The following is a 72,089-nucleotide window of genomic DNA, read 5'->3' as shown; positions in this document are numbered from 1 at the left end:
TGATAAATTCATTACCCATTTCTTCATATTTGCCTGCCTGCATTTGTTCTAGGCAATATTGAAACTGAATGGTTGTGACTGGAAGAGTTATGTGGCCATGGATTAGCTATTCAATGGATGGTGATTCTGCCTCCGTGAAAGCTAATCTGCCCAGTTTTTAATACACAGCATCGTACACTTTGCTCACCTCTGTGCCATTTCTATCTGTTTTTCTGTCAGATTGTGCGAGGTACAAAGATATGTGCTGTTTATAAAACGCCATGGCACCCAGCCTACATGCAAAGATTGCAGCGTACAGCTTAGTAACATAATAGAAAGTAACTGTGATTGCCTGTGTTGTAATATAGACAAATCTTGTTCTAGTACATCGACAGCAGAAGATACAATGTTGTCCAGTGAATATATCCTGGATGCTAATGTTGTTAACCCATTATCGACCACTGCTAGAGTTTTCTTTAGATGAATGCAATCTATTTCTAGTAATCTTTCAGCGGCCTCCTGCTGTGAAATCTTCCAAATCTTATTGTAGATAGCATAATTGAAGCATTTGTGATGTGGTTTCCTAGGACCTAATAAAAAATCCTGTAGGTCCACATCTCAAGTAAGTAAGGATAAGGGCTGTTTCACCTGTGTGATTGTGGACATTTGTAGCCAACACTGTACGATGTCACTAACCCTGGGTGTTGTCTTTGCACGTAACGTGGATCTGGCTTCTTAATACTAAATCCTTTAGTGTTACAGAAGAATCTTTCTTGACAGTTATTGGTGTATACAAAGGGCATTTGAATGCTACATGAATGAATCATAAACATATATACATTTATGAACTTGGCTCATAAATACAGAAGAAAAAGGCCCGAAACCATTTCCTGTCAAGTTACATAATACAATTTGTATTGACAATGTGAAATATTGCCTCTGAAAGTGTTTCAAAGAATTCTGTTCTCTATGAAAAGTTCTACTATAAACAGATTACTTTGCCCAAAAAAATAAAAATACAAATTTGAAAAAAAACAATCACAGAAAAAGTTCTTTGTGTTAAAAAATGAAGGCCATATTCAGACTGTCTCCGGAACACTGTGTGCCTGAATCAAAAGTCAAAAGTCAATGTTTGGGTATAGAGAAAACATGAAATCTTCTAATCCTGTAGACAAAATGTTGTCTACCATTGTAGGTGAAAGTTGGATTACCTCATTTAGAAGACTAACTGCACATAGATGAATAGCCTCGCCTTCAGCATTGGTCGCATCAGCAATGTTCGTATCGGATGTTACCTGTGTGCCTCTCGTACCTCAGCAGCAGCAATTTGAGACTGTGAGATCTCAATGAATACTGTCATCAGAATTGGTAGCCGCTGGGGACAACACAGAGCATGGGCCGTTATCAGGTCCAGCAGAGTATCGATATCCGTAGGCATAACTGATGGGAGTGTTAGACAAATGTCTAGCACACATTCTTCACTGCAAAGCAGGCAGCGTAGAACAGGTAAGACGCAATCTTGTCAGATTGGTCTGAATGACAGAAATCATGTGGTATTTAATTCTCGTAGATGAGGTATACCTATAATTTGGACGATGCGCTCACGAGACTTCATCTCTACTAGAGTCTCTCTATAGTACTTGGAGTGGTGCTGGTGATTTGGCTTGCCATATCGTAGCAGTAGGAGCAAAAATAGGATCCCTGCACCAAGTCCAAAAAGTAGTGGCAGTCCGCCAAACACAGACTGCACGAAGTTTGGAAGTATTCCGAGGACTGCTTGAAAAGGTGCTAACAGTCCTGAAAACACGTTCTTAAATAGATGTACAATACCGCTTGTATCAGACATGTTTAAGATACGTTCCAACATTCCTGAGAAATGATTAGGGCAGTTTGTATTCAAAAGGGCATGTATCTCGGCAGAAGTCCATGCGACTTGTAGATCTTAGGTTTCTTTGTCCGATGGTCAGTGGCACAGTTTTTTGTAAAAGAAAGGCTTTCATTCTGCTTAGAGTATCAATTTGAATAGAAAAGCTCTTCTTTTTTTTAATATATTTTATTATTCAAAGCAGCAGAATTAGTACACAAGTACACACAAAAAACAACCACAGGGCACATGAGATACACTTCTAATCCACACAATATGTTCATAATAAGTAAATCAATTTAGATTGAACAAACTAAATCTGAATCAGAACAATAACATCTCAATCCTGCAAGTATTCCCTGAGTGTTCCCCATATACTCAAGCCAATCTTACGCTTCTTAGCCCCTTTCAAAGAAAACAAACCCCATTCTATTTTACAATAGTTGTACATTTCCGCACGCCACAGCTCAAACACTGGTGTTTCTTTCTGGAGCCATTCTTTAGCTATACATAAGCGTGCTACGGTCATTGCAAAAAAAAATAATTTTCTATGTACATACAGTGAGTTATCGCCATTGTTCCCAATTACCATCATTGCCGGTGTAATAGTCAACCTTACTTTCAAAACTAATCACAGGAAATTTTCGAAATCTGCTTGACAACTTATCGCATTTAAGAAAAATATGTACACTATCTGCATTTTCCTCTTGGCAGCGAAAACATCTGCCATCAAATTAAGTCCCCCACTTAACCATACGTGCAGGAGTGTAGTATAGATCAAACATAGATTTAAAAAACTGCGCCCTCAAATTTGTAGACATGAGTACTTCCATGGATAGTGCAATAAGTTTCTCGATATTGATATCTGGCTCCCCCAGATCCCTCGACCATTTTACCCTATACTTATCCAAATCATCCAAGTGATTAGCTAATAATAATTGATATACTTCTCCAATTCTGCATTGCCGCCTAATTTTTTCTATTAAGGGATTGGGTTCCCTGGTAAAATTAGCCCGCTGTAAAAAGTCCCTTATCTGCAGATATTTAAAGAATTGTTTCCTGTGGATACCATACTGTACAACCATATCTTCAAAAGATTTACAAACCCCTTCCTTAGAATAGAAGTTGCCTAAGATTCTAATACCCTGTCTCCCCCATACTGAGGCAATATTATCCTGACAAATACCGGGTAACAACCTTCCATCATGCATGCATGTGCAGCAAGAGATTTTCTCAACTTTTATCAAAGTTCAAATTCGTTTCCAAACTTTCTGAGCACTAATTAAAACCTTAAATCTCGTGCGCTTATAGTAGCTGCCATCCACTTCAGTAAATAAACATTGCCTAGCGATAGGACCCATTAAAATTTCAAAAATCGTAGGTGTATTAGCCATGCTACCAGCCCCTTCACCCGTTAGTATCCACCACATTTTCAGCAAAAAACAAGCCTAAAAATACAAAACAAAGTCCGGGACTGCTAAGCCCCCTCTCTCCTGGGGTGGAGTCATAAAACGCATCGCCGTCTGGGCTTACCTGGACTCGATATGAATTTCCCACAAATTGACTGTAGAGTTTGTAGCATAACATTTGAAACTTCTAAGGGAATAGAACGGAATAAATACAAAACCTTGGGTAGAATCTTCATTTTAATGATGTTGCAGCGTCCTATTACAGTGAAATTGAGCCGACCCCATCTATCCAGAGAGTTTTTAATATTTCCAATCAAAGAGTTCCAATATACCTGCATCAGCTCGTTAACATCTGACCATATTAATATATCCAAGTATGTTACTTCTTTGATTACTCGGTCATCTATAAACTGAGTGCTGTTTGAACACAAAATTTGTGTCTTTAAAACTTTGAGCTTGTACCCTGACTTTGCCCCGAACTCTAATGCTAGCGTCTCAATTTCATCCATTGTACCAGCAGGGTCCACAGTAAGCACAGCTAAATCATCTGTGTATGCAAAAACAGAAAATTCATAACCATGAACCAAAAAGGGAGGAATTCGAACATTGTGCATTAATCGTTCTAAAAAAGGATTTATGTACAAAGCAAATAATAAAGGAGAGCAGGGACAACCCTGCCGTGTGCCTCGAGTAATAGGAACGACATCTGAAAGCAAGCCCATTGCAGAAATCTTTGCAGTGGGCAACTCATATAATGCTTTTATAGCTGTCAGAAATTTCTGTCCAAAACCATTTCGCTCCATTATCTGCCACAGGTACCCCCACTCCACTTGATCGAACGCTTTTTCCGCGTCCAACAATATTAGGGCTAATTCCCTTTTTTCCACGCTAGCCAAATCAAACAATGTCACAACTTTATTGATATGTTCCGTAGTTCCCCGTTGGGGACTGAAACCATGCTGATTCACAGACACCAAGGCAGTGATAACTAAGGAAAGGCGATTAGCCAAGATTTTAGAGTAGATCTTATTATCGCAGTTTAATAAAGAAATTGGCCGATATGACCCAACCAAGTTTGGAGGTTTATCTTTCTTGCAAAAAAACGCAATTGTGGCTTCTGACCATGATTTAGGTGGTTGCCCCGCCTGCGCCTGCAGGAATACCTTCAGCATCTCGTCCTTAATAAGCGGGAAAAAAAGTCTATACACCTCCACCGGTATTCTGTCAGGTCCTGCTGCTTTTCCTGCCACTAGGCTTTTTACTGCCCTTTCTAATTCTATCATTGATATCGGGGAGTCCAGCTGTTCTGCAAGCATTGGATCTAGTTGTACCACTTCCTCATATCCCATACCATTATTCCCCCCATCACCATCTCCTTGATGTGTGTACAAACCAGCATAGAATTCCTGAAATATAGCAAGTATCTTTTGCGGGTCCGAATGTGTCATACCATTCTTATCTTTCGTATTCTGAATAGCTCTCGCCGAGCCCTTCATTCTCAGGTGCAGTGTCAGTGCTCTCCCTACAGTCTTGCCAAACTCATGAACTTGTTGTTTCACAATAAGATATTTCCTAGCATTCTCTTCACTCCAGAAGCCAAGAACCCTCGACCTACATTTGACCACTGTATTTAATAACTCAGAAATATCCTGCATACCTGAGACGATGCCTCTCGTTAACCGACACTCCGCCCCCATGAGAGCCTCGTAATACCCAGCTAGCTCCTCCTTTTGCATCTTCTGTAGGTAAAAACTAAAACTATGCACTTCCCCTCGAAAACAGGCTTTAAATGAATCCTAAATTATATCAATCGGTGCGGACAGCCTGTTTTGCAAAAAGAAATCCCCAATCCAAATCCCCATATGCTCCTTGAATTTATTGTTTAAACACAATTTCCTATCAAATGTAAAAAAATTGTGCGGCTTCCTAGCCCGAGTGGCCAGAAGCTCTAAAACTACAGGGGCATGATTCGACGATATCCTCGGAGATACCTCAATGAATGCACCATTTAGTAAATAAGAGGGTGCAAAAAAATGGTCCAACCTAACACATTTTTTATGTGGCTGTGAGTAAAAAGTAAATCCCAACTGCTGTCCCTTTATTTTACCTCACGCGTCTACCAGCCCGTGAACCCGACTTAAGTCATAAAGTGCTTTGAAAACTTTAGGTTTCCGTCCAACATATTTCTGTGGCCCCTCTAATAATGCCTGGTTTGTCAAATTAATGTTAAAATCCCCACACATTATCAGGGGGGCTGGCCATACCGCTAATTCTATGTTTAAATCATACAAAAGCACTGGCTCGTCCAAATTGGACCCGTAAACCATACACAGCGTGAAGTGATAACCTTCTAACTCACACTCCACAATGGCCCACCTACTCAGCTTATCCACCAACCTTCGCCCACACCTTACCAAACCGCTACCTGCAAAAATTGCTACCCCCCTAGTCGTACCAAGCTGCCCAGAAGCAGATAATAGCATAAACCCTAGATCTTTCAATATCGCTCTGTTAGCCCACGGAATATGTGTCTCCTGAATGCAGAGCAGGTCGGGCCAAATTTGACGAACTTCTGCTGCCACCTTTTGACGCTGTGCCCAGTTGTTAAGACCTAATACATTTAACGTACAAATCTTTATCTCTTTACCCAGTATTGTCAAAGTTATACATCAATCCTCTCTCCACAACCCCAGCACATCTGTGACGAAACAAATAAAGAAAATTCAGTGGCTTTGCATCTCCCTCTTGTCTTCTATAACCTCTTATATACACATTTTGATATACAGTTTGCAATGTGTACCTTTTCTTGCTGATTTGAAAATGTTCCCCCTTTTTACCCCCAAACCACCCGCCCCCCCCACGACCCCTTCCCCCACCACCCTTGAAAGCCCCTCCCTCCCCCCCTTAATAATGAGGCTTTAGGACTTAAGGTCCTTTAGATGCAAGCTCACCACCACCACCCCTGTCTTTACCCTGGGGCAAAGAACCATCCTTACTAACCATACACCACACAAAACAAAAGCGAAAAAGAAGAAAGGAAGAGAAAACGAAGCATCAATAAATTCTTTAGCCCTATAATCTAATAGCATCCTATCTGTTGTTATCTAATTAACTAGTTGTACTACATTAAACCCAAAAATTCTTTGACTGATCTTATTGTTGTAAAAAAGCGTGTGCGCTCTTTATAGATTATTTTCAATTTGGCAGGAAACATTAAAAATGCCTGAGCTCCCTTAGCTTGAAATTCAGGAGTCATTTGATGATACTGCCAACGTAGCTCTACAGATTGCTTACATAAATCAGGGTGCACAAAGAATTCAAAGTCACCTCCACTTATTTTCTTGTCAGGCCATGCTTTCACGAATATTTACAACAAGGGGTGGTGAGGGACAGAGTCTCTGAATTAAGCAGAAAGCTCTCACCCAGTCAAGAGATCAGGGCTAGATCCAACACCGTTTTTTAGCTCACTGCACCATCCCAGTTTCAGAACCTGGCTGTATGCAAATTAGTCTGTTCCTGTCCCAGTGCATGATGGGAACAGGGCAAACCAAACTACAAAAGCCAATTCTTACACTGGGAATTTTCTTGGTGCAATGAGCAAGGGTCTCACATCTGAGAATACCCTTCCACGCTTAGGGTGGACAAAAATATTTACAACAAGGGGTGGTGAGGGACAGAGTCTCTGAATTAAGCAGAAAGCTCTCACCCAGTCAAGAGATCAGGGCTAGATCCAACACCGTTTTTTAGCTCACTGCACCATCCAAGTTTCAGAACCTGGCTGTATGCAAATTAGTCTGTTCCTGTCCCGCTTTCACGAATACCTCCTCACGGAAGCTTGTTTATCCCCGTAGCTGGTTGTGCTGATCCGTCAGTATAAATTAATGTTCTTTTTTTTTTATTGTTCCACTTCTTTTTAGAAGAAGTAGGTGTCTGTTTGAAAGTCTCCTTCTCTGGACTACACATTAATTGTGGTTTCAACGCTTTTCCACCCAACTATTCCTGCCTAACTCTGCATATGCAGTTTCTATTATTCTGGGTAGTTCCTGCTCCTGTTTTTAAGGACTAAACTCCCTTACGCGCTGGCGGATGGCCACTGATGCTGCTTCCCTTTTTATATTTGCAGTATTATTGCTGATACCTGGGCATAGTAACCTAGTAACTGCATCCCCAGGTTCAGAGCAGGTTCTGTTCTGTATTAATTTTATATTTGTCTTAATACATCTGGTACTACTGCTGATAACCGATACCATGAGTCCTGGTTTATATGGCATGGAAAACTGTACCCTATGAGGTACAATCTTCTAGTTGTGGTGTGATCCCCTGTAAAAAGTCAAAATATTGAGTAAATAATATCGAATGGACATAATATCGAGTTTAAAATATAGAATGGCCAAAATATCGAATGGACAGAATATAGACATCAAAAATATCGTTTTTGAGGTAAGTAATGTAATATCGAATGTTAAAAATATAGATAGTTAAAATATCGAAGTATATAATATAGGTTATTAAAATTATCGCATTTTTAATAGTATCACATTTTTTATAGTGTTTTTTATGTTATTATATGTGTAAAAAGTGTGTATTTATGTTATAGTTATTTTAATTAATGATTTTTATTTTTTATTTTTGCGTAATTTAATTCTGTAGCGGGCTGTGCGTTAATAGGGGAATAGGGTGGGAAGTAATTTAATTATAATTAATTAAATATGTAAATGTATTTATTGGTATTCATTTTTAATTAATTGTTAATTAATTTATATTTAGTTATTAATTAAATTTTCATTGGCGATTAATTTTAATTAATTGATTAACTGCTAATTATGTTAATTTTACTAATTTATTTTCTGTAGCGGGTTGTGGGTTTATAGGGGAATTGGGTGGGAAGTAATTTAATTATAATTAATTAAATATGTAAATCTATTTATTAGTATTCATTTTTAATTAATTGTTAATTATTTTTTATGGGTAAATAATTACATTTTAATTGCCAAATAATTTTAATTAATTGATTAATTGCTAATTATGTTAATTTTACTAATTTATTTACTGTAATGGGTTGTGGGTTTATAGGGAAATAGTGTGGGAAGTAATTTATTTATAGTTAATTAAATAATTCAATTTATTTAATTGTATTTAATTTGAATTAATTGTTAATTGATTTTTAATTGTTAATTAATTAATTGATAATTTGTAATTAATTTGTATTAATAGGTAACTAATTGTAATAATTAAATTTAATTTGTAATTTTAATTGAATAATTATTATATTATATTAAATTGGTAATTACTTTTAATTAATTTTTTATAGATATTAATTTAATTTTTATGAAATAATATATGAAGTATTTACTTTCCCTACTGTTGCACTCTCTGGAGTGGGAATAGTCATTTTTACCCCTACGCTATCCAACGCTTTCCCTACTGTTGCACTCTTTGGAGTGGGAATAGTAATTTTAACCCCTACGCTATCCAACGCTTTCCCTACTGTTGCACTCTTTGGAGTGGGAATAGTAATTTTAACCCCTACACTATCCAACACTTCCCTACTGTTGCACTCTTTGGAGTGGGAATAGTAATTTTTACCCCTACGCTATCCAACGCTTTCCCTACTGTTGCACTCACTGGAGTTGGATTAGTACTTTTTACCCCTACACTATCCAACGCTTTCCCTACTGTTGCACCCACTGGAGTGGGAATAGTAATTTTCACCTCTACGCTATCCAACGCTTTCCCTACTGTTGCACTGATTGGAGTGGGAATAGTAATTATTACCCCTACGCTATCCAACGCTTTCCCTATTGTTGCACCCACTGGAGTGGGAATAGTAATTTTCACCCCTACGCTATCCAACTCTTTCCCTACTGTTGCACCCACTGGAGTGGGAATAGTAATTTTTACCCCTATGCTATCCAACGCTTTCCCTACTGTTGCATTCACTGGAGTGGGAATAGTAATTTTGACCCTCCCGCTATCCAACGCTTTCCCTACTGTTGGACTCATGGAGTGGGAATAGTAATTTTGACCCTCCCGCTATCCAAACCTTTCCCTACTGATGCACTCACAGGAGTGGGAATAGTAATTTTTACCTCTACGCTATCCAACGCTTTCCCTACTGTTGCACTCTTTGGAGTGGGAATAGTAATTTTTACACCTACTCTATCCAACACTTTCTCTACTGTTGCACTCACTGGAGTGGGAATAGTGATTTTTACCCCTATTCTATCCAACGCTTTCCCTACTGTTGCACTCATTGGAGTGGGAATAGTAATTTTAACACTCTTGCTATGCTACGGTAATAATATTGTATATTTTTTAATAATAATATGTTAATATATATATATGTTTTAACAAATCAAATTGTATTATTTTTTTATAACTTAAATTAATTAGTTAATAATTTCAAGGTTATTTAAGTATTTTTAAGTATATTTTAGCTATTCATTTTTAATATGTATTTAATTTTACATTAATTTTAATACATTCGATATTTTCATAAAGTACATATTTTTAAACGATATTTTTGATTCAATATTTTTGTACTTACCTGTTTGTAGATAGGACTTCAATAGTTTTTGTAGTCGATATTTTGTAGTCGATATTTTAAATGTCTATATTTTTGTTGTCAATATTATGTCAGTGATCCGTGATCCCCATGGGCAAGCAGATTGTTAGCATTCTGTGTTTTTCATAAGGGCTAATATTTGTGAATACTGCTTCTAGCTGTATTATTTTCTGAGCCATCCAGAATGTCTACATCTTGACAAGTGTAATGTAGGGAGATAGTATAGGTGAAGGGTACCACGTTTACCGAGGCCTATATTATAGTACCTATATGGAATATAGCAGAAGAGGTCATAGCAGAGGGAAGTAGCATTATTGGTTAGGGTGCCCTCCTCCTACCAACCCAGAATCCAGGATAAATATGTAAGAGCTACAGGAGCTCCTCAGATCCATGTCTGGAAAAAGTGAGAAGAAAGACTTCCCTGCTGGACCCTGGACTGCACCAAAGAGAGGACTACACTAAAAAAGAATGCACATGCAGTACTCACAAGGCTCCAGAAAGCAAGGACTGTGCCTTAATCCAAAAGGAAAGGAGTAGAGTCCTTGACCTGCTACAGGTAAAAAAAAGCTGAAGAAGGCACCTGCAAAGCCAAAGAGAGAACACACTAGTTGTAACTGGACTTATCCTGGACTGCACAAGTGCATTGTGGGACCTGCCAGATTGAACAGAACGAACGTGAGTCAGAGTGAAGCCTCGCCAACCAGCTTCAACAGAACTGACATAAGTTGATCTGAAGCCTTGCAAAACCTCGCCTCACAGCTTTATCAAAACAGTGGCAGTATGATGTGACATGATGCAGGACCTCTCACTGCAGCCCTCGTACCTCCTTGGAACTGATGCCAGACAATGTGAAGCCTCGCGTGGCCTTGCAAATCCTCTCAAAACAATGATGCACAGACCGTGCACCAAAGAAATGAGGTGTAATAATCAGCAGGTCTAACTTGGTCCTGTGCCCTACCTACCCTCCATTGTGGTCAGCCTGAACTTGTATCTTTGTTCCAGTCTAATGTATCCAGATTCCCGAGCCTGTTGATACTATTTTTACCCAAATCCATAGAAATGTATATCTCCAGTTCCCTAAATCGGATTTTTGTTATTTTGGTGTTGTTGTGAAGATAAAAATATTCTCAATTTTTATACATTGGTATTGGGTTTTTATTGTGTTGTCTCTTTCACTTATGTACTGTTTTGGTGGTTTAAAGCCTTTACACATGCATACCTACTAAATTAAGCCAGACTTTTCATTTGCCAAGGTACCAAGGGTTGAGTAAGGATTCATTTACTAAGACTTGAATGGACATACTAGTGATTGTGGTATTATTACTAGCCAAGGATGAATACCCCCAGCTACTAATAATCCACTTTTCTACATTTGTTGTGTAGGGGTGGGATCCAGAACTTTAGTTTAGTAACATCTTTCGGTATCTAAGTTGGACAGTTAAAAACCCTCAAAATTGACCTAGTGCAAAAATAGTTTTGATTTTTAATTTGGAGTAATAATAATTGAGTCACTTTTATTTTTTTCTAAATGACTGTGACCTCAATTTTTGCAAAGTTTTTGTTTTTAAATTCAAGAGGTACCACAGAGCTCAATGTAGCTAGTGCTGTAGCGCCACTGGGATCATTTACCGCTGTTCTTGCAATTTACTGGCACTAGCAATGTACTTGGTACTCCTGTTAAACCGTGCCTAGAGTGGTCGGATCTAGCTGATCCAAACCAGCTATCCAATGAGAGCCAGTAACTGAATAACTGACCAACAGACCAGTAACTAGATTCATGTATAAAACTCTCAAAACTATATTATACGAATACAGGATTATTACAGCTAGACCAAATCTCCTAAAGAAAATCAGAAAATCATACAAACCAATAATTCAGTTAAAACAAGGCAAAATAGTAACATTAGAATCTTTTAACTAGGGACTTCTAAATTACAATTCCCATCCCTCATTGATATAATATTAGAGTGCACAATCAATTATTGGAGATATGTCAAAGAGAGATGGAAACAGGATATGGGAATATAAGCAAGTTAGGAAAAGTAATGCATTAATCTTAGACATTAAATCTAGTAGTACAGAATCAAGCTAATCTCATTCAGGCCATCAATTACCAATGCCCTAGACCGACAATATCAATGAAGCACATGAAACTTATCAGCTTAACCCCTTCCAGGCTCATGACGAGCTGGGCTCGTCATGGTGTAGCCTCCTCGCACACTGATGACGAGCCCAGCTCGTCATGAATAATGGGATTTAGAAAATATGAGCACAGGAGGAGAATTCAACTAGCGCGGATGTGGTTAAAAAGTTATCTCCCATGTGGAAAGGAGCCCGGAGATAGTGCACACCGCATATGCATTAAATCAAGGAAAACAATAGAGTCAGCAAGAAACAAAAGATATATCTGAGTCCAGAAGGAAGCAATCCTCAGTGGAAAGGTGGCAAACTGTCGAAAAGAGTGGTATCCTTATCATCAATTCAACATGTGATATAATTTCCTACATTCAGGTTTGATACCTCCTTGGTCACCTCATCTAATCAGACTACTCACTCCACTGATCAATTCATATAGGGTAATTGTCATGCCATATTAAACAGACACTTTTTATAGGAAAAAGGTGAAGATCATTACGTGAGCTATCAAAAAGTAGGAGTGTGAAAAAAATCATCTTTTAATAAAGGCACACGCATGAGTTGAAATGGACAGTTTCTCATGGCAGATGTTCCCAAAGCAATTAAATAGTTGTGAATAGTCCTGGTATGTGCATGGGAACTCCTTTTATGAAACAAAGGGGCTCATTACAAAGTCAGTCGGAAAGCCTCTGACTGACACCCTATAGGACTTAGGACCTACCAACAGGCGCTCTACGGTTCCGACTGTTGGATTACGATATGACCAAGCACTTTTCGGTCGGGTTCCCATTGGTCCCAATGGGAGCTTGTGTTACAGCCATAAACCAGCTGTAACACAAGCTCCTATGGGGAAATGAGTGTGTGTGTGTAAAACCCTGCACCCTGTCGCAGGCATCCCATGATGCCTGCCACACAGTGAAGAGTTTTACCAGAAACCATACACCCTGGGGGCAAGGGGGCCTGCCAGGGGCCCCCAAAGTTACTATCTGACAGCCTTTCCATGTCAAAAAGGCCAGCATGGAAAGACTGACGGAATCTGACATCGTAATCCCGACAGCAGAAACGCTGTCCATAGGGGGTTACTGTGTGGTTCCGACTGACAGGAATACTCCAAGAGCCAGTCGGAACTGAGTCATAATAACCAGCCGGTGTATATTCTGATAGTGATCAGGCGGTCGGACCATAAATCAACTGAGTTAGTTTAAAGGGGTCTGATGCAGTCGGGAAACGTCCGACCGTTGGTCGGAGGCTTTCCGACCAACATCGTAACGAGACCCATAGTGTCATCCCACATTACACATGTATGAAGCATTCTCTGAGAACAGAATTGAGAAGAGAAAGAAAATGCAGGCCTAAATTGAATTTTAGTTTATGAAAATTATTATATAAATTAATGGAAATACATAGTTAATTCTACAGTTTATAAAACCGTATATTCTTTCTTCAATTTGTGTTACTTATAAAGCATTATAATTTCATTGCAATTAGGATGTGTAACTATGGCACATTACTACATTTCAAAAAGTACCAATGTGTAAAATCATTTTAAAATGTGAAATACCTAAATTGTTTCTAGTAATTCTCATTAGCACATGTATGAAGATCATTCTCTAAAAGTTTCAGAGAAATTGCAATTAGCATAAACGTGCAGCACCATTTCTTTTTCTTGGTTGGTCCACACTTAACATGAGCAGACACAGTGTTAGAGCAGAATTCTTCAATACACATTCATAAGGTTATCTAATTTACACTTAGGTTTGTTAATTTTTTACATACATAAATATTCAAAAGAGAAAGGATTAATGAAACTTCTATAAAACAAGAGTCATCACTTTCACAGGTCTATTCCACGTTAAACAATACACCATGAAAATTTAGTAAACACAAACATACGTTATTCAAACAAGCACTTTTATCTAGTCTACACTCTTATGCGTGCTTTTACAATGCAGTAACTAAGTGTCTTTATGATCTATTTCTCATGAGACTTCAACGTATAATATACATGGGTGGTGCATGTTTGTAATGTTTCTCTCAAAAGATGTCAAGATCAGTTTTATGTGTCAAGTAGGGATTCAGCTGTTTGTCTGCTTCATTAATCCCCTATTTGATTGCAAATGAAACCATCACAAAAAAATTCTTGTCTTACTTTACGATTTTGTAGACTTCATCATTTTTAGTCTAGAGTTTTCAAATGCATTCCTCTCATCATAATAACCCCAATGCCTATCCTTCAATTCTATTTCAGCTCTTTTCCTTTTTATTCCTCTAATTTCTTTTTTAGTTTTCAAACATCTATAGACTTTAAAGTTGACAACTAAGGTAAGTGCACATAATGCAGTTGTCAAGATGGGCTTTAAGATTTTCCCAAACAATCCACTTCCCAGATTTGCAAACCATCACCTATCGAAGAAAATCCTTTCTCAATCAATCTCAAGCACGATCTGAGTTTAAATCTTTCAGGTCCTTTCTAAGGTGAGTGATGTTCTAAAGGTTACCCCAAAATCTTCACTCTTGTCTAGAACATACCGGCAACAGTGTTGCACTTTCATCATTTGACAGACTCCACCTTCTATTGCAAGAAGGACATCTACAGCAAGACGATTTTGAAGAGCCATTGATCGCATGGCAATCATTTCATACCTATTGCTAAGAATCTTCCAATAATATCAGTAGCCAGCGTATATACCACAGTAGACAGATTTTATATTTTGTGAGAGTTTATTAACACCCCAACAGATGGTATCAGGGCTCCAAAAATATCTCCTACTATCTCTTCTGCACTTCCCCATCTCTTAAGTCTCCTGTGAGAACCTCCATTGGTTCCATCAGTTTGACCCTCATGATAGATTTTTGGGAAAACTATCCCCATGTAACAGGATCCATACCATTTTTTAGCTAGCCTATAATATGCATTTTCCCACAGATGTAATAAACCCCAGAGAAAACAGGATCAACACCTCCCAAAAACAATCCCACATTTTTCAAAACTTGGAATATGTGGCCGCATTCGCCTGAAACAACAACATTTATATCAGCTTCAGTTCTACATTTTTATATATATAGCTTTCCTCTAAGGTGCTAATCTAGGGCAATAGCAGCTTGGTTTCCCATGGCTTTCATATCTGGTTCCCTAAGGGCACGTAAATGGTATTTTAGAATTATTTGGAGCTTTAGCCATAATCTCTCTTCGTCTACCATCTATTGACTCTACAAATTCCCTTCTACAACATGCAAAATGCAGGCTAGATTGTGTCAGTGTTCATGAGTTGTGTCTAAACTTTGTGTAGGCTTAAAGAATTCTCCAATCATTACAGCTGTTTTAGTATCAGGCATGGCATTTAAATATTTCCTAACAGGCACTTAGGAAAAGATTAGATCATAGTAAGAATGAAGGTACTGAAATTGTCCATTGCCACAAAATAAGCATGTCAGCACACTACAAGAAATATTATATGCTAATACTCGAAAAAGCAGCTGGGTTGTAGAGGATTGCCCTACCAGGACTAGTCACAAAGGTAACAAACTTTTGCCCACCTCAGATGGACAGCTGCCACTTGACCACAAAATTATACTTTCATTCAAAGGGTATGAGAGGCAATATATATACAAGGTAAGTCATATAGTATGCACAAAAAGCCCGAAAAACAAGTCCACGTTGATGTATGTAGCCTTAAGGTGTCTTTATAATAGATGTGCTTGGTTTTCATAAGTGGACAACCACAGCCAGCGAGTTTCGCCCAGACATGGTCTTCTTCAGGGAGCTTTCAAAATGCGGTAATCTCGCCAGGGGAGTCTAGTTAGGTCTGCATCTTATTCAAATCCACGTAAGGACATAGAGTGAAAGAGGAATTAACTTATTTTGAATGAGCACTAATAGTCCAATTAGTGAGAGGCCTCAAGTCTCCATCTTAGTTATGATGAACCGTGTTAGATGTAATTACATCCTCTCAACAGGATGAGATGCCTCCGGATATGGCCCACACACAGAGTTTTTTACACAAATACGTATTGCCTCTAACACGGATCATCATAACTAAGACAGAGACGTGAGGCCTCTCACTAATTGGACTATTAGTGCTTCATTCAAAAGAGGAGGGGAACATCCTTTACAATGCAACTTTTACCACGCAGTGCCTTTACGATGCAACTATTACAACGCAAACCATTACAAGGCATTGCACTGGGTGGTGCTCTAGGATAGGGAATAGATTTAAATTACTATCCAACACCTTCCCTAGTGTCCACGGGGACTGGAGTTGGAATAGTACATTAAACTATTCACTATCCAGCACCCCAAAGCACTATGCGTTGTAAAGGTTTGCGTTGTAATACTTACGTTGTAAAAGCATGCGTGGTAAAAGCATGCGTTGTAATGTCATACATCCAAAAGAGGATAATTTCTCTTTCACCCTAAGTCCCGATGCGGATTTTAATAAGATGTGGACCTAACTAAACTCCCCTGGTGAGATTACTGTATTTTGAAATTGCCCTGAGGAAGCCCATGTCTGAGCAAAATGCGTTGGCTGTGGCTGTCTACCTATGAAAACCAAGCACATCCATAATAAAGACACCTTAAGTCTACATAGAGCAAAGGGGGCTTCTTTTTATCACTTTCTGTGCATACTATATAATTTACCTTGTATATATATATTGCCTCTCATACCCTTTAAATGAAGAAATATTATATGTTACAGGTAGGCGATGATAGGTCACCCGTTCAGAAACTGACATTGACAAATGTAAACACGCATAACAATCTCTACCACCCATGGTATTGACATTCGTACAACAATTTTGTGAATACATTTGTTGAAAAATCACCAACAGACTGATCTCCATGTAATATTTTGTCATCTGAATTGTTTAATTAATTGTCACTCAATCAATCAGTACCTGTAAGCATGCCTACTCACCCATGAGGGTCTCAAGGCACGGAAGCAGCAGGTCCGACTGAGCGCTGAGGTTCAGTCAACGAGGCAGGTCTTGAGATCTTTCCTAAATTGGATCAGCAACAAGGATAGCCTGAGATGGAGTGCCAGGGTGTTCCAGGTTTTAGCAGTGAGGTAGGAAATGGATCTTCCTCTGGTCCTGGTCTTGTGGATCCGAGGGACGGTCGCAAGGGTCAGTTGGAAGGAGTGGAGGTTTTGGTGGGTATGTGGAATGAGAGGCAGTGGCTCAGGTATGTTGGTCCGGCATTGTGGAGGGTTTGGTTAGTGTGTGTGAGTTTAAAGGTGACTCTTTTGTTGACTGGGAACCAGTGGAGTTCTTGTAGGTGTTTAGAGAGCTGCCATGGGGTATGTTGAGGACCTGTCTGGCTGTGGCACTTTGCTCGTTCTGTTGTTTCCTTAGGAGTTTCTTGGTGACGCCTGCATAGAGTGCATTGCTGTATTCGAGTCTGCTGCTGATGAGTGCGTGGGCGACCACTTTTATGGCCTCATTGGGGATCCATCTGAAGGTCTTTCAAAGCAGGCAAAGAGTGTGAAAGCATGATGAGGAGATGGGTTGATCTGGAGGTTCATAGTGAATGAGGAGTCCAGTATGATGTAGAGGTTTTGCATGTGTTCCATGGGTGTGGGGGTGGGTTCCTAATGAGGCGGGCCACCAGGAGTCTTTCCAAGATGGAGTGTTGAGACCCAGTATGAGGACTTCAGCTGTTTCTCATCCAGGTGACGACGGCCTTCATCCGGTTGTGGAAGTTGTTTCTGGTAATTGTGGGCTTGTTGGTGAAGGAGCGGATCAGCAGGGTGTCGTTGATGTAAGAGGCGCTGTTGAGTCTATGCTTCCTGACTATTACAATGAGCAGAGCCATGTAGATGTTGAAGAAGGTGGGGCTCAGGGAAGAGCCCTGCGGAACTCCGCAGCCGATATCATGTGTTGTGAGAGGAACGGTGGTAGTTTGACTCACTGTGTTCTACCGGTAAGAAAGGAATGGATCCAGTCCAAGGCATTGTCATGGATGCTGGCGTCATGGAGTCCCATGCTTAGGGTGCAATGGGAGACAGTGTCAAAGGTGGCCAAGAGGTCAAGGAGGATGAGGGCTGCTGTTTCTCCCCCGTCCAGGAAGGAGTGGATGTCATCGGTGATGGTGAGGATCGTGATTCGCTAAATTATTCCTAGGCACAGAAGTAGGCTCAGGCTTGCTCATGTAAATATGATGACTCAAGGTCAAAACTGTAGGCAATGCTACAAATAAAACAGAAAGTACACCAAGTATACAAACACATATACATTTGTGTTTCAATTATGCCACTGTAGGATCCATTGCCTTTTTGGAATCAGACCTTGTGATTTTTTATAAATATGGATTAGATGATAATAGCGTTAGCAGCAAAGTTCCAGAAACATTGGCCCACATGCATCAAGCATTTTTGGAGTCGCAAACGGTGCGATTCCTTAAAATCGTCCGTTTGCGATTACAAAAGTGCTGTTTGGGATGCATCATGCTATTTTAGAAATCGCAACTTTTTTGTGATTTCTAAAATTGCAATAGCATATAAGAAATCGCAATTTTGCGATTTCTTAAATGCTATGCATCATTTCCAAAAATTGTGCGACTTTTCAAATTGGAAGTGCAAATTACCACGAAGTTCAACCTCGTGGTAATTTGCGAAATTGTTTAAAAATGCACAAAAATGCATTTTTTAAACTGTTAAGTTACAGACACACATGTCCTTAGGACATGTGTGTATGTAACTTCTACTGAAAAGTAAATTTCATGGGTGCAGGGGGGGTCATTTGGACCCCCCTCTCCACCCTTGAAATGGATTGATGAATTGCGATTTAAAATTGCGAATTCGCAATTCCCATTCATTCCTATGGGCATTTTGGCCCACATGCATCAATATCGGCTCTTGCGATTTCTAAATTGCGAAAAATAGCGATTCGCAATTTAGAAATCGCAAAAGCCTATGCATGATTATTTTTTCATTTTTTATGCAATTCGGTAAAAATCGCTATTTTTACCGAATCGCATAAAAAATGCGATTTTCAAATTGCGATTTCACAATTCCCAATTATTCCTATGGGCATTTTGGCAATGGGAATTGCGAATTCGCAATTTGAAATCGCAATTCATCAATCCATTTCAAGGATGGACAGGGGGGTCCAAATGACCCCCCCCCGCACCCATGAAATGTACTTTTCAGTAGAAGTTACATACACACATGTCCTAAGGACATGTGTGTCTGTAACTTAACAGTTTAAAAAATGCATTTTTGTGCATTTTTAAACTATTTCGCAAATTACCACGAGGTTGAACTTTGTGGTAATTTGCACTTCCAATTTGAAAAGTCGCACATTTTTTGGAAATGATGCATAGCATTTAAGAAATCGCAAAATTGCGATTTCTTATATGCTATCGCAATTTTAGAAATCGCAAAAAAGTTGCGATTTCTAAAATAGCATGATGCATCCCAAACAGCACTTTTGGAATCGCAAATGGCCGATTTTAAGGAATCGCACCGTTTGCGACTCCAAAAATGCTTGATGCATGTGGGCCTTTGGCCCATAGGAATGAATGGGAATTGCGAAATCGCAATTTGAAAATCGCATTTTTTATGCGATTTGGTAAAAATAGCGATTTTTACCGAATTGCATAAAAAATGAAAAAATAATCATGCATAGGCTTTTGCGATTTCTAAATTGTGAATCGCTATTTTTCGCAATTTAGAAATCGCAAAAGCCGATATTGATGCATGTGGGCCATTGTTCCTTTCAAGATTTCATCTACTTTATTTCAGAGCTCAGATCACACTTTCTTCAGTTAGTTAATGCAGATTCTTTCGTAACTGCATAGTACTCAAAAGTTGCAAATTTCTCTAGCACAAATGGACTCAGTTCTTTTATTGGAAAATTGATTCAAGAATGTGGGCAGCGTGCACTCAATGTGGAAGACCATCACACTTCACAGTAGTTGTGGTTACCAGGATCACCTCGAACAGCCCACACCAAAGAGGCTTCTAACACAACTTGTGCAAGTGTTTTTTTACCAGGACCCAGCTGCCTGGACTGAGGTTGTGGCACTGCTCCTGGTGAGGTTAAGTAGTCCCTTCCCCAACCTGCTCAGTCACAGAATGCACCACGTCAGCCAGCTCTTTATAATAATTGAGCACCAAATCATCTGTAATATTAACCAATCTTTTGCTGGACTGCAGGCTGTCTCATAGCCCTCCCCATAATAGTTTAGTGAAAAGATAGTCCTGTTCTTCTGTCTGGTGTACTTCTCAAGCTCATCAACACAAGAGGCAATAAATCAGGTAATCTCAGTGAAGTTAACACCTTCACTGCTAAGGCAATTCCCGCTGTGTGCTGAGATATGCAGGATGCCATTATTTATGACGAGCTCAGCTCGTCATCAGCACACGACCAGTGTACTGCATGACGAGCTGAGCTCGTCATGAGCATCGAAGGGGTTAAAGCAAACACTTTTGCCAATATGGATTTCAGTGTTCCGCTTATTTGCTCCACAATTACAGAGGCTTCTGGATGATAAGCACAATGACGTTTTTGATCAATTTGTAATGCTGCACATAGTATCTTAGCAACCTCAATGTTAAATTGTGTCTCTCTGTATGACTCCAAAGGAGTCTAAAATCCAAAGCGCTGTATTAACTCCCTCAACAGCAACTTAGCTGCAGTGTGGTTGTCTTTCCGTCTTGTTGAATATGGCTGCACCCACCTCGAGAACACACACATAATCACAATAATGTATTTCAAATAATTACAAATAGGCATCTCTACAAAGTTGAGCTGCATTCAGTTGAAAGGACCTCCTGATAGCCCTATATGACTCATGGTGACTATTGTTCTTTTCCCTACATTTTATGGTTGACTCACTATGCAACAATAATTCAAGGCTCCTTCCACTGATCTGAATCTTGTATTAAACCATGTCTGACAAAAGAGATGCATCATAGCATACCTTCCAGCATGTGCAGGACCACAAGATTATTGTGCCATAGGAGACAGCAAACTAATTGGCAGTACAGGCCTCCCATCAGTGTGCACCTACACCTTATCTTCTTGCCTTTTACTACATCCTGCTCTGACCCTTCCATGTTGTTTAGTTTCCAGTACCTCATCCTGTAATGCCTTCACTTCCTCCCATGTCCCTACAGTAGTTTGCAATCTGTGATATCAGTGTTTTCTTGCTGATGATACTAAGGGGCTCATTAGGATGGCAGACGGAGGCACATCCGCGGAGCTGGCGGAAACTATAATTTTACGTGCTCCAGCAGTGGACCTCGTGCCTGCCATATTACAATGGCCAAACGTAGCCCATTTTCGGTCTGCCGCTGTGCAACATGAACCACCATGAAAATGCGCCTGCCACTGCGGCGGTTTGAGTGAATAGAGACCCACCGCAATGTGGAATGACGTCCCGTCCGCTCTAAAAATCAGGATGCCCCAAACAGCCCGTCATGCCACAGCGGAGAAGCCCCCCAACCAGAGATGGCAGAAGCATGACAGTGAAGCGCCAAGTCAGACCCCTGTTCCCCTGCAACCGTTCCCGACCTCAATGGAGCCAGCTCTACAAGCTTTTCCGGTGCTGTACCTGATCCACTACCAGCAAATAATGGACCGTTGCGGACAACGCAGCAGATATGCAATCACACAACTCTGCACACAAACACAACACACAACTCCTGTGCTGACATACGGTTCCTGTCCACATCAGACACTCTGGTGGGGACAGGAACACATCCCCAAATGTACCCACACATGTCCTACCTTAAAGAAAATAACCCTTCGGCATCCGGGTCATCAATCTCCGTGAAAGCACTGCAATGTCCGGGTCACATCACTGCAGCGGTGCAGACACAGGAAAACCTGCGCACAATGTAGTAGGCAGAGCCGCCGCAAGGCATAGGCTGTCCACAAAGATTTACAGGGCCCCACCTCCACCTTTCACACACTATGCCCCGCACATCCATTTGGGGACATGCTGTGTGCTCCTCCTATCCCCCCATCACATTTAATCTTCCAGGTGTACCCAGACCCTGCATCTCACACTCCAAACAACCAGGGAGCCTCTCTCAGAAGGTGGGGATGAACAGGATCACCCTGCACACCGACATCCTACTCATGTCAAGCAAACTGAGTGGAATCACAAAATGAATACTCACACTGCATATGTACATCCACTGAACTATCCACACTGCCTGTCAAGTCATTCAGACACACCCCACACTAACACACAACCACATGTACATCACATGCAAGAGAAGGAACATATCACTCCACCGTTAGGCCATCAACCAGACATGGGTGTGACAGTGAGTGAAATTAAACCAAAGTGACCTGTGTGCAACAACTCAGGGAGACATCAAGGCAGAACATGCATAGGCACAGGAATGATAGGAAGTGTCTGAAGTCAAACAGTGACCACCCATACATCTGTGTCAACCTACTTGACATGTTTATGTCAGCAGCACAACACACATGGCTCATTGTTACACTCCCTGACTGTCAAACCCAGGTTGGACCTTCACAAATACCCCTCCTCTACTCAAATCACACCTGCAGCACTCAGCACCAGTGTTAAACACACAGAAGGGTTCAAATGATGTCCTGTGAGTTCGCTGACAACCAATCACACACCCTGGGGTGCTTCTACAAGTGTCAGACTCACACTCAGGGATACCTGAACCAATGCTGACACAAAAACAATATCCAAACACAAATCTCACAAACAACATACACAGAAGTCCAAGAACCCCAGCCATGTGCAGCCAAACAGTGGAAAGGCAATGTGACCCTAGAAAGAACAGGTGTACACACCATTGTCACTCAGTGCCAATGCATAGACAACATACCCCAACACTAACAAGAATTGCATCATCTCAAAACAATCATGTACACAAACTGGGACCAATGGGACAATAAGCTAACACGGACAGAGACACCACACCAACTATCAAGTCAACATGGTGTCTTAGTGTACCACAAGCATGCACATGCACAATACAGACAAGTGACAGGTCAAATATAGGACGACAAAGCACTATGCTGCACCCAAAATAAGTCCAGCAAAAACAATACACCTTACTGCATGTGACAGACACTCAAGGAATGCACACTACACTTGCAACACACATCAGAATGTATCACAATGCACAAACTACTCACACACAATGTCATGCATATAGACCATCACACACACAGAGCATCTGTCAGCAGAAAAGGCCAGCACAGCCAAAACACTGCATACAACAACAACAAAAACACAACAGATGCACATACCAATCCATCACATTGCAAGCTCAGCTGGACATCAGGAGGATGCACACCAGGCAAGTACAAGGCAACATACACTCCAGCACTGCATGCAGGCCAAGCAGTGTGTGCACATCAACCAAATCAGTAGCACACACATCTCAGTGCCACAACATGAACTCCCACAACACAAATCAGCACAGCACACAGACAACATCACACTCAGGAACAGTGGCAGTACCTCAGCAAACACACATAGAGCTTACCCAACACCCACAGATGCACAATTCAGGAACACCCAGGTGCAAACAACATGACCAGAGGACTGTGCAACACAAACAAATGCACTGCACATGAGCAACCATGACTACAAACCAGTAAAAGCAAATCACACATAACTCATTGTGAAACTGTCCTGAGTGGCACATTGGTTCTGTGCACAGATCAGCACCACAAAGCATAGTGTAACAAATGAAGCGGTGGGGAGGCTCACACAATGGCGATCCATGGTTTAGGTGACATGAGATTGAAGTGGTGTGTACGTCAGTGGTGGACTGGTCAGGAGTGTACTTTACACAAACACGTAGAGGAGTCACTCACAATGGGTAGGTATCAGAAGCACAGATAGGAGATGATATGACTCCACATCCCACATACCACACTGGAGCCAAAAATGGGTAAAGTGACAAGAATGTATGACAAATTTCACCTACAATGTCAGTGTGGCTGAGCAGGTCTGCGCAGTGAGCACAAACAGTAACAGAACACATGGCTGATCAACAAAACACAACACAGACTTGGCAGTCACACACTCTGCATACTCACAACTGGCAGCAACAACAAGTAGGTGTCCCCCTAGGAGTGCAAGGACACACCAACACACCACACAGTGCACAACCTACACCCCCTACGTGATCCCAGGATCTGAAGCACATGGCTGACAATTCAAACAAACAGGCACTCAGCTTCTGGGTCATATATGTGTGTGCAGTTGGCATTGCAGTGGCACACACACATCAAAACTACTGACAAAGTCACACCCTTCACACTTCGTGACCAAAACAAGTGATTTATGCAATACGGCAGGGTAATTCACCCTGCCGTATTGCAATAAATCACTTGTTTTGGTTTTATGTTTTATGTCTGTTTGTAAATGGTTTTTTATGTATAGTCCTATGAACTATAAAACAGTCTCACTATGAATCAATTTATAAAATGAAAAAAGATATATTTGTACACAAAGAATATTTCCAAAAAACGAAAAAAAGATTTCTTTATGACTAAATAAAAGGATATAAACTAATGCAATTGTACTAGTGGGTGGTGAGTTCATTTATTAGTCATTCATGGTGTTTATAATTATTTGTGGTTCATAATCTCTGTACTCTCTCTTGACTATAGACCTTTACCAGACTTTGAGCTGAAGGCATGGGAGACAAGAGGGTAAAATTTCAGTGACACTGGGTTATGTACCACTGTGTCTCAGTACAGGAGCATGCACACACCCACATCACTGCTATTCAGATATGTTTAGTAGAAATAATACAGCATGACACATAGTACATTAGCATGAGATAATCATACCTAAATGCATGCAGGTATGAGGATGGACACAGTACCTGGCCATCTCATACACATGCAGAATGCCAGCACAGAAAACAATGTGAAGAAGGCCCATATCTGTGATTCAGTATGTGAGGAAGCAAGACATACATTACATTGTAAATGATGTGTTGGGGCAGACTCATTGTATCCAACACTGCACACCCCTCAGTGTCCTTGCCCTGTGAAGGGCTCACTGTGTCATGGAGGTCACATTTAGGGACATGATCTTAAAATCTCACACACTTCTCACAAGGTCTGTCTTGTGCAATCCACAGGCCTAAGATATTTCATTGATGAATAGGGTAGCAGACAAACCCATATGTCTCACTCTGTCCATTTAGTGATGGGCCCCTGTCGAAATTGGGCATTAACTGTGCTGGCCATTAGGGCTCACACTGCGGTCTAACGTGGACCACCAGAACTGTCACATGCATGTACAATATGAGAGGGCAAACAGTGCCTACAAATGTCAGTCAGTGCACATTATGAAGGAAATGGAAAGGGGATGTTTCAGAAGTACAATAATCTGCTGTGTCATTGGTGAATTTCTGCCAAGAGTGTCCCCTCAGGCATTTCAGTCTTGTGCATAATGCTTAAAGATCCATGGTGGCAATATAAAGTTAAACCCACTTCCATCTGTACCCTCTGAACTAAAAGTCTTTGTAATGTCACAAATGAGCCTGTGAAAACATCATGGACTCAAACATCCATTAACACAGCCAATTTCTAACCTGAGTCCCACTTTCCAAAATTGCAGTGTCACGGTATGGCTCTCCCATCCTGATATCTGCCCAGGAAATATGTAAAATAGACTACAAACACCTTTCCCCTGAAGTCAGCATGCTAGGAAATGTATCACACAAACACACACTCTCAGGCACATACTGCAGCAGATCAACCTCATGTGTATACTCCCTGCACTTCCCTACTTTCTCTGAAACACTTACCAGGACATCAGGAGCACCATATAACCTCCCATACTGTGAGAGCACCTTGTCCACCAGGACCTCCGGCTCCTCTGTGGTGAAGGGACGAGCCCGGAAGTTCTCAGTCCTCGCCATCCTTGGGTCCATGAGCCAGGTACAGGAGCAGGGGGCGGTGAAGAGTGTCGGTCAGCAGTGTCTGGAAGTAGATGATATGTGTGGCTCAGTCCCAAACATATATAGCCCCCTGGAGTTGTTTCAGTGGTACTAAGCTGCTGCAATTGTAGTTCCAGGTTAGCTTTTTTCAAATGCGACCAATGACCGTCCCGTGGTAGCGGTGCATGCCTTCTGCGATTTTCAAAACATCATTGGGCTACCGCTATTGCGCTTCCCATTGGCTGTAAGGGCTTGGGCATTGGCGGTGACACACCGCAGGGGCCAGGCGGTTGCTACCACGTTTTGGCCACCTAATATTGATGCCTATGGCTGTGATTCTGGTCGCAGAGCACGCTTATGGCACCTATAGAAATTTAGTCCACTGATGACTACACATGCCATGTCAGTGCACAGGATTACATGCACAGACATGGACTCCCTCACATGCCACTTGTGATATTGTTGTGCATGTACACGGATCTGTGGTGTGATGGACTCTCACATATGTACACATTTCAATGTGTAAGATGGCTAGGCAACCCACAGTCATGAAGTCTGACTACATAATATGCCTATTTCACTGTATAGATTGCTGAACTCATGTTAATACTTGCTCTTTATGCACACACTGCCCTCATTGTGTTGGTAATGTGTGCCCTACCCGACTTACACAAAAAGATGTGGCAGGTACAGCAGCTATTTAGAAGCTAGCAGTGTTGCTGTCTCACACATGTGCTGATGACAAAAGATGTTGAAATGTACCTTTTGACAATCACAAAGTCTGAATCTGTTTTGGGGTTCACACTGTGTGAATACTGGACAAGTGTATTACTGGTTGAGATCAAGGTGTCTCTACATGTCAGTTCTGCTGTAAGCTGATTTTTTATGCCAGTCATTGTTGGCACTGTGTCAGTCAACACGTACGAAGTTGGACACATCTCATAGGGGGATTGAATTGACATGTGTCCCCTTTCATCTCACCTAGGCGGCGAGCAAATGTGCATCATCCATTTACAGTGCTGGTGGACATGAGGGATGAGGACATCATACCGAAGTTCCGTCTTGATCGACCTACCCTTCAAGACCTATGTGCTCTGTTAGAGCCCCATCTGAGTCCTCGCAGAACCTATCCAACTGCTTGGCAGCCCTGCATTTCTTTGCTACTGGTTCATTATGGTACACGGTGTCCAGCACAGGTGGGATGTCGCAACCTATGTTTAGCATGGTGCTACGCGATGTCCTGTCCACTATGATGACCTACAAGGACAGATATATCCATTTCCCCGGGAGGCATGAATTTGCAGCTGTGAAGGGTGATTTTTATGACCTTGGCCACATCCCTAATGTTGTTGGTCCCATTGACTGCACACATGTTGGCCTGGTTCCACCACAGACACGTGAGCACATCTAGAGGAATAGGAAGAATTTCCATTCCATCAGAGTGCAAGTGGTATGCCAGGCGGATAAGATAATCTCACATGTCTGTGCCAAATTTCCTGGATCAGCCCATGACTCCTACATCCTGCATAACAGCATCGTACCACAGCTGATGGCAAATCTGCATCCAGAGCATGCGTGGATTGTGGGTGTAAGTAATTTTTATTTGCATAGTTAAAACCATTGCAATTTCTCCATAAAAAAATTCATCTGCACACAATACATTTTTCACCATAATCATAAAATTGAATCTACATAAAAAAGATATATATTCTATTTCACTCTTCCTATTTAAAATCATGAAGTTAATACAGATTAACGAACATTATTAAATAAGATTCAATTTGTTTTTAATGCCCACGGCTTAGTGAAGGGTCGAAATCCACCATCCTCTTTTCCACCACCTTCATAGATCTAAACCTTTTCAGACAAACATTATTAGATATAATTCAGCTTGATTTAATAACCTCTAAGAGCTTTGTAAAGGGTCAAGTTTCTGCATCTTTTTTTTCCAACCCCTTCATGAATTTCACCAGGCTACAGTTCAAAAGTGGATTATGGGTAAGTGCGCAGAGTAAAGTAGTGTGCTGTATGTGTGACATGCTGTTCTCAGATGCTGTTTATATTACACAATACCTCCGTGGTTGTTGAGTCCACTAAGGAATCCCAGGACCCCAGGTGATGTCGGCTACAATAATGCTCATGGCAGGACACGTTGTGTAGTGGAGCGTACTTTTGGTCTACTTAGGACACAATTTTGCTGCCTGGACAGGACCGGAGGTGCACTGATGTTCTCTCCCCAAAAGGTGAGTCAGATCGTAGTTGCATGCTGCATGCTCCACAACTTGGCCTTGTGCAAAGAGATCCCCCTGCTCCTGGATGATGATGAGCAGCTGAGGCCCCTACCTGCAAACCCACACATGTCCAGTGACAAGGATAGTGGAGAGGAGGAATGTGTCGACCTGTGTCAACAGCTCATCAACCGCTACTTTCCTTGAAGGTGAGTGAAAACGTACAACGGTGCCATTGCTGATTTTGTTTTTGGTGAAAAGGCCTAGCCTAGGGGAGCTTTGTGACTGCTGCCTGTTGTTGGCTCTGTGCTGGCTGTTAATGTTTCTGGGACAGGGTATTTATGCACAGCTACAGGATGTCTATGTCGGTACTGTTTGTCATTGTAATGTGTTCAGATTTGAGTACCTTGATGACAAGTGTTATGTAATCGCTGTATTGCCATCACCTGAGAAGTGAATATAGTTCTCTTGTGTTTTCCTAGGTCCCTTCAGCCGCTCAATGCAACCCAACAACCAGTGCTCCTGGTACATTGTAATCAGAGTCAACATTGTACATCCTGTGAAAAACTTGGAGCTGACATGAAAACATAGGTGTGTAAAATGTGTTTATTTACAATAGGTATATGTGACAGGGAAGTGAATATTTACAAACCAGTGAAAAGGAAATCAATGAGTTTTGAGTGGTGGTAGATGAGACAATAGAGTAGTCTCCACATTGATGTCCTACAAATGCCTGCCATCAACATGGCAGTGTGGATAAGGACAGTCAACAAAGTCAATGAGAAGGTGAAGAGAGGTGCCATCATGGCTGGCTCCTTGACTGGTGTTTAGCTGGTGCTTTGCCACGTGTTCCTCCCTTGGTTTTCCTTGGACGGCCCCTTGAGCGTTTGGCAGGGGGGGCTCTGCTGTGGGCTCAGTGGGGTGTGAGGACTCACACGTCTCTGTGGCCGCAGGGGAGGTAGAGGGACACTGGAGGTAGGTTGAGCTGTTGTTGGGGCCACAGGCCAGTCTCTCAAGACACCCACAAGCGGGCATAAGAGGTCCACGATTCGGCCCATTCATGTGTCTATTGACCTCAGCAACAGGCGGAGCGCACATGAATCTTCCAGAGCCTGCCCTATGTGTCCCTGGGCTCGTTCATAGGGCACAAGGAATCTGGCCATGTTGGTCAGGGCTTCGATCCCAGTGTCCTGTAGATTTTTGCACCCAGTTGTCCTCCCACCTTCCCTGCTGTCCCGGACCTGTGGCGTCACCACTCTATGGACCTGCTTGCTTTTCCTGCCCTCCTCAGATTGTGGGGTGGTGTGGGCATCCTCTAAGGCAGGGACAGTGTTGCGAGCAGCAGTGGTGGTGGTGGTGGAGGCCTCACAGGTCGTTACAGCAGGGGTCAGCACAGTTGTTGTTGCTGAGGTGGTTGCAGTGGGGACAGTGGGCTCCTGGGACCGGTGCACCCTGGCATACCTGATGGGCCGGCTTCTGGCTCCACATCCAAGGAATCTAAGGAGTCAGCATCAGAGAGTCCATGTTCCGTGGGGAAACTGACTCTGCAGGTTGGTGTTCTCATCTGCAGCTGTCAACTCTTGGTCACCTGTGGAAGAAAGGGGAAATGGTAATTGAAGTGCACCCCACATGCTTGGTGTTAGATCTTTGGATGTTACATGTTATACACCGCACAGTTTACATTGATATCACATTGTAAGTCTGCACGGTACTGAGCATCATGACATGATGTGGAGGTACATACATTACTTTTCCATGGTGTGATATCTCAATAGATACCTTGCACCACGTATAGATTGGGTTGGTACAAAGACATGTTGTCATCTAACGACTAGCAGCACAACTTCATGTGGAGCATCTTTGTTGTTTACTCTGCATGGAAGACATTACATCTGAACATGAACTATGAACTAGCCATTGTAATCTCATGCATACCTTTGCCATATCATGTGCTTTGTTTTCTTTCTACTACTGACCATGCTTGTTTAGTTTTCATATGGCCCTTGACGCTCTGCCCCATGGCACTTATAGATGGCATTTCTTGCTGTGTATGATTGTGACCTGCATTTCTTAAACATGTGATTTGATGAGTCACACTTTGGTTTCTGTGACAGTTACATAGACTTAGCTGTCTGCACACTGGAAGTAGCTATTGGATCTATGTCAAGTTTGGTGGGATGTGAGGGCTAGTGTGGTCATATGGCTCCATGCTTTTTGAGAGGAATGGCAGGGTGCATGCACTGTCTATCTACCTGTTCTGTGGCATGGTTGAGGGGAATTGCTGACACATGTTTCTAGGTGTCGGGGAGTGCTCCATCCTGCTGAGCTGTGGGACAAGGGTGACTGGTGGGAGTTCCTGTTAAGAAGCCTACCTACCTGTGAGTTTGTACGGAGCACTGCAATAGCTGCCACCTGGTTGGGTATGTGTGGAGTGCTCTATCCTGATGAGCAGTGGGACAAGGGGACCTGGTAGGAGTTGTAGTACAGTCTTCCCACCCCCAACACCCCTCCCTGTTAAGATGGCTACCTATCTGTGAGTTTGTAGGGAGCACTGCACTAGCTGCCACATGGTTGGGGGGGTGTGGAGTAAGCATGAGCGGGAAATCCGTTACGCTCGCGGATTTTGCGGATTTTTGGGAAATCCGCAATCCGCGAATTTTGTGGATTTCCCGCAAAATCCGCAAAAAAAAATCCGCGAGCGTAACGGGTTCAAAAGTTGAACCCCCACTCATGCAACTATTTTACAATGGCGCCAGCAAGCTGCCAGCGCCGTTGTAAAATAGTTACAAAGTTAGCTTGCACAGGAACCACTAGATAAAACGAAGCAGGTGCTGCTTTATTTTATCTAAGTGCTTCCTGTGCAAGCTAACTTTGTAACTATTTTACAACGGCGCTGGCAGCTTGCTGGCGCCATTGTAAAATAGTTACAGGCACAGCCTCACACAGGTCACTCAAGGGACCCCTGCGCCCTTCAGGGCGATTGCATAGTAACACACACATGGTCACTCGAACTAGTTGCTCAAATTCAGTGACTCATTCATTAGCCCAAAAACAATCCTGAGCGTCTTCGAGGCTGGACAGGTGTGCCTCTTCCCAAATCTACCGTGGAAAATCAGCTGTGATGCTGGGTAGAGGGCGGCCTTTGCATGGTCGCTCGAACTAGTTGATGCTCAAAATCAGTGACTCATTCATTAGCCCAAAAACAATCATGAGCGTCTTCGAGGCGGGACAGGTGTGCCTCTTCCCAAATCTACTTTGGAAAATCAGCTGTGATGCTGGGTAGAGGCCTTTGCATCCTTGACTTTCATGAGCGCAATCCCCGTGCTGTTCCTGTGGCCAGGAGCTTCTTTCTCTTCAAATAATTGTGTTCGCACGGGTTACTGCAAGTTCGCACGCGTTTTGTACAATTTCGCAATTTGCGAAATTGTACAAAACCCTCGCGAACTTGCAGAAACCCGTGCGAACATAAAAAAAAAAAAATCAGCAAATTCGCGAGAATTAGCGGATGGAATTTTTGCGGATTGCGAGTTCGCAAATCCGCAAAATTCGCGAACGCGAGATTCGCAAAATTCGCTCATGGTTAGTGTGGAGTTCTCCATCCTGCTCAGCTGTGGGACAAAGGGGGCTGATAGGAGTTGTAGTGCAGTCTTCCAACCCACCAACCATAACCCCTCCCTGTTAAGATAGCTAACTACCTGTTACTTTGAAGTGTGCAATGCAATGGCTGACAACTGCTTCTAGGTGGGGGGAGTGGGAGTGCTCCCTTCAGTGGAGCTGTGGGCCAAGGGCACCTGGTGGGAATTGTAGTGCAGTCTTCCCACCCACCAACACCCCTCCCTGTTAAGATGGCTACCTACATGTGAGTTTGTAGACAGCTCTGCAATAGCTGCCACATGGTTGAGGGTGTGTGTAGAGTGCTCCATCCTGCTCAGCTGTGGGGCAAGGGGGCCTGGTGGGAGTTGTAGTGCAGTCTTCCCACCCACCAACACCCCTCCCTGTTAAGATTGCTACCTACCTGTTACTTTGAAGTGAGCAATGCAATGGCTGACGCATGCTTCTGGCTGGGGGGTGGGAGTGTGCCATCATGCTCAGCTGTGGGACAAGGGAGCCTGGTGGGAGTTGTAGTGCAGTCTTCCCTACCCACCAACACCACTCCCTGTTAAGATGGCTACCTACCTGTGAGTTTGCTTGTTGAAATACGATGGTTGTCACATGCTCCTGGGTGGGGTGGCAGTGCTCCATCCTGCTCAGCTGTGGGACAGGGGGCCTGGTGGGAGTTGTAGTGCTTGCTGATTGTACAAATGCATCCCAGGGAATGTTGCTATCTACCTTTGGGGTGAATGAGAAGGAGTAAATGTTGGACCTGTGAGACATGTGTTGGGGAGTATATGGTGCATATGAATGGAATAGGGTTTAGGAGGTGTAGCTTTGTAGTTGTGCAAGACAGTACATAGCAGTGTGATGATAGACATTTGTTTGTACTTACCAGCCTCCACTCCCCCAGCTATTCTTGTGAGACTCTCTGGATGCAGTGTGGCAAGCACCTTCTCCTCCCATGCAGTGAATATTCTTGGTAGAATGGGAGGGCCACTGCCAGTAATCTGAGCCAGCCAATGGTTCTTGTTGTTCCTCTCTTTCACCTGCCCCTTGAGGTCATGCCACTGCTGGATCACTGACACAATATCGATGTCAAAAATATCGATATACAAAAATATCGAGTTAAAAATATAGAATGCCAAAATATCGACTTCCTATCTCCAAACAGGTAAGTACAAAATTATTGAATCAAAAATATTGATGTAAAAAATATTGATAGTCAAAATATCGACCTTTTAAAATAGTTAACAGTAATTTAAAATTAATGAAATAATAAATATAACTAACTTAAAAATACTTAAAACACTTAAATAACATTAGAACTAATAAGTAATTAATATAATTTTTTTAAAAAATATATAATAAATATATATATATATATATATATATATATATATATATATATATATATATATGTATATATATATATATATATATATATATATGTATATACATAGTATTAAAATATACCATATATTTACCATAGGATAGCGCGTGGGTTAAATTTACTATTACCACTCCAGTAGGTGCAACAATAGAAAAAACATTGGATAGCATAGCAGTAAACATTACTATTCCCACTCCAGTGAGTGCAACAGTAGGGAAAGCGTTGGATAGCGGGAGGGTAAGAATTACTATTCCCACTCCAGAGAGTGCAATAGTAGGGAAAGGGTTGGATAGCGTAGGGGTAAAAACTTACTATTCCAACTTCGGAGAGTGCAACAGTATGGAAAGCATTGGATAGCGTAGAGGTAAAAATTACTATTCCCACTCTACAGAGTGCAACAGTAGGGAAAGCGATGGATAGCGTAGGGATAACAATTACTATTCCCACTCCACAGAGTGAAACAGTAGGGAAAGCGTTGGATAGCGTAGACATGAAAATTACTATTCCCACTCCAGTGAATGCAACAGTAGGGAATATGTTGGATAGCAGGAGGGTAAAAATTACTATTCCCACTCCAGAGAGTGCAACAGTAGGGAAAGCGCTGGATAGCATAGGGATAACAATTACTATTCCCACTCCACAGAGTGCAACAGTAGGGAAAGCATTGGATAGCGTAGGCATAAAAATTACTATTCCCACTCCAGTGAGTGCAACAGTAGGGAAAACGTTGGATAGCAAGAGGGTAAAAATTACTATTCCCACTCCAGAGAGTGCAACAGTAGGGAAAGCGTTGGATAGCGGGAGAATAAAAATTACTATTCCCACTCCAGTGAGTGCAACAGTAGGGAAAGCGTTGGATAGCGTAGAGGTTAAAATTACTATTCCCACCTTAGAGAGTGCAACCGTAGGGATGGGTTGGATAGCGTAGGGGTAAAAATTACTACTCCCACTCCAGTGAGAGCAACAGTAGGGAAAGCACTGGATAGCGTAGTGGTTAAAACTACTATTCCCACTCCAGAGAGTGCAACAGTAGGGAAAGCATTGGATAGCGTAGGGATAAAAATTCCTATTCCCACTCCAATGAGTGCAGCAGTAGATAAAGCGTTGGATAGCGTAGGGGTAAAAATGACTATTCCCACTCCAGAGAGTGCAACAGTAGGGAAAGCGTTGGATAGCGTAGAGGTTAAAATTACTATTCCCACTCCAGAGAGTGCAACAGTAGGGAAAGGGTTGAATAGTGTAGGGGTAAAAATTACTATTACCACACCAGTGAGTGCAACAGTAGGGAAAGGGCTGGATAGCGTAGGGGTTAAAATTACTATTCCCACTCCAGAGAGTGCAACAGTAGGGAAAGCATTGGATAGCGTAGGGGTAAAAATTACTATTCCAACTCCCATGAGTGCAACAGTAGGGAAAGCATTGGATAGCGTGTAGGTAAAAATTAGTATTCCCACTCCTGAGAGTGCAACAGTAGGGAACATAAATACTTCATATATGAATGAAAATTAATTAAATATGAATACCAATTACAAAAATTAAAAAATAAGTATTAGTTATTTATAATAAATTAATTATTTTCAACAAAAATAAGCAATAAATAAATTTAAAAATGTAAGTATTTATAATTAAATTACTTCCCACCCATGATTAACATTTAATCAATTGATTAAAATTAATTACCAATTACATTTTAAATAATTACCAAATAATAAATAATTAAAAATTAAATCAAAATAAATACCAATAAATAAATTAACATATTTAATTAATTTTATTTAAATTACTTCCCACCCTATTCCCCTATAAACTCACAACCCGCAACAGAAAATAAATTAATATATTTAACATAATTATCAATTAACCAATTAATTAAAATTAATTACCAATTTAATTTTAATTATTTACCAATTAATAATGAATCAACAATTAATTAAAAAATAATACCAATAAATATATTAACATATTTAATTAATTATAATTAAATTACTTCCCACCCTATTCCCCTATAAACCCACAACCCGCTACAGAAAATAAATTAATATAATTAACATAATTATCAATTAATCAATTAATTAAAATGAATTACCATTTACATGTTAATTGATTACCAATTAATAAATAATTAACAATTAATTCAAAATAAATACCAATACATAAATTAACATATTTAATTAATTATAATTAAATTCCCACCCTATTCCCCTTTAAACCCACAACCCGCTACTGATTTATATTACGCAAAAATAAAATACCATAAAAATAATTATTTAAAATAAATTATAAATTAAATATACACTTTTCACACATATAGTAACATAAAAAACACTTAAAAAATTTATAATAACTTACTTACCTCTAATTCGATATTTTTGTTGTCTATATTCTGTCCATTCGATATTTTGTCCATTCTATATTTTGGAATCGATATTATTGCTATTCTAGTCGATATTTTTGTAGTCTATATTCTGTCCAGTCGATATTATGTCCATTCTATATTTTTGAATCGATATTAATGTAAATCGATGTAAAAAACTCGATATTTTGACTGTGCATCGCCACTGCTTCATGCTTGGATAGCAGGGTGGTCCCTACTGAATTGACTTTGTTGACTATCCTTTTCCACATTTGCGTTCTGGTGGCTAACGGTGTGTGTAGGACCAGGTTACCAAACAATTGTGGTTCTACTCTGTTTATCTCATCTACCATGACTGACAACTCCTTGTCAGTGAATGTGGGCATTTTCTTTGGTGCCATGGTGTGTGATGTGCAAATTGTTTGAGGTGCAGGAAAGATGTAAATGTAAAAGAGAGTGGTGGTGTTGATATAAGTGGTGTGTGTTTGTTGTTGTGCTGATGAGATGTGTGTTGTGGTTTGCCTTGCCTTTGTGCTGTGGAGTTGGTTCCTTCAGGGGTGGAGTATTGCAAAGGATTCTGGTCAGGAAAAGGGCTGGTTTTATACACAGCTATAAATGTGTGTCAAAATAGAGTATTGCTGTCAGGTGTGTTGTGTGGGTTGTCCTGGGCTTTGTATTTTTCTAGTTGCCATAGGGAGGTGTCATTGGAGTGTGTTAGGTGATTTTGGGGGCTGTGCTAGTTTGATGTGTACACTTGGTGGCCTTGTTGTGTGTCTTTTCTGTCGGCCGCCATTATTTTTCCGGAGTGGCAGTGGTGATGGGTATGAAACAGCCCTTCCGCCAGCTCTTGCACTCATCACTATTTGCGATCATGGGGGTCAGAAACACCGGAACATTCACCTGTCACCTCAATTGTATCCTAATTTCAAATACGGTCAATCTGCTGGCTGTGTGGTGGTTTGGGATTTTTCTGCTGCAAATATGACTGCCACAGACGTTTTTTCACATGCTCTGCACGCTACTGGCAGTCTTTCCTGGCATCAGCATTGTGGCGGTACCAGCGGACGGTTAATTTCTGCTACCATGGTGGTCTGTATGGCCATCCTAATAGAACCCTAAGTGTATATATAAGAATTTAGAGCGCAATAGCGCGCAGTCTCATCCTCAAAGCGGTTTCCGACTGTGACATAACCATTGCCCTGTCAATGGGCTGCTCATGTCACCACAGGAATTTGGACAGGGTATTGTAATGACAGCAAAAGGTTCCTAACACTCTCTCCGTTCCTGATGGAGGACCCTGATGTGGTCATGAACCCTCACTGTGACCACAATTGCTCAAAGTCTATACAACCCCAAATTTGCACTGACTGTTGGGGAAGATGGTCACTTGCAATTTGTCAGATATGTTACAAGCTTGCATCACGACAACCAGTTCAGTCACCTGAGCAGAGTACACACCCTGCAACAAGGAGGCTTCAATCACACCAGCAACTGTACATACAGCAAAAGCAGTGTTCAATTTCACTTCTGTATCACACAAACAGGACCTGTTAACAAACTGTACATGATCTGAATCAGGCAAAGGGGTATCAAGATTATCAGGATGAGACTTAGCACACAAAGCAGTTACATCCAGGCAATTATGATCAGCCTCATCAATCACAACTTCCTTTCTATGGAGTGGCATCAGAATTGCAGGATTCAAACTTGAGCATCTCATCAAAGTTACGTTCTCAGCTCCCAGGAACATTTGCTTGGACCTGGTGATGGTATGCTAAGGACTGCGCACAGTGCCATGCATCTGTGTCAGTACAGATAATGCACATCCCCCACGCGCACTGCAAAACAGAGTAAAACTTTTGTTGTAACCAAGCATTCTCAAAGTTGAAGCTCGATGAAGAACTCTCTCACAGTTCAGTAAATGAGCGCATGCAATCAGCATCCAAGGATACCCAGTCTGATATATATTTATATTTGGACTCTAAAGAGGTTTGGCTGTCAAAGAAAAAATTGGAATCCATTGTCGACAATAGCCAACCATTCCCGAAAACATACTGACTTCCTTTTGAGGACTTGGCGGATTTATATGCAGGATCACAGTGATCCTATCTTTAGACACTTTCCTTGCTTATTTCTCAATTTGATGTCCAAGGTAAAGAACAGTTATTTGGCAAAGTTGCAATTTGTACGGTGACACCTTATGTCCATTGACAGCCAAATGATTCAGTAAAGCAATGGTATTGTGTGTGCAAGCCTCCTGTGTACTTGACGCTACCAATAAGTCACCAATGTAGTGGAGGAGGACAGAGTGATTTAGCATCTCTACGAATTCCATATTTTTCTTCAAAATCTGATTGAATATGGAGAGGTTTCGGCATACCCTTGTAGTACTCGGAGTCATGCAAAAACACGACGGCCGAACCGGAAAGCAAACAAATACTGGCTGTCCTGATGCAATGGAATTGAAAAGAAAGTTTGACACAACTCAATGACTGAAAGTCATTCATCTTCCCATGGAATTTGGAATAAAATCACTGCTGGATTTGTGGCACCACAGGACAATGTGAGACAATGATCTGATTAACTTTGTGCAAATCCTGAACAATAAGGTATTTACAGTTGGGCAAACCCATGATAGAAGAGTTACATGGACTCTTATTTCTTTCAGGATTGCTCGATCAATGAAACAATTAAAGGAGTGATACCTGAAATGGTGTCTAGACTCATTGCAGAATTAGTGGAAATTCAGCATTTTGCTTCACAATCATTTTTACTGGAGCCACCTCTTTAATCAGACCAATGTCTTTGCCTGTAAAATCACAGACCAATGGAAATATGGTGTCTCTTACTTTCATCATTTGACAGACTCCACCTTCTATTGTGAGAAGGACGTCTAAAGCAAGAAAATGTTGAAGAACCATTGATCTCATGGCAATCATTTCAGTACATATTGCTAAGAATCCTCCAGCAGTATTAGTAGATAGCTTATCTACCAAAGTAGACAGTGTTTGTATTTTGTGTGAGTTTAGTATCACCCCGTTTACAGGCGAATATTCCTTTCAATCACCTATGAGATACACCAGTCTCACTCTGGTAAGCAAACAACCTGTTTCATAAATTAGCACGACACACACCTGTTTACAGGTTGTAAGTAACACAGAGTAATTTACATTATAGATTTACTCAGCATTCCACTACTCGGACAGTTTCGATACAATTTGCAAAAACAACAGGTGATGGACCGAATGAGGATCAATGTCACACATTCAACCCAGTCAAAAGATCTCCCAGGCTCTCCACACAACTGGAGTCAAGCTATCCAGGCTGAATGAAGGCTGATAGCCAGAAACCGGTCCGTGGATGCTTGATTCCGGTCTGGGAAAGACATGGCTTGGTAGTTCGGACTGGACTGTTCCCATGCGGCACAGGGTCAGAGCTGATTTGCATATAGCCAGTGTCTAACCCAGGGTGATGTGGAGTGCAAAAAAACGATGGATTTGGGCCCAGATCTTTGGACTGGGGTGAGTGTGTGACATTGATCCACATTCGGTCCATCACCTGTTGTTTTCGATACAATTTGCGGCAGGTACTACTTTACTATTTGCATTTTATTCGGTGACATGAACACTGGTACACCTTGTCACTATTTATTGTTTACCCACAGTTTCGGGTTGCTTTACACTAATTGCCCATCGATTGCTGTGAGCATCGGTAATACTGTTTTCACTTACTAACCTCTATCTATGGCCAAACTTGGTTGGCTTCTCAGTGTGAAATCACGGACTTTGTATACATTAACCACTGTGCATGATGGAATAACTACATTATGTTCTTCCCACCCCAAACATTTTTTACGCTAGCATGTTGGTTTGACATGTATCACATTATTCTTAGGACATTTTAAAGACACACATTAATCAGGATATCATCACATGTCTATTTCAGAAAGGTTGAGATAACCTCCAGTGCACGTACAATATATATCAGTGTGTTATTTATTTCTTTTCAGATGTGCCCCTTAAGAAGGGACCATGGGGTCCCAAAATGCATTGGGCTGATTTTTCACAGATCTGCTTACTTTAGACTTAATGTTTAGAAAAACCACTGTTTATTTTGAATTGTTTTTGAACATTGTAGAAATAGAAGTGGAGATGGCATCCACATATAACCTATGCTTGTAATTCATGTTCATGTATTTTATAGTACATAGTACATGGTCAATATAATTTCTAAAAGAATATTTATGGTGTATTTTGTGAATATATCAATTTTGGATTGAAAAACGTTTGATTCACTTTGGCAACTGCCATTGGTCTAGTGCTACCCACTCTGGGATCATACCCTGGTTTCATTTATTATTTACTTCCAGTGAGGTCACAACAGGTAGTGGGTATGCACCCTTAACCTTAAACACTAAAAAACAGAAAAATTGGTGGTCCATCTCCTGATCCCCCACTTTTAGTATCACCCCAATAGACGGTATCATCTCTTGGTAACAGCTGAAACACTTTGGCACGCTCTGTCTTCTGTTTAGAAAGGTAAAGACAACATCCTCATCATTTGTATGTGACTCAAATCCTTTTGGTGTGCAATAGATTAATCAATTTGATTTTCACAACAAGTCTCATCCCAATAAGTTTACTGGGCTTCAATTACACTTAACGAATTTGTGTAGATCCTTAAAAGAGCCAATTTTCACATGTACAAGTTCTGTAACTGTGTTTGAAATCATTCGATTTGCAACTCCTACAACTTGAATTCCTGAGAGGGGTAGGTTTGGAACTTCCACTGTTCTTACAGTGGAAAAGGTAGCACCAGTGTGAACAAGAAATGAGATTGGAGACTACTTTACCTTTTCATCCACATAGGGACAATTCTGGTCTACCTCTAAGAACGTGCCAAGCATGCATTACTCCTCCCCTCTCAGGCACTGTCATTGTGACTGGTCTGAGTCAGTGTCATCTAATTGGCTCAAAGAGTATTGCTGGGAAACATTCTGATTTGCATTAGATCCTGGAGAACCGGGCCTTAAGGGCCTGGCGGCGCAGGGTATGCCTTAAATCCCCGATTTCACCTGACTTGTCGGACAGAGACACGAGACACTCTGTTAGGCGTAGAAAACCAGGTTTATTAGCTGCAGCTAAGCACAGTTGTCCCAGAAGTACAGAGTACGTTCTCAGGAGACTGCCACTTTATTCCGTGGCGCACAATCTTTTATAGGGCACATATTTACAACGTATACTCCCAATACATACAAAGCAAGCCAATAGGAAAAGTTGGAAAACAAACTATCAGGTGTCCCAAATACGCCCCTCTTTCAGACCCTGCGTGTCACCCCTCCCCACAAATTAATCAGTGCTAGTGCCTACAATCCTATTTGCAGGTGGCAGGACGTATTTGTGTGCCTCAAAGGATAGTTAGGGGAGGCCAAATAGTCAGTTGAGACAGGGATTAATCAACCCAGACATGGATTAGTGAACTCGGCCAGACCCCGACATCGGTTTCGTAAACAAGGGCAGGGGGTTACTTTTAACAGAAGAGACACGTAGCAGCTGGGAAAGGCAAAAACACTCTGTTGGCCGTGCTGCCTGAGTGAGGGCAACACAAAATGGCGACAAGACACAAAATGGCGGCCAAATACGGGACGAAGTCGGAAACCGAAGAACCTCAGACCCTCCTTTTGCCATTACTCAGGCAAAACACAAAGGACTCAAGTTAATCTGAGTCGATGTCCATGGCCATGAGGTCGTCGAGCTGTTGCTGCAACATCAATTTAATGTTCTCTGTTTTCTGTGACACAGGACTTGGGACACACATGGTAGCACAAGGACCGCAGGTGGCAGGGCCACACTGTAAACTAAGGCAACACGATAAAATGATGGCCAAAACCATTCCAAGGAAGGTTAATACCTTCCATCCCCATGTGGACAGTAGTCCCCAAAACCATCCTATCACAGTCCAATCTCCTGTGTCCTGGTGTATAGACTCGGAAATTACATGCAATTTGGAGATGGCTTCATATACCGTAGGGGCATTATCAGGAATATAAATGCAGCAACTAGACCCGATCAATTTACAGACTCCTCAACGATCTGCAAGGACAATGTCTAAAACCATCCTATTCTGCAAAGTCATAAGGCGATCCGCCTGAAGTTCGGCTGTTAGATAACTTAAGGCTCCAGAAGTTACATTTATGGTAGCCTCAACACCGCAAACTAACTGTCTACATTTTCTGCTATTGACCATTGGGCCCCAGAAAGGAAGTAACCCTTTGATAAAGTCACCTCCTTCTTGTCCTGCTGTGACCTTAGAATCAATAAACCCTCTGCCATGTCTTTTTCTATGATGACCTGAAGGAGCAGTATATGTCGGAGGGAGAAGAAAAGCCACATAACAAGTTCCTGAAAAGTAGGTAGGAAGCCACGTGTAGGCTCTGTCATGACAGACAAAATATATGCCTTGTGATGGCACTAACGGTGAAGAAATCTGGGGTGAATAGATGTATGTATGGGAACAAATACTCTTTTCCTGTTGGTTTTTAATATTTTGGCCATTTATCTGCAGACGGAAATTACCTCGATGAGGTACGGTCCAAATTGGTGGGGATCTCCTCGTCTAGCCTTATCTGTAAGGCTAGTAACATAACGAGTCACGTTCCAACCATCATACGCTCGTTTCTCATCAACGGGAATCTTACTAATTTCGGCAATTCTAGCCATGGCCACTATTCCCTTTATCAAAGAACTGTGACTAAAATCTGCTCCACCACCATATGGACTACCAGGAGGATATCGAAGTTGGTTCTTATATACATTGAAAAATGGCCAAATAGGCCCAAACAGAACCTTCGTAGGAAAATAGAAGGACTAAATATAGCATCCCTCTCTCTGTTTTATGGGGCATGAGCCCACAAACCCAACAGTCAGTAGTATTGACTACCAGTTAATGCTGATGTAACAACTGGATAAATGAATTGTTGAAGTATTCTGTTCTCCTAATTTGCTCATGTTCTGGGAGTGTATGGAACTGATGCGGGGAGGCAGTAGTAGGAAAAGACAAAGAAACAGAAGTTGGAACAGGTGCTTGCTGCATAGTGTGAACAACCCAACCCACACAAGCCAATAAAATACATGAACATATTAAAATACATAAGGTTATGCCACATGGACTAACCAACAATTTCTTATATTTACTTTTCATTTCTTGATTCTTATCATTCTTTTCCACTTTAATATCCATTCTCTAAGGTGTTGCTCATGGCAATCTTCATAGATCACTTAGCTGTGATTATTAGACGTCCTATGACACTGCAAGTCCTGCAGACCTACTGTCACTACTCAGGTCACAGCCTAAGACTCCTACCGTGACCCTGCAACTTGATGGATAGTGAAAAGAAATTTCTCTCAAAAGTGTGACCAGAAAAAGGAGAAAGAGAAAAAAAGGTTCAATTGTCTTTAATCGATCTGGGTCTTAAGTTGTACCGAGTCTTATCAGGTACTGTTTGCTCTCGAAACAAAGTCTCTGAATTTACTGTGTTCAATCACAAATGTGATGGTACAGCTTCTTGCAACACGTCGTCGTCTTCTTTTTCAAAGTTCGTTCGATCCAGACATGCACTACTGAAAGGTACAAACCGAGGGTCCCTTTCGCTCTCACCTATACCCTTGCCGACCCACTGGTCAAAAGGCAAAGGCAAAGGTACCCTTTTGCAGTGCAAGCCATGAACCCAATTCTTCTTTCCGACGACCTTTACTGCTGTAGGTGTTGCCAGTAGAACTTGCCACGGCGGCCCCCAACGAGGTTCTAAATTCTTTTTCCTCTGAAAATTCTTCAGGCAAACCCAGTCTCCGGGTTGAATGGAATGACCTGGATCTGCAGAGGCCTCCGGCAAAGCGTTTTGAACCTGTTGGTGAAGAACACGCAATTTAGTGGTGAGTTCATGTAAATGGTCAATCAACATAAGATACTGGATGTCAGAGTACTTTTTAGGTCGAGGACTCCCCAGAATTTAGCTGGGCGCCCAAAAACGACCTCGTATGGGCTGAGTCCTAAACGAGAATGTACAGTTGTTCTCTTAGATAAAAGTGCCAAAGGTAAAGCGTCGGGCCAAGCAAGACCCATGATGGCTTGAATCTTTGCCAGTTTGAGCTTGAGAGTGCCATTATAGCACGCCACCAAACCTGCTGACTGAGGGTGGTTAGCAGCATGGAATTTCTGCCTAATACCAAGACCTGCACACACCTTTCTGCATAATTTGCTACCTCTTCTGCAAAAGCCTTCCCGCGGCCCACATCATAAGTGATCTTTTTATGTGCACTACACTTCACTATCTCTATTTGGGTAGGCAAAGCAAGTGATTCGAGAAGGTCAGTTACCAACTGACCATGCTGTATCTTAGTCCAATGGGAAGTAAAGAATCCTCTTTCCTTCCACAAACGACCGAAACTATGAGCCACGCCAAAGGCGTATTGGCTATCCGTGTAAACATTCACTCTCTTTCCCTTAGCCAACACACACGCTCTCGTCAGGGCAATCAGTTCAGCTTCTTGGGCTGAATTCTGTGTAATGCGTGCTGTCTCCACTACCGTATACAAGGTGGTAACAGCATAGGCCGCAGTCGTCTCGCCATTAGGAAGCTTGAAACAAGACCCATCCACCCATAGGATCTCATCCGGGTCCACAAGTGGTGTGTCTTTTAAGTCTATTCTGCCTTTCGTTTCCTCCTCTGTTTGGAGAAAACAATCATGCTGTTCTTGAGTGTCTTTCTCTTCTGGAATGGGTAACAATGTTGCTGGATTCAAAATATTACACTGCTTGATGTGTATATGACTAGCCAAGAGCGTCAGCTCATACCCAGACAAGCGGGCACTCGTAAGATGTTGTGTTTTTGTTCTGTTTCAAAAGAGTATCTACTGCATGTGGTACCATACCAACAAGAGTGTTATCTAGTACCAATCCAGCAGATTGACGAATGGAAATCGCTGCTGCTGCTGCTGTAGCTCTGAGAGAACTAGGCAATGCCTTGGCTACTGGATGCAATGTAGCCAGAAAATAGGCACATGGCCGTTGTTTGTCTCCAAGTTGTTGCGTTAAAACTGACAACGCGCAACCTTCTCTTTCATGAACGTAGAGTGTGAAAGCCTTACTGTAATCTGGAGTACCTAACACAGGGGCAGAACACAAGGCCGTACGTAAGTCAGAAAAACTCTTCTGACATTCATCAGTCCAAGGAAGAGGTTGGGGTATATCTTTCAGAGTAAGTGCCAGCAGAGGTTTAGCCAACAAAGAAAAATTTGGAATCCACTGTCTACAATAAGAGGTAATGCCCAGAAAGGCACGCACCTCCCTTTGTGTGGATGGTACAGACATTTGTGCGATTGCTTGAATACGTTCTGGGGTCAATCGTCTTCCCTCCTTCGACAAGAGATGACCTAAGTAGGTAACCTCTTGGCGGCAATATTGCAGTTTTGAGGGTGACACCTTGTGATGCAGGTCAGACAAATGACGCAACAGTGAAACAGTCACATCCTTACAAACATCCTCTGAATCAGCAGCAACCAACAAATCGTCCACATACTGAATAGGAGTGGCACCTGGGGGCAAAGTGAAAGCATTAAGCTGAGATTTAAAAGCCTGACTATAGATGGAGGGACTCTCACAATAGCCATGAGGTGCGCATTTGAATCGGAAACTTCGGCCTCCGAGAGAGAAGCCAAAAATATCCCTACTCTCCTCAGCAATAGGAATGCTGAAGAAAGCATTTTTTAGATCAATAACCGAGAGCCATGCCGCTGAAGCGGGTATCATAGTGAGCAAGGCAGTGATATCTGGGACAACAGGAAACTGGGGGACAACAATTTTGTTGACCACCCGAAGATCGATCACAAAGCGATATACAGGAGGCAGAGAAGGATCAGTGTGTTTAAGGACAGGTAGAACAGCACTATTGCAAACAATTCCTCTCGTTTCTTCGACCACACCCTTCTGAACCAGATCATAGATAATAGCCAACAAGGCTAGTTCACCATAGTTGGAAATTTTATACTGAGGAATGCGCGGTAATTTAACATTAGGCTTAATAGTAACCACGTAAGGCGGAATCTGGAGCAGACCAACATCATTCGGACCCGTAGCCCAGAGCATAGCAGTAAGAGAATGCAATTCGGGTGGGAGTTGGTCCTTAGACAAATACATAGGAGAAACCAACTTCTTACCTAAAGTAAGATGTACACCAGAGGGAACAATACAATGTTGCATGAAGACGTTTCAACAAGTCCAAACCCAACAAATTCTCGCGGCAAACAAGTCGTTAAAATGAGCAGGGCCTCCAAATTATAAGAACTAATCGAGATAGGGAAAGGACAAGAAACTGGGTTACTATCTGGGGCGCCAGAGAATCCTACAGAAATGTTAGTGAAGCCAGACAAAGGTGCCCCAGGGAGTTTGGAGTGAATGATAGAACTTCTCATTGCACCAGTATCCAAAAGAAATGGCTCTGAAACACCCAATGCAACAACTTCAACATAAGGCCCATTCTGATCCACTGGAACTGATATGACTCCCTTGCTTTGTCCATGGCTGTCCTAACTAGTGTGAAAATCCTGAGCCTCACTTCCAATACAATAATCGTCATTGTAATATTGCGCAATCTAAGTATTCTGCTGATCAAAATAATTCATAGAATTCTGAGGGGGAAAGGAACGCTGTCCTTGGGACAACGCACCTCGCCCTCTACCTCTAGGTGCTGATTGAAAACCACCACGGCCCGCAGCCCTGAGAATCCACCATTAAGCTGCAATAAAACCGTTATTCTTAAAATGACCATCCTCTTTACAATAGGCACATTGATTAGGACATAGCAAAGGTCACGGAACAAAAGTTTCAGATTTTTGTAACACCCTCTGAAGCTGGGGAGGCTGTTGAAATTGGTGCTGAGCAGAACGAGGGGGATAAGCCTGTTGCAAAAGAATCTTTGTTTTTAATTCCTTAGTCTTCTTCTCGATCTTATCCTTCTCCTCCTTATCCGTATTCTTGTAATACTGAGCAGTAGCTAATATCTGTGCAGATGAAGAAACAGCCCACGAACTTTCGGAGTCGTTCAATTTATGCGATAATTCTGGAAGTAAATTAAATACAAATTTATTCACGAATAATCGCTGTCCACCCTCAGTACTCATATCTTGACCACTGTGGTCCATGAACGTCTCCTCGAAACGAGTAAAGAAATCGGAGACACTCATCTTTCTTCTGCTTACACGCAGCTAACTTATCCCTGTTAACACGTAAGGCAGGCATCATCGTTTTCATTAAAGTGATGATTCTACCGGGCAATTGTGCAATCAAATAATCTGGCTTAGCACCACCCACTTGTGCTGCATCTGTGGCAGTTATAGCAGCCCAATTACCACCTAAAGCATGGTCGTGGTCCTCCCTACGAATCCGAGCTCACAACACTTGTGGAACTCCATTCCCCATCAGCATATCAATATCAGCAAAATTTATAATACACGCATCAACAGTCTGGGACAGCTCTTTGTAATACCCAGCAGGATTTTTACGAGGGTCCGGTAAAGACTGTTTGAGTGCCAGAACTTCAGATCATTTCCAGGGGACATGTACACATATATGCTGGAAATGAGCAGGGGCACGCGGAATATTGCCTGCCTGTGGAAACTCTTCTCTCCATACTGGGGGAACTTTCCTCATAGGATAATGTTTCATTTTCTGTCTAACTGCAGGATCAGGTTCAAGAATAGTTTGAGAAGAAAATAAAGACCTGAAAGCGACAAGTGTCCTAACGGCATCTTCAACTTCAACTTCAGAACCCACAATAAGACCTTTATCAAACTTAGCCTGCACATCTAACAGACCCTGAGGAGCTACACCCAAATCCATATCCTCCCATCCTTTGACAAGATTGTCACACATAACATTAAAAACATATCTCTGTGTGGGCGCATTCCATTGGAGAAAGGTACTCAGGATATCGGGCACACTATACTGTGGACCACTCACGATCCATTTATGAGCAAGAGAGTCCAACACAATTCGCTCGTCGGAACTTGGGATTTTACCTCCTCCTCTCCTCGAGCCGAGTGGTCGCTCCCAGCTTCCCCTGCTGGCATTGGTATCGTAGCGCTGCTCTGCCTTTGAAGCTGCCAAATATTATTGCCTGCTGCCTGGTTGACTGCCGCTTTACTTGACTTGCATTTTGTGGTTTATTTACTGCTGTTTTGCCCTTGGTCGCGCGTCTGCCTGTAGCGCTACGCTGTGCTCCCCCCTCCGCCTCCATTTTGATTGTTGTTGTGGTCCTCGTGTGCCCGCCCCGCCTCCCAGCTGAGACGCCCTCGCCCCTCCCCCTCCACTATCCATATATGACAGGAGTTCCCGCGCGCAGCGTTTACGCGCAGCGACCGCGCCCAATCCGCACCGAAGGTGCGCCAAAGGTAAGCCCGTCTACGCCCGTCCGCGCCTGGACCGCGCCCAGCGCCATACCCCCTGCCCCTCGCGCTGCCCAGCCCTCCCGCATTACCTACGATGCCGCCACCCTCCTAGCCCTTAACCCCGGTCGCGCCCCCAACTGCGTCCAAGCCGCTCCTGGACACACCCATGGACCTTTCTCTTGCTACTCCTGCAAATTCATCGGCAGCGACAACATCTCCGCTACAACCACACCTCAGATTCCCGACGCCAACCACCTACAATGCATCCTGCTCAACACCCGTTCGGTCCACAGACACGCCATTGACCTCTGGAACCTACTAGACACCATCTCTCCGGACGTCGCCTTCCTTACAGAAACATGGATGAACGCTTCCTCCGCCCCAGACATCACCATTGCCATCCCGGAAGACTATAAGATCACACGCAAGGACCGTACCGGACACACAGGAGGAGGAATCGCTATCGTCCATAAAAAATCAATCCACATCTCAACCAGCTCTGACGTCAACCTCGCCAACTCTGAACACCTTCACTTCCAGATCCACATCGACCCCAAGACCACACTCAGAGGCACCCTCCTTTACAGACCACCAGGACCCCGCTCAAAATTCAGTGAAGACATCACGGACTTCATCACTCCACACGCGCTCCCCTCCAAAGATTACATCCTTCTGGGAGACCTCAACTTTCACCTTGAAAAGAACAACAACCGCAACACCACCACCCTCTTGGACAACCTCGCCAACCTCGGACTTAAACAACTGGTCACTTCCCCCACCCACATCGCAGGTCACACACTCGACCCCATCTTCACCTCCAGCAATCATGTCTCCTTCAGCCACACTACGGATCTCCTCTGGACTGACCACAGCTGCGTTCACTTCACCTACAACAAGCCGAAACCCACCAACCACCTCCAACCAACTCTGCAAAGAAACTGGAACAAAATCACCATCGACCAGATCTCCTCATCGCTCCTTCTAAACACCCCAGCCCACTCTTCTAACCCAGACCAAGCCACCGCCAACTTCACCCTATGGTTATCCAACACCGCCGACATCCTAGCACCACTGAAAAAACGTCAAAGCAAACCTGGCAGCAAGAAGGCCTCATGGTTCAACGATGATCTTAAGAAGTCCAAGAAACTCTGCCGCTCCCTTGAAAAGGCCTGGAAAAAAGACCCAACCACTAGCACCAAAGACGCCTTCAAAAACGCCACCCGCACACACCACCAACTAATCCGAAAGGCCAAGAAAACAGCATTCAAGGATCGACTAGACAACAACGCCCACAACAGCAAGGAACTCTTCAACATCGTCAAGGAATTTACCAACCCCTCGGCCAACTCCAACGACATCACCCCTTCTAAAGCCCTCTGCGACTCCCTAGCTTCATTCTTCCACAACAAAATTGCAGACATCCACAACAGCTTCGACAACCAACCCGGAGACCAACCCACCCAACCATATGATGAACATCCTCCCCCCTTGAACACTCTTAACGACTGGAACCCAATCTCCACTGAGGACACCATCCGCCTGATGAACTCTATCCACTCAGGATCCCCCACAGACCCATGTCCTCACCACATCTTCAACAAAGCAGACTCCGTCATAGCACCGCACCTCCGAGACGTCATCAACTGCTCCTTCAACTCCGCCACCTTCCCGGAAAGCTGGAAACACGCTGAACTCACCGCCCTTCTGAAAAAACCCACAGCGGACCCCACCGAACTCAAAAATTATCGTCCCATATCGCTCCTTCCTTTCCCAGCCAAAGTCATCAAGAAAGCTGTCAACAACCAACTCTCCGCTTTCCTAGAAGCCAGCAAATCCCTCGACTCCTCACAATCTGGCTTCCGAGCAAAACACAGCACTGAGACCGCCCTCATCGCAGCAACAGATGACATTCGAACTCTACTGGACAATGGAGACACAGTCGCCCTCATCCTCCTCGACCTCTCTGCAGCCTTCGACACAGTCTGCCACAGCACCCTTTTACAACGCCTCAGAAACATCGGAATACAAGGAAAAGCACTTGAATGGATCACCTCGTTCCTCACCGGAAGAACCCAGAGAGTCCGCCTTCCACCATTCAAGTCCGAGGCCACTGAAGTCATCTGTGGCGTACCACAAGGATCCTCACTCAGTCCCACCCTCTTCAACGTATACATGAGCCCCCTTGCGGCCATCGCTCGCCAACACAACCTCAACATCATCTCCTACGCGGATGACACTCAACTGATCCTTTCTCTCACCAATGACCCCAGCACCGCCAAAACCAACCTACACGAAGGAATGAAAGAAGTTGCCGAATGGATGAAACAAAGCCGTCTGAAACTGAACTCAGATAAAACAGAAGTCCTCTTAGGTACATCCCCCTCTGCATGGGACGACTCTTGGTGGCCGGAAGCCCTTGGAAAAGCACCCATCCCGACAAACCACGCACGGAACCTTGGCGTTATCCTGGATTCTTCACTCTCAATGAACAGACAAGTCAACGCCGTATCCTCATCCTGCTTCAACATTCTTCGCATGCTCAAAAAAACATTTCACTGGATCCCCACCAAAACCAGAAAAACAGTCACCCATGCTCTGGTCACGAGCCGACTGGACTACGGTAACACCCTCTACGCAGGTACTACCGCTAAACTCCAGAAGAAACTCCAACGAATCCAAAACGCCTCAGCCAGGATCATATTAGACATCCCGCGTAACGAACACATCTCTGGCCACCTGAAAGACCTCCACTGGCTACCCGTCAATAAGAGGATCACTTTCCGACTGCTAACCCACGCACACAAATCACTCTACGACATCGGACCAGAATGCCTCAACTCACGACTGTCCTTCTACACCCCCTCCCGCCAACTACGTTCTTCCAGCCAAGCCCTCACCACTGTACCCCGCATCAACAAGACCACCATGGGAGGCAGATCCTTCTCATACCTGGCAGCTAAAACATGGAACTCACTCCCCACCTACCTTCGCCTTACCCAGAACCACCTAGCATTTAGAAAGCAACTTAAAACGTGGATATTTGACAAGTAATCCTCCTCTCCCCCCTAAGCGCCTTGAGACCCTCTGGGTATGTAGTGCGCTATATAAATTATCTGACTTGACTTGACTTGACTTGACAATGGGATTGCCTTCGGGACAGAGCCGGAGTCATGGAAAAAGACCCAAAGAAGGGGGAGAGAAGGCCAGAAACAGTATCGACCAACCTTTTGCGAGCTGGGGGAGAATCTGACAGTAAAACTGGAGACAAGGTATTAAGCAAAGGAGGAGAAGGACTGATTGTTACAAGAGGAACCGAAGGTAAAGGAGACTGAGGTATAGAAGTTGATGGCAAAGGAGGTGGGGGTGGCAATACTGGAAGGGGCAATTGTGGAAGAGCTGGATCAACTGGCTGAACAGCAAGTTGCTGGACATGTGGCAACAATGGGGGTGCATTAGCACCTGGTACATAAGGCGGAGGCAATCTCAACAAATGGGACATTAAGGGATCTTCGTCAAGATCCTTACTCTGTGGAGAAATAGGCAACACAGGGTAACATCTATCTGTTGCCGTACAATGCTGTCTGTCTGAGACTTCAATCGCTTGATCAATCTCATTGTCTTTAAACTGCTGGGCAGCCTGCATAATCGTCATATCTTTCGCCTTCTTATCTCTTTTTGCCTGCTTAATTTCTCTCTGCTTGGCTTCTTTACGCCAAAGGCGGAAAGAGTCAAACATCGCCGGCCGGGCTTTTCTTTTGAACAAAATTGCTTCGAGATTGTCTAATATGTCAGGCTCGAAGCTACCATTTTGTGGCCGCTGTAAAACACCATCTTTCTTCGTGTATCGGATCCACGCCTCGTTAAAGGCAATGGGGCCAACACCATGTTTGGAATAGAGCTCATAAGTGGAAGTTCCAACCGGAGGAATCGGACAAGAGTCCTCGAGCCGGGAATCCCTATTACAACCAAGACAACAAAACTTCCTAAATTTACTAAAACCACGCATCTTTAATTTACTGGTCTGTTTCCAAACTTCAAGGGGTTAAAGCAAATAACACAGCACAAGCGTACTCACCCCCTGGCTTCGGCTATTGCAATGGTCGAGTAACAAAACCCAAAAACAAAACAAAGAAGTGGGCGCTACGAAAGAATACTTAACTAAGTGTTCTCTCACGCCAACAGAGGTCTGTCTAATGTCTTGCGATACCAGTCATCACCAAAGGAACCTAGGCAGGGCGGCAGTCAGGGCAGCAGTCGTCAACAGCCGTTGGAAATGAGTAGCCGCGCTGCAAAAGACCTTTTAGTCCACTTCGACATACAGGGGTCGCTTGACGTGGTTCGCGAATCCTCCGGAATTTTCTTGCGAGGCTTCTCACGACCCTCGGGCTGAACCGCTACCACTAAAGCCGCCAGTTGGAGAACCGGGCCTTATGGGCCTCGCGGTGCAGGGTAGGCCTTAAATCCCCGAGTTCACCTGCCTTGTCGGAAAGAGACACTAAACACTGCGTTAGGCGTAGAAAACCAGGTTTATTAGCTGCAGCTAAGCACAGTTGCCCCAGAAGTACAGAGTAGGTTCTCAGGAGACTGCCACTTTATTCCGTGGCTCACAATCAATTATAGGGCAAATATTTACAACGTATACTCCCAATACATACAAAGCAAGCCAATAGGAAAAGTTGGAAAACAAACTATCAGGTGTCCCAAATACGCCCCTCTATCAGACCCTGTATGTCACCCCTCCCCACAAATTAATCAGTGCTGGTGCCTACAATCCAATTTGCAGGTGGAAGGATGTATTTGAGTGCCTCAAAGGATAGTTGTGTAACAAGAGAATACAAGGAGAGAATAGCGAAGGCCAGTCGGATAAGATAAAGTAAGGAAAGAATAGGGGAGGCCAAATAATCAGTTAAGACAGGGATCAATCAACCCAGACATGGATTAGTGAACTCGGCCAGACCCTGACATCGGTTTCGTAAACAAGGGCAGGGGGTTACTTTTTAACAGAGGAGACACGTAGCAGCTGGGAAAGGCAAAAACACTCCGTTCGCCGTGCTGTCTGAGTGAGGGCAACACAAAATGGCAACGACACACAAAATGGCGGCCAAATACGGGACGAAGTCGGAAACCGAAGAACCTCAATCCTGCATCTGTATGAAATTCCTTTTTGAATTGTGTTTCTGAACCTGACCATTCCTTTGAGGCATCAAGACTTGGGATACATTTTGAACTTGATTTATTTGTCTGTGAACCTGTTGAGACTCTACCATGTCCTCCCGCTATGTTTGTGCATTACCAGCATTCTGTATCTTGTCCCTCATTTCCCTAATTAATTGGATTACATCAACATTTACACTTCCAGGGGCCCAACATGCTGCAAACATGACACAGATTTGTCTTTTTTAGTTCATCATTTGAATACCCTTGACCTTTACTATGAGGCTGCACCCCCTGGTGTTTTTCTCCACTCACCCCTCGCATCCGAGGGGGTTGCAGTTAACCAGACTGACCAATGAACTTAGGATCATCACCTTTGCCACCATGGCCTTTTTGAACCACTTTCTTCTGAGCAATCATCCACTTCTCTTTGCGCTTCTTGTGTTTTGAATCAATTTTGGCACCACAAAATTTATCATAACAACATATTTTATCTATGGGTTTGCTTGCCAACAAATTAAATTTTGCTGAATCATGCTGCTAATCTCAGGCCTTAATCTGTACACAAACCAATAAACAAACAGTTCCATATAATTTTTGGGCACATTCTCCATACCAGCACACTGCTTTAATTCCTGTAAATCCTTTTGTCATAAGCATGGACTGTTTCTTTCAGCTCATCGGTTGTCCTGTCAATATTTACCCAATCAATCTTTTTAGGAGAAATATTTCCTTTCAGATAGGTGATGGCTTTGTTAAATTTCTTCATCACCTCAGGAGATGGAGCACCTGAATGAGAATTCCTGGCTGGTTCTCTTTCTGGCCATTCAACAGCAATTTTACATTCTGCCCACAAATCACTCTGTACCACAATGTCAAATATGGTATCTAAATCCTTCATCAAGACCTTTGAAACCTTCACAAACTCTCAAGCTGCTGGTGCCGTTCAACAGGGGTTTCTCTCAATTTCAGGAAATCATATGTGAAAGGACAATATGGCTGGTCTACTCCAAGGGACTTGCACATATCCTCCTCCAGGCAACTCTATCATTGGAAACATCCTCTCCCCCTCACTTCCCTAAGCCTCAATAACTGGAAACATTTGCATAGTGACCTTCTTTAGTTCTGACTCGCCCCATTTTCTGAGAGTAGCCAGTAACTCTTTAATCTATAACCTCTCGAAGGTCTCATGTGTTCAATATCCTTGTCACTAAAATCTACTCTATAGGATTTTTGCAATATTTTTGATTGTTGTACATTCACTTCATATTTTTGTGCCTATTCAGGTAACTTTTCAAGTGTGTTTCGAGCATGTTTAGTAATATCTTTACATAAAAACAGCAATTCATCATCCTGGTATGCAAGTATTCTAGCAGGGCTTAAAGTTCATATATTCGGAAAACTGACATGATATCGAATACAAAAATATAGAATTACAAAAATATCGATGACAAAATATAGAATGCAAAAATATTGAAGTCCTGTCTACAAACAGGTAAGTACAAAAATATTCAATCAAAAATATTGTTAAAAAAAATATAGCTAGTCAAAATATCGAATTTTTCTAAATGTCTTAAAAGTAATTTAAAATTAATAAAATAATAAATGTAATGAACTAAAACATACTTAAAAATACTTAAATAACCTTAAAATATTTATTAATTAATTAATGTAAGTTAAAAAATATGAACAGATTTTTTTAAAAAAATGTATATATATATATTAACGTAAGAATAATAAAAAAATACAATATTTTTACTGTAGGATAGCGGGAGGGTAACATTTACTATTACCACTCCAGTGAGTGCAACAGTAGGGAAAGCGTTGGATAGCGTAGGGGTACAAATTACTATTCCCTCTCCTGTGAGTGGAACAGTAGGGAAAACGTTGGATAGCGGGAGGGTAAAAATTACTATTCCCACTCCAGAGAGTGCAACAGTAGGGAAAGCGTTGGATAGCATAGGGGTAAAAATTACTATTCCCACTCCAGAGAATGCAACAGTAGGGAAAGCGTTGGATAGCGTAGGGGTAAAAATTACTATTCCCACTCCAGAGAGTGCAACAGTAGGGAAAGTGTTGGATAGCGGGAGGGTAACATTTACTATTCCCACTCCAGAGAGTGCAACAGTAGGGAAAGCGTTGGATAGCGTAGGGGTAAAAATTACTATTCCCACTCCAGAGAGTGCAACAGTAGGGAAAGCGGTGGATAGCGAGAGGGTAAAAATTACTATTTCCACTCCAGAGAGTGCAAAAGTAGGGAAAGTGTTGGATAGCGTAGGGGTATAAATAACTATTCCCACTCCAGTGAGTTTAGCAGTAGGGAAAGTAATGATTTAATAAATGAATAAAAATAAATTAAATATCAATACCAATAAAACATTAATTACAATTAATTACCAATTTAATAATATGTAATAATTAATTAATTAGACATGCACATAAGATACTCACACCACTGCTTTAAACCATCTTTGTTGCACTCCTCCTTTGATACCACCACTTGGTCTCCTTCAACTGGACATGAGCTTTAAACTTGGGCTGGGGTGGGAAATCTTTGAACGGGGAGTTTTTATAGGGATCTCATTAGGGACCCCACTGTATCCTGACTTCTGCGGATGGATGAAACATCCAACACACTACCAAATGTAACTGCTGCAGTGCCACTGGGCCCATTTACCTTTGGTCTTACTATTTCCTGTCACTACACCTCGGAGTCAATTACTTTGTCCTCTGATGAATCTTTTAACTGTACTGAGAGGGGTCGGATATAGAGAATCCAAACCAGGTAGGCAATGAGGACCAGGAATTGAATAACTGACCCACAGACTAGTAATTAGATTTATGCATATAACGTTCAAAACTATACTATACAAACACAGGATTATTACCGCTGGACCAAATTTCCTGAAGAAATTCAGTCGGACCAACGTCATAAAAATACGATAATTCAGTTAATGCGAGGCAAAACTAGAATCTGTTGACTATAGACTTCTCTATTAGAATTCCCAGGATGCGGCGGGTTGCCTAGGGCTTTGGGGAAGTGCCCCCCTAATCCCTGCTCCATAAACATACCAGTTTTTTAAACACTACTATGTAATATATAATAGTAATTAGGAAATTAGTCAAGCCTTTCTGACTGTCGCTTTTACTCTTGCTTTAGCAAGTGTCACGCAGCCAGGCTGTTTCTCACTGACACATGTGCCCTCAATTGAAACGCTGTTGCCTAAGCCAGGGCTTACCTCGATCTAGCCCTGGACTGCCATTGTTTAGGGACTCCGTGTACCTCCCCTAGATGACGCAGGTCAGCAGTCACTTTATATTGCAGCCACGGGTGGTTTAGCTTTCAGCCCGATACTGCCTGAGGCTTGCAATCAATTGCAGAGTTCTCCTCACAGCTCCTTATGAATTGGACATGCCAGTAAGCATGTGAACAGGCGTCATCAGCTCAGGTGACTCTGTGAGGCTGGGTAAAAATCTAGTAAGCAGACACTGCACATGCTTCACTGTGCATGCACAAGGAGTCTGTTTAATCAGCACCCGCTTTCACTTTCCCTTGCAGTCTCTCTCTGAAGGTCGGAAGAATACAGAAGACATGACCAGGGCATCGGAGAGAGCTGGTCCCGCAGAGTAAGACTGTCTGTGTGTCTCCCCTTTAACCCAATCAAACGCAAGTCGAGCTCCCAGTGCCCTCCATTACCTCCTGCTTGTTATTACTTTATATTTTTAGATTGCACAAACTCATAATGTGTCTACTTGTGTGATGTGTCTTTGTGTGCCCTTTCATAGGTGTTAAATTTCCTGTTGCTTTCTTTTTTTCGTGTGTCTGGAGTGACCTTCTTTTGCTCATCTCTTCTCTATTTTCAGGTCACAGGCACAGGAAACGGCTCAGTTGCTGTTTCTCAAACATGAGCTGTGCAGGAGAGTCAGAGAGTTTATTACTTTAGGGTATTTTGGCGGGTCAGCATTCAGCAGTAGCTTCTGTTTTGTATGTTTCAAAGACAAGGTAATTTTCTTTATGGGCCTTTAAGGATCCTTAGAAGATGGATGAATGATTGTAAACTTATTTGTAACACAGTTTCTATTCCCATGTTGTATTACTATTTACTAAAAGAATTATTCAATGAGCAATTTGTGATTAGATTTATCAAATGTTACATGCATTGCACACCAGTTCCTGGCTCCCAAATTATGAAAACATAAAATTACCACTAGAATGTATTGTCAATTTACTTCATGTTAAACAAAAAGCAAGTGAAATGCAGAATGGGGGAAAAACGGTACCCGGTATGCACAGTGCTGCAAGTGGAATGAAAGGGGGCTATCCAAAGAGTAAGGCACTGTGAAATAAGTATTACTAAGGTCAGTTTAATTGATAATGGTCTTTAGACTACCTAGTCACTCCCTTTCACATCATTTTCCTCTGCACTTTCAATGTTCGAAAAGTGCCAATTTTTCTCCACGCATCTTCCTGGAATCCTGCATCTACATATCTCTTCAGCACAGATTTCACTCTCCTCTTCCCCCTGTGCACACAGTATATCCACTCTACTCGTCTGTGAACACAGCATTTTCTTTACCTTTGTTGGTGTAAATATGTTGACAGGTGTTATCTCCACTTTAAAAGAGCTCATCAGAGACGCCAAGGATTGAATCTGACAACCTAAGCTCACCAAGATAGATATTTTGAGACCGGAACTGTTGAACATATGTAATGTACTATGATAAGGGGCATTCTTTAATAATTTTATTTTTTATTTTTGTAAAATATTATTTTTTTGTCAGCTGGAAGTTATTACAGAAATAGAAAACAATGTACATGAAATATAAAAAAGAGAAAAACAAAGACCCCCAGATTGTCGTAAACTTTACCACTGAGCGAAGACCTCTAACTTTGGCCAGTGCCTGTTCCATATCATATATTTGTCCCACCAATCCATAACAGATGGCGGTTTTGGTGATATCCAGTTTCTGGCAATAGTTAATCTTGCTGAAACCAGTAGTATGGACTATAAGCTAATATTCTAGAGATTTTGCGTAAAATACCCCATCAAAATCTCCAGGGGTGAAAGTGGTACCCCTATCCCCAATTTCTGAGAGAGAACCCTCCCAACATCCAGCCAGAAAGTCGCGGCGGCCGCATGCTGGTGACGGAACCGTCCGTCACCAGCCTCGGTTGAGCTATGCTCATGACGGAGCAGTTCCGTCATGGCCCGCCCCGCTCAATAGAACTTTGAGCGCAGGCGCGGAATCCGCGCCGCGCAGGCGTTCCGAGCAGGCCATGACGGAACCGCTCCTTCATCAGCACAGCGCACCCGCAGCTGATGACGGAGCGGTTCCGTCATCAGCGTCCAAGGGGTTAAACAGCATATTATCAGGCAATTTATATTTAGTCTGCAGTCTCTCAAATGAAGTAAAGCTGTTGTGATCGTACAGATCCTCCAAACTTTTAACCCCACAGCTTTCCCATTTGCTGCCTGTTACATCCTGAAATATCCCTGTCAGGCTTGGATTGTGCCACAGTGGATATTTACAATGGTAGAGAGAAATATTTTTGCAAAGAATAATTGCACGCCATATATATAGATTGTCTCATGTTGTCTTAAATTTAACCCTTTTAACAAAATTTGGGTCGTTGATTCTGTACAGAAACATCGCAATCTCAGTAGATGATGTGAATTCATGACAAAAGAGGGTACGTGCTGAGTTCATAAAACTCTGAAAACAAGTAAAACAGGCAGATCAAAAAGTCTGGAAATTCCAATCCCCTATGCCTAAAGGGTAGTTTTAGGCGGTCTATCGCTCGTCGCACTTTCTTGTATCCCCAAATAAAACTACTATAAATTCCATCCAACCGCCTAAAAAATAAATTCGGAACCTGTAATGGAATGGAACAGAAAAGATAAAGAAACTTAGGTAGAACCTTCATTTTTATAATATTAATTCTACCAATAATGCCTATAGGCAATTTATGACTTTTTTTTAAAAGACTTACCCGTTTCCTTCAGTAGCTCTACAAAATTTAAAGAAAAAATTCTACTTATTTGCGCAGCTATTTTAACACTCAGATGTGTGACCACCGAGCAGACTCCATTTAGTGGATCCGTGGTTTTGTTATTAAGAAAAACCTGGGTTTACATTATTGATATTTACATTTAACTTATAGCCTCAGATTAAGCCAAACTTATTAGCTGCCTCTGTTATCGCTTGTAGAGCATCTACTGGCTCTATTGAAAAAACAGCTATATCGTCTGCATATGCTATAGCTTTAAGCGAGTTAGTTCCAGTGTCAAAAGCCAGTTTTTGCTCATTATTTTGTAAAGCTTGGATAAACGGCTCTACATAAAGAGCAAATAGTTAGCGTGAGAGAGGGCACCCCTGACGAGTGCCACAGAGTATTGGGAAAGCTGAGGAGTGCAGCCCAAGATATGTTAACTTAGCACACAGCTTATCATATAGGGCTTGTATTAGTCTTTTAAATTGGCCCTTGATCCCAAATGCAGACAATGTAGCCCATAGGAAGCTCCACCCCACTCGGTAAAACGCCTTTTCCACGTCTAATAAGATCATGCCGAGTGGGGTGGAACTAACATCTGCTGCATCAAAAGCAGTTATTGCCATGCTGATGTGGGCTGTTGTGTCCCTCCCTTGAATAAATCCATGCTGGTGGCAGTAAACCAGATCAGGCATTATAGGCAATAACCGATTGTCAAGAATGTTTGCATGTATTTTTACATCAGCATTTAGAAGTGAAATTGACCGGTATGAGCCACAATCCTACGATGGCTTATGTTTTTTCAGAAAAATAATTATTTGAGTCTTGTTCCATGAATCAGGAATTGTGCCGTTATTACCAATGAAATCTATTACCTGATTAAGAGGTGCCAGCAAAACATCTTTGAGGGCCCCACCCAAAGCTGCCTCTGCATGCTGATCATCTGCCAACCTTACTGCCAGCATTGTCTCCTTAGCTTCTTTTCTAAAATCCTTATTTTGCTGTAAGACATATTGTTTGGTATGGCCTCTGGTAACAGCCTTACAAGTATCCCATATCATTGTGGGAGAGGTAGATCCTGAATTTTCCTTAAAGGAAGCTTCACGTTGTCCTCTAGTCTTGTCTACATATTGGTTGTCTAGCAATAGATACCTTGGAAACAAGAAGTTTAAAGTTTCTGGGTGCTTTATTCTTGTCACAAATTTTTTATGTTAAAAGAATAGGGTTGTGATCTGAAGTCACTTTTGGGCATATTTCCATGTCCGTTGTCCACAAAATAGAAGCTGTGACCCAAGCTATATCTATCCGTGTATAGAGTTTGTGTGGAGCAGAGTAACAGGTGTAACCTGGAACCTTTGGGTATAGTGTCTGCCACACATCCCTCATACCCTGAAATCGCCCCAATTCTTTGATTGCAGCCCTGGTCTTTCGCATTCTATGAAATTCCGTAATCCATAATACAATTAAAATCACCTATCACCACGCACTCCCCCTCCCAATTCAACAATTCGACATTTATCATATCAAATATAGAAAGGTCGTCTATGTTAGGGCCATATACAACACAAAATACGTATTTTTTCCCCTTGATCATCATCTGAGCTATAGCCCACCTCCCATTTTTATCAGCCACTTAATCGTTTCCCCCATAAACCTTTTGTGTTTTAATATAGCCACCCCCTGTATGGAAGCACTTTGGGCTGTACTAACTACTTCCTCAAATCCTACTTGTTTTAACAAACTACGATCCTTATACACCAAGTTTGTGTCTGTCAGCAATGCCATTTGTACTTTATACATTTTTAGTTCCTCTGCCACTAATTGCCTCTTAATCTTATTATTCAGACCTGCCACATTCGATGCTAAACAATTAAACCATGCCATGGTGAAAATAACACACTACTGCCTATTGCTTCAATCTCTATCATTTTAATGCCCTCTGCAGCTTCTTTATTATCTTTTTTACTTCTTATCAGCTTCCAGTTGACTTTTTCCAAACCAACTCCACCACCATCCCCACCCACCCCCAAAACACCATAGAAGGTTGACCCACCCCCCGCATCTGCAAGGAGGAATCTTCCTCTTTCAAAAGCTGCCGTTTGATTGGCAGCTACCTGAGATCCAGCCCCGGCAAATTCCCAAGGATCAGATCCCATTGCTGACTTAAAAAAATAATTTTTATGCCTATTACTAAAGTTTTACCCCTAGCTAGTCCTTAACAAATACTATATCCGCCCTTAGCTCTTAGTGCCCACCCCCCAATTTCTGCCATTCAAAAAGCGCTTCCTTTGCTTCCATTACAGACATAAAGGAACTGTGAATGCCCTCCTTGTATTACCTTCAAGCATGCTGGTTCCTGTCGATACACTTGTGGCCCCTTATTTTTCAATGGATCAATAAATTGTCTAAGCTTCCAATGTCTGTCCATTGTTGTTCTACAAAAGTCCGATAAAAAAAAATGTAAATGAATCAACAGTGACAGGTGATCCAGGACCTGCCTTCAGAGAAACAGCCTGCCGGAGCAAAAAGTTTCCAAAATAGATAAGAAAAGGATGTGGGAAGTGAGCATCTTGCCTTCGTTGTTCAAGTGGGAGTGTATAGGCTCTTTGTATCTGACAATCCCAGTCCCAGTCCTGAAGGTCAGGAAAAGCCCTCTCAATATCTGTACTACGTACGCTCTAGAGTCGGACCCCTCAAGTCCTTCTAGAATCCCAAACAATTTCCAATTCTTCCTCCTCTGATGATTTTCCAAATTCTCCATTTTAAATTGCATTTTCTCCAACATCTCATCATGTCGCTGAACCCTACTGGATGTGTTGAGTGTTATTTCTTTGCCTTCGGCAACTCTAGTCTGTAGATCTGTTACTTTGTTTGTGAGAGTCACAACCTTTAAATTTATCTCCTTCATTGTTTGCTGAATACCTTGATTATCAGCCCTGACTTGGGCAAAGAGTTCCTGTGTTTCCTCTCTTTGCTCTTTAAGAGATTGCAGAATTAGTGCCAACATTGACGTTTCGCTTACTTGGGGGTCCTCATCCCCATCAGATATCTCTCCCTCCTCCTTCCTAGCCGGTGTGCTCTCACCACGCTGAAAGCAAGCCTCCTCTGATATTTCCACAGGAGTCCCTTCAACTGAAAGTCTGAGAGCCCCACACACATCATCAACTAGGCCTGCATCCAATTGCCTAGAAATCACGGTTTTAACCCCCCTTTTGCTTGCACCCACCATCGCTTAGGGCTCACAGTCCCTGAAATTTTAGCTTCCGTATTTTTATGACCTTGGATTGCTGACCTGACCGAGCAAGTGACTTCGCAGACCGAGGTGTCTTAGACTTAGGCTTGGCTCTTGGGTGCTTCTTCTTTCCTTCCAGAGGGTTTAAAATTTGCTTCTGTTTCACCCATGTTGCTGATGCTATTGCATTCTGCAAGTAGTTTTGAGGGTTTTGTACATTGTCAACATTCTGCTGTTTAATATTATTGTTGTTATTAATTGCTAGTGACTCATCCAGGATATCTACAGCCTGAGTAGTAGTACCAGTATGTTCCTTCTCCTGAATAGGTAAAGGTCTACCCTCTGAATCATGCTTGCTCCTCGTTACTAAATTCAGACCCTCAATTGCATCACTTCTCAAGTCCAGCGCCTCGGGTGTTAATGTTGATGGCCCTTTTTCACTTACTTTATTAACTTCCTCGAGTTCAATGTTAGCAGCATATTCAGCGGTTGACTGAGTTACCATTTCAGCCTCTAGAAAAATATCTGCTTCAACAAACACCTGACCCTGCCTTTCCTTGCAAATGTCAGCTGAGCAGTTTTATTCTGCTCTCTTCAGGCATAAGAGAGATGTTACACCTGTATTTATTTGACTCTTAGCTGTCTAGTCTAAGGGAAATGAGGAAGACAGCTGGTGAGTGGGTTTGCATAAAGGAGGCCAAGAAGAACCAGGGAGGTGATTAGAAGAAAGTAGGAATGGCCATCTCCCAGTGAAATCTCTAGTTAACCAAGATAAAAAGCAGAAAGAGTCCTCAAAAGGTCCCCAAACACCAACCCAAGGAGAAAGTTTCCAGAAGCAGTCCAAGGTGAAAGCGTATCAGGGAAAACATTCCGACCCTACAGAGGCAGGGCTGTGTTTTGACTGCTTGCAGCCAGGGCACAAAAGGGTAGATGCAGTCAGCACAAGGAAGCTGCCTACCGGTGGGCAGTCCAAGGGGATTAATATTGCAAATGTGTGGGTGGAAGTTTTCCCGGAGCTGGAGGAAGGGTAATGCGGAGGTGACATTATTTTCTGTAGCTGGCTGGAAGTTGAAACCTGGCAGCCTTACCTCCAAGCATGTAGAAGTACAGGCAAAGGCCTGAGATCATCAGGACTGTGGTTGAGGCTCTGAGGGATACAGGAGCCAGTGTGATTTTGGGTTTGGACAAACTGGTTTCCCCAGAGTAGATCTTACTTGTTGTATCCCACAAGATCCCCTATACATAATAAAACAAGCTCCACCCCATGACAATGGTTAGCTTGGAATAGGAAGGTGTAACTAGGGAGAGGATGTGATATAATGGCTAGGGCGGTTGCTCTCAAATCTGAAGAACTGGGTTTGAGTCTCTGCAATGACACTCAACATCCTGTGATTCTGGGCAAATCACTTAATTTCCCCATGCCTAACAAAATGAATGTGTCCTTGTGTAACGCAACTGGTGCTCAAGTAAAACGCTCCAATACCTGATATCTTCGGGTCAAGTTCGTGCTATATGAAACTCAGTGGAAGAAAAAAAAACTGTCCCTAGGAGTTAGTTGTGTCTACTGCTCTCCTGGTGAGTTTCTACTGACATTCTGTTTTAACTTCTGAGTGGTCAGGGGTGGAAAGGGAGGTCCATGCAGAGATGCTAGACCACACTGAGTGGGTTTGTGCTGTGATGAGGGTACAGGATGCATGTTAGGGAAGTAATGGACACTTGGACTCCAACAGCAAGAGAAAGGGCAATGAATCTGGTGAAGCAGCCCATATAGCTCAAGAGCTCAAGGAGAAATCCAATCCTGAGGGGAAGGCTCTGACCTCAGAAGGAGGTAATTTACCTCTGCAAGATCTTTCTGCCTTATCTTAACTGCAGGGAGTAGGTGAGTCCTCCATTTAAGAACACACATTTACAATAATCACACACTTGACCTAAACATTGACATATGAACCGTGGATTTTGCTTAATTAAAAATGTGTGTACAGGTGTCAAGTGATTTTGGACCTGTGCTCACATTATCTGGACAAACATGCTCTTCTCTTCCATTCAAGTACAGAAATAAACAGATATGTTTATACATAGAATACATGTGTACGGTTCACATTAGGAAGTAGAAAAGCTATTTACGTACATAAATGTGAATGATTAGGCCAAAGGCCCGAAAGAAAATTAAATACTGCACAAATACTACTCATTGGGCATTTTCCCTTCCTTAGAAATATTTAGCAGGTTTGTCTCCTCTTCTACACACATTCTGCGCAATTGAGATATGTTGTTGAACACGCTCTGCAACACTTTTGCCTGGACTGTTCAACTGCAAACTAGATGTGCAGAGTATTGGTAAGTCACTGTACAAGTGTTCACCTAATTTGCATTGTCTTCTCTGATCCCCCTCACTAATATTCTGCTAGTAATGCTCCCGATTTAAATTGTTTTAAAGTTATGTGCCTGGTTTAGCAGTGGTGATAATAGAAAAACCAGATGTATGTCGGTGAAGTGCTAAATCTGAAGGAAAATCCCTAAAAGCAATTTTCTACACAACAGCGGCGATATGAAATTATCGCCGCTTTTGCGTACGTTTTCAGACAAAAAGAGGCGATAATTATACCGCCTAATAAGCAAGGTCACGCTATCGTGTGAAACCTTGCATCAGAGCCTGTTTCCTGAACGCCCAGCTTTGCATCTCTAATGAGATGCAAAGTGGGCACCCTGACATAACTGGAGAAATGTCAGTAAGCGATATTTCTCCAATTAACAAGGGGCACGCTAACCTGCAGAGCGACATGCAAAGTAGCGATAACCTATATTATCGCTACTTTGCTTACGCCTGCTTCGAGACTGATTTAGCCATGATATCCTATGTAAGGTGGATATCATGGCTAAGTATGCCTCGCCCTATCATCAAGCTAACGCCAAACTTTGTGAGATTATCGCTGGATTTCCAGCGATATTCTCACATTTGGCAGTTTCGCTTTTGAGATAAACGTTGCTAATAGCACGCTATCTCAGCGATAAAATTCCACGTTACCCAGCAATAATTATCATAGCGCTAAGTGCGCTTAGCGATAATTATCGCTGGTCCTTGATGATATGCCCCAAATATTGTTATAGTAGTCGAAATCATACAGGGAGAATAATCTAAGGATGGAGCACTTTCTCACACAACAGTGAATTTTCCATTTGAACTAAGTTCTATGGCTCCTTCCAAGTGGCCTATAGTCACTGAAAGTAGGGGTAAGGGCAGGGGTGCAGGCGTGCTGCAGTCCCACAGAAATAACCATGCTGGAGTTCAAAAGGTGAGTGAGCAATGAAGATAATTTTATCTTTTTACATTTGCTGAGCATTTGAAGTCAGATTAAATGTCATTCTATGCCATCTGACAATTTACTGCTTGTTAATTCAACATGGAGATTGGTGTTTACTTTTCTTTCAGTGAATGCAAAGTGAGCAGATTTTGCAAAGTGAACTATTTGACAATCTGCTGGTGTGAATGGAAGGCTATAGAAAGTCAATTATATGCATTGTAAAAATGTTTTAAAATATACCAGCAGTTAAGAAACCTCAGATGAAGCACTGTTTTTGTAATTCTGAAGTGTATTGGCAGCAAAGATTTTTATTAGATGAAAAACAAATCAAGACACTTTACTTAGTGTTGTGCAAATAATAATGAATGTGCTATATCATTTTAGCAGTAAAACTGCAAATCACTGAAAATTAAGTACCCATTTCATTGGAAAATGTGCTGTCTGTAAATGACAGTGCGCTACCATATCATGCTATATTAATATATTTGCAACAGTGTGCTCTAAAATGCACCATTGGCTACATACCATATCTCTACTATTCTCCTGCTGAATGGGAATGGTTCATTTGGTACACTCTCTTTGTGCAGCGCTCGTATTGTTTGCAATCCCATTGAATTTGGCAATGTACTGCTGATGTCAGTACACCCATTCTGAAAATTGTTTCAGCACCTCTGAGTGACTCGCCAAAGCTGAATCTGGACAGATGTGTGAACCTACCACACATCAGAAAATTGTCCCCATGTAGCTTTCACCAGGAGAATTCTTGTGAAAATCTCATAAAGAGAATTTTTGGAATTTGGTAAAAATACGGGGTCCAATTCACAAAGGTAAATTGAGATAAAAGTCTACCATTTTACGACTTTCGGTATTCACAAAAGGCATTAGCAAAGTTAGACATTTCTCTCAGTTTTGGTATCAATTAAAATTAAGACAAAAACTTAAGTTTAACTGATACAAAAGTCTATCTTTACTACTCATAAATGCCCTTTGTTAATACCGAAAGTCATAAAGTTAGACTTTTGTCTCAGTTAACCTTTGTGAATCGGGCCCGAAGCATTCAGGTACAAAACATCCCGTACTGCAAGTCCTCACTGATTCTGAGCATGGGGCTGTTCTATATCAGTAATTTGTGAAGAGAAATTACAGGTCGGTGAAGCTGGCATATTGAAATGAGTTGCTAGTTCAGCTTCTGTATGAAAACACAATATAGGTGAGTATGTGCACCATGCCACATGCATTCCAATCTTACATTTTTTACATCTTCCTCTTTTGCATTATATAGCCATATATAAATTGAGAAAAAGTGAGTACCCAGGAAAGAGTCCCAGGAATTGCTAAAGGCAAGTAGGGCAAATAAGCATCTACACTCACAAAAGGAGGACATTCCAATGCAGATCCCGTTGAAGCTTATGACACATTTCCTGACTTTTCTTTCCTACACAAATAAGGAAGAAGCCATGAGGGCCTTCTTTTGAAGGGCATTGATAATAGAAGCACTATTTACCTTAGTCCTCCCAATAATGCACTAAGGGGCTGATTCACAAAGGTAAACTTACACTTTTGTGTACGTTTATGATTGTTTGCTCTTCAGAAAAGTATTTTACTAGTACTATCTTATGACTGAAAAAGTCTCCAAACATACAATTATGACTGTCATATCTTTTTATGTGCAGAGACTCGCACAGTTTTAAAGATATTAATGGTAAAACAAGTTTATGAATAGCAATCAATCGTAACCTTACACAAAAGTTTAAGTTTACCTTTGGGAATTACATTCTTTACAGACCAAGAATACTGCTGCATACCTGCTGATGGGTCTGAAAAAGTCTGAAAATGCTTTCCATGTTCAGCAGGTTCTACAATTACTTTCATTTGAGAAAACAACAGAATATGAATCCACATTTGACTTTGAAAGGGAGCAGAGATGCTGGCCCAGCATCTTGAGATGTACTCATATACTATTCAGGAGATCCCACAGGAATATTGCAGACTGTTATATTGCACCAACCATCAGGAAATTCTGAATTAATTCGAGAAATCATCTGGAGGTTGGTCTGAAGCTCTGAACACGTTTTTTTCAGATGCAAAACACATTATTAGCTTCAAGATTTGTATGAATTTAGTATTGAAATACTGGAGTATTTAACTTTATATTTCAATAAAAAGCGAAACCTGCAACTACAAGTAAATTGGTGCCTCCTTTTATAAAAAATATGATTCCGTTTACCTACTACTCTGGGACATCAGTCAAGTTAGTCAGTGTTTAATAGTGACAGATTTTCAAGATACCATGCAACTCAAAATATGTTCCAATTTTGACCTCACAAACTTAGTGTCATGTTTAAAAACAACTGTGAATGTGTGGGAAAGCATTCTAATCTAGACAGCTTATTTAAAATGTTTCTGGCTCTACAGCTTAGAATCTTTCAAATTCTCTGAACATGATTCTTCTCTGTCTATGATGTGCCTTTTCACTGCTAAGTGGATATAGATTTCTTGAATTATCAATAGCATATGGATAATGTTCAAGGGGTAGAGCGCTTTCGGAAACAAATATATATATTGTTGTTGCATTACTTTGTCTAAACAGCGTAGCAGATAAATCATACATTGTTCAAGACAACAAGAACAGTTCTTTGTGGTGTCCAATTGCCAGGTGAGTTTTTCTGTGCTAAGTTGGTATTGCTAAGTTTAATTTTGTTGGAAGGGGAAGGGATGCTTTCTTTCATTAGCATTGCCATATTTCTAGTTTCCTTTCTTGAAATTGTATTTGGAGAGGACAAGACTAGTGATGTATCATCCAATGTAACTTGGTTGCATATGCTTTGGCCACGCTTTCCTTTCTTCCAATTTCACTTAAGTTTAGAGACAAGACAGTTATCTCTAGCCTTGATAACTGTCTTTTTTACTGTTCTTGAAATAGTCATTCATTTGATTCATGTAAATGCTGACAATCATATGAGATAGTTTTTATCCATTTATTCTATTGCCTGTCCTTAGGATTCATGAGTCAGCATATTGCGTTTGCCTCATGTGATGTGGTGATGGCGTTTGGGGCCTGTGAGAAATAACTACATTTTTGTTATGGTATCTCTATTTTGTAATGCCTGTTTATGCTGTATAGTAAACTGTATGTGTTCCTCCAAAAACAAGTACTGGACATTGGAACTCCATTTTAGTCCACTGAAAAAAGTGCCTAAAAGTCATCTATGACATGGGAGGTTAACAAGTCATATGTGAGTTGCAGTGTGTATTGAAATCCCCCACATATATGACACAAATATATGTCTGTTATGAGGACTACTGTGCTCTCAATTGGAATGTAGTTCAAATGCACTGAAATGATACATGGCATGGAAAAGTGCATTGACCATATAGGAAAGCTTATAGGTAAATATTCATTCATAACCCCTAAAATATGCCTTACAAGCCCACATGACAAGGTGCTAATATTTTAGATAGGGCACTTTACATATTGGGTGCAAGCGTGTTCTCACTGTAAAAAAAAATAACTAAAACCTATTTCATTATGTAGTCATTTCTAGACATTTCTCTGTACAGGCCTCAATGACATTAAAATCTGTATTTCCGTATTCTGCTTGTGTGAGTGCTAGATAAATACTTCTTGGTTATTTCCAACATAATAGTTTAAACCTGATTTAATAGTGACATCAGATTTATGAAAACTTAAGTGGAAAGTAACTATGTAAAAATGTACTGCTGGCTGCTTGAACCAAAACTGGCATAAAAGCAATTCTGCCACCCTTCACACCTAACAACTGACTCGGGGGCAACAACCTGCCTCTGAGCATAATAAGAGAAAATTAATGTTTACTGCTGACCTCTGATCATGGATGAGCTATCTAGGGGTGGACAAGGACTGATGTCAGGCCAAAGGCCAGCTTCAGAACTACTTCTTTTAATTTGGAGATTTTAAAGAGGACTTTTCCTGTTCATTCTTTTGAACCTCAGAGGCAGCCAACATCGAGCCGGATTCGGGGACAGAACCAGTTTTACCATTCTCAGCTAAATATGGGAGTGGCTCAGGAGCAGAAGACTGACTTAACTGATACCATTTGGATTATGGCCTTTTGTAAAAGGGTCTCTTGGGTAATTTGATAGAAAGACAAAGAGTTGTTACTACAGAAGGAGACGTTGGGACTGAGAAAAATAGGTGGAATTTAGTGGTAGAATTTCTCAGTCACAGACTAGTGCACAGGATAAATCTGGCACCTCAACCACTATCTCCTTAGAACATTACTGGACATGGGAAGACCTCACTTAGAGAAAGAAGACTTGCAGTACACCTGGCTGGAGAGAGACCTGATGCTTTGAAGCCTTTCCCAAGGAGCTAGTGGCTGCAGGATGTACCAGGAATAACTTTTCCAGCACTTGCATGAACTGGTAACTAAGGCACTTTTTCAGCTCCAGATGACTGGGACAAGGTGCTCTATCCTTCTCAGGGAGTTACACTCTGGGTGGGCAAGAAGAAATATTTATCCTGCTCAGAGCTGCTTGTACCACTGAAAAGTAGTCCAGCTGGACTTCTTGGTGAAGTTATCTGGCCTTGTTGATTCCTGTCCATCAATGCCTTCCTGACTTACACAGCCGGAGGAGTTAAACTACTAAAACTGATTAAATCCAAATTTAATATCTTGGGCCAGGGCAAAGCAGCAAAACTATCTGACATGCAAAGCGACCTCAGTGGCTACAAAAGCCAGGTGTTACCAGTTTAGAGCCCTTGGAAACAAAGTTAATGACTTTAGAAGGAGCTTGACAAAAACATATCTGATTTAGAGGAACCCTTACGACTTTTACACTGCTGCAAGGTTTTGACTTCCATTTCAGAGACTATTGGCCAGATGTACAAAAACTAGGAACTGAAATTCCCAAATGTTGTGATTCTTTCCAAATTGCAATTTGGAAATCTTAATTCCTAATGTACTTTATGTAATTCCTTATACCAAGATTATCGCTCAGCAGTGAAGCTCGAGCCTCAAAAGCTCTTTATGTTTGGATACTGGCCTGAATCCTTATCCATACCCATTAACCCCACCAGAATCCATCTCTGTGACCCCTGCAGAGTGTTGTGATGCCACGTTTACCATTATACATGACCTGGTGAAGTACCAGGTTTTAAGAACCCAGCGATGCCAGGGTACAACACCCGAAGACTTCGAGTTCTCCTGTTTCGGATTACAGAAACACAGAGTCTTCTAGGTGAAATCAAAGATCGTATTTATTGGATGCAGCCAGTAACAGGTATCCTAGAAGTACAACAACATGTATATTCTCAGGAGACTGCTCAATCTTACAAAGCCAGCCTTCCCTTTTTATACAAAATATTATGCTTTATGCAAACATTCCATATTTTACAGTTGACCATTCACATATTTCCACTACAAAGAAAAAGCAGAGTCATTATGACAAGCCCATATTTCAGTTTGTCCAACCCATAATTAATTATCCGGCAAGGCCCAGTATTTCCATCAGATATCGATAGATCCCAAATAAAAATGGGAACCTCCTCATCGTAAAGCAAGTCATAAAGAAAGAAACAGAGACAGGTATGGATGAGATTGGACATAGCTGGTGTGCGATGAAAAGGTTTACGACATGTGTGCTTCGATGCTAATCTTATTCGGCCACTGAGAAAGGAACTGGCCGAACAGGTTTGGCTTCAGGCAGTGGACTCAGCTCGTCCAGGTCACAGAAAAGTCAGCAAAGGTATACGTGTCCTTCTGACGCGATCTCGGCTTCAGTCATTGTGCCTAGGTGAGGGCAATCACAAAATGGCTGCCGCTCACAAAATGGAACCCGAGGGTTCAGAACGGAAACTCTGAATTCGGGGTGACTTTGTCACTCGAATATGACGGAAACGCTTATAGATAGTATCTCAATCATTACCGGTCTTCCAATACCAAAATCGTCATGATACGACGATGTTTAGAACACGGGTCCAAAATCTGTAGTACTACACTGGAGATGACCTAACTGTGAGTGGGCTGGATCGTCCTAGTATATCCTCAGAGGTCTTAACTGCACCAAAGTCCCTGGGTGAGCCTGAGGATTGGGCTGCCAAGCCCAGCTGGGACCCCTGCCCGCCACTCACATTGTCAGATGCTCTCTGCTTGTTGGGGACATTGGGGAATTGTCCTGTGGCCTGGATCAGAATGCAGCCTTCTACAGATGTGCACTCAAGCGAGGCCAGGCCTGCCTGTCGGTTCTGAGGGCTTGGAGGCATTGCAAATCTGGTCACACAGCCCAGCTCTGGAACTTTACTACTCCCATGAGCCTTGGGAGGCCACAATTGTTACCGGTAAGACATCGAGAGATGTGCTGCATCTGCTGACTGCAAAATTACCTTCTGGCCCTGTGGCGTCTACTCCAGCTTAGTGACCTCAGCAACTGGGGTTGGACCGCAGCCTCACCCACTTACTCCTGTCATTGTGATGTGGCTTCTCCTCTGACCCCCACTCTGATGCAACCAGAGCTATTTCCACTATGCGGCTGGCGATACTGAGGCCTTGAGACCTGTGGAGTTTTA

Source organism: Lissotriton vulgaris, chromosome 3_1 (assembly GCF_964263255.1).
Source record: "Lissotriton vulgaris chromosome 3_1, aLisVul1.2, whole genome shotgun sequence".
In the NCBI taxonomy this organism is placed as follows: domain Eukaryota; kingdom Metazoa; phylum Chordata; class Amphibia; order Caudata; family Salamandridae; genus Lissotriton; species Lissotriton vulgaris.
This window is presented reverse-complemented; position numbering follows the sequence as displayed.